Below are 60,102 nucleotides of genomic sequence, written 5' to 3' on the forward strand. Positions count from 1 at the left end.
TGACATATTACTGTGACGTTTTTTGTTTTAGTTTTTTTGTTTTTTTTTTTAGCAACATATAAGAATTCGAACAATTTTAAAAGTTACTATACTTTTACTTGTGCAATGAAATTATTATTCTATGGCATTTTTTAGATGACATATTATACTCTGATGTTTTCTTGAATTACATACTATTTTGACAATATACTGCACTATGACATTTTTTGAACCACATATGATACATGACAATTTTAGGCAACATCCTATCATTTTGCGCTTTTTGAACCACATAATAATCTATGTTTTGTTTTTTTTCTTGCCAACATGCTGTACTATGAACTACAGGCCATACTATGTTATTCTTGAGTAAAGCATACTATACTTTGACATTTTCTGAACTACATCCTATACTATGGCGTTATACACAGAGTGCTTTGGTTACATGTTGATTTATAATCTAGATTTTTTTCTGTTTTGTTTTTTGACAGGATTACCACAGACCTGACTGTGAACACTGTTGACACCCACCTCAGGGAGACGCTGTCTAAGATCTCAAGGCTGCTTGGTTGTGGTCTTTCTGGCACATACTCTTCCAAGATGAGCCGGGAAGTTTAACACTGATGGAATGACACCAGGTCTAAGCTGACAAACTTCCAATTCCTCCTCAACCCATAGTCTCTGGGAAACCTACATGGAGTAAGAAAAGTAGACAGAGAAGTAATTAAGTCTGTACACAACATATTAAAAAAGAAATCATGCTAATAAATTAAGTACAAAGAACCGAATCCGCCAATATACTGGAGACCAGAGCTATTTAATTTGATAAGTATAACCTTGTTTAGTAACATTTCAATTATTTGAGAGCAGTCCTAAAGAACTGCCTGTAATCCCAATCATAAAATGGGTTTGGAGGAAGAACATAGATGGTAATCTGGATATACATGAGTTAGGCTTTATAATTACTATTGGTAGTATTGGTGGTAGTAATAGCAATGTGACTACTACTAGTACTAGTGGTGGTAGTAAACTACTGCTGCTGATCCTGGCACTGCTACTACAACTTGTAATACTATTACAAATGCTGATACTACTTCTACGACTCTAACAGCTGTTTATACTACTACTGCTGCTTGTACTTTTAGTATTACTACTACTGCTTGTACAACTATACTACAGCTACTATTAATCGTCTGGTATTTGGTTGTCAAGCTGCTAGCTCGCCTTAGCGTTTTGCTAGTGGCTAACTAGTTAGCTCTCATAGACTGGAAGCTCTCAACAACATTTCATCGTGAAAAAAGAGCCAAAAACTATTCTTACCTATGAAAAGTCATTCCAAGTTTCCTTGTCTCAATCGTACGACGTAGTGTGTAATTGTATGCAGCACAATGAGCCGGCATACTTGTTGTTTACGTTTTCACGCCGTCTACATCCACGGAATGCACTGAAACTTTGGCCCCACTAGCTTAGCCTCGCTGTAGCACGCAGCTCAAAGGGGCGTGTCCTATCTATTCATTCATATCTATGAGAACAACGATGGCTGCACATAAGGACGCCTGACGTTGATGAGCTGCGTAAATACCATTATATACAGTCTATGGTAAATACGTATGTGAATCACATCATTGGCTGCAGCAGCCAGTCACCGGTCACTCACTGACTCACATTGAAAAATAGCACAGAATGAATTGTTATATGTTTATTTTATTTACAATTTCGGTTGGATTTTTATTTGTGTGTGTGTGTGTGTGTGTGTGTGTGTGTGTGCAGCGCAGATTTTCTGTGCGCGGAGACCATGTCAGCAGTGCGCAATTGCGCACGCGCGCAGTTTAGAGGGAACAGTGGTGTAGACCACATATCTCCACCACCAGTCCAAACCCTGCCTAAAAATTAGTCTAATACAAGACCAGAACTAGTCTGAAACTAACCTACAACTCACTACTGAGGCCTGCATCGTCGCATTGTGTTCATGCGTCTTTAAAATCATTTAAGATCGACTGCAGAGACACTGAAGAAGTTGTTGATGAAATTGAACTGTGAGGAACTTCCTGAGGGACACTGGTTTATGATGTTTGCACCACTATCTCCATCTAACAGCAAAATAATGCAAACAGTGACAGTGGACATCCACTCATGTTCACTCATTGATCAATGTTGTTTTCAGCTGTGCAGAACAGATGGTAGACTTTGCTTATGGCGAATGCTATGCAAATGCCAGCGTCATGCATAGAGCAGTGAGTAATGCTGCCTCATGTATTTTCATTCATATTTATAAACTCATAAAGCAGTCTAAACAGTAACTTTCATCGTCATTCTGATCCGTTCAGCATCAGAGCTCCTGAGAAGTTTCATCAGAAAAACATGAAGATAACATGCAGCAAAGATCAGTCACCTGGTTCAATTAGACTTAAACTCATCAGTGCTGCAGGTGTGAATCGATCAGGAACCAGGGCATAAGTATGAAATGGACAAAGAACATGTAATCCTCTTACTTACGGTCATCCCGCTGGTTTGCTGCCATCTCTGGACATTTCAACAAGGCAACATCCTTCTATAAAATGTTCAAGTAACACCACAACCTGCAGACATATCACACCGTCTGTGGGATGGTCCTGTTTTCGGATAATTTGATCCCTTCTCCAAAAATGTCCACCAACTTTATCGAGTCCTTCAGGATGAGTAGGACAACATTTGGCTTTTAGTGCACTGGCTGTAGTAGTGCAGTACAGTGTTTGATACGTTTTGCACCATGTCATGGATTAGATTGGACTTTCTGGTTATGCTTTGTGTACCTTTGGATTACAATCAGCGACGTTTTTGGTTGAAATATTGTTATCTTATGTGTTGTCTATCTGCTATCCACTTCTCTCCATGCTTTACCCTCACCCCGACTGGTAGAGGCTGATGTCTGCCCTACCTAGGCCTGGTTCTGCCAGAGGATTTTCCATACATTTTGTGCACCTTTGGATTGCAATCAGTGATGTTTTTAGTTGAAATATTGCTATTTTATGCATTGTCTATCAGCTATCCATTTCCATGCTTTGCCCTCACCCTGACTGGTTGAGGCAGACATCTGCCCTCCCTGAGTCTGGTTCTGCTGGAGAATTTTCCATACGTTTTGTACACCTTTGGATTACAATCAACGGCACCTTCGGTTGAAACATTGCTATTTATGTGTTGTCTGTCTGCCATTCATTTCCATGCTTTACCCTCACCCTAACTGTTCAAGGCAGACGTCTGCCCTTTCCAGGCCTGGTTCTTCTGTAGGATTTTACATACGTTTTGTGAACCTTTGGATTCCAATCAGCGCTGTTTTCATTTGAAATATTGTTATTTTATGCATTGTCCATCTGCTATTCATTTCCATGCTTTACCCTCACCCTAACTGTTCACGGCAGACGTCTGCCCTTTCCAGGCCTGGTTCTTCTGTAGGATTTTACATACGTTTTGTGAACCTTTGGATTCCAATCAGCGCTGTTTTCATTTGAAATATTGTTATTTTATGCATTGTCCATCTGCTATTCATTTCCATGCTTTACCCTCACCCTAACTGGTTGAGGCAGACATCTGCCCTCCCTAGGCCTGGTTCTGCTGGAGTTTTTTTGTGGGCAGTCGCTTGGATTTGTTGGCTTTCTTTGTATAATATAAGATTGTGACCTCAGTAAGTGAAGTGTCCTGAGATGGCCCATGTTGGGAACTTGCTTTATATAAATAAACTGAATAGAATTTAAGCTTTTTTTTTTTTTTTTTTTTTTTTTTTTTTAAACAAGAGAGGAGTTGGTGTGAGCTCTGTGGAACAAAAGAAAGAAGCATTTGTCGTCTTAAAGCTTCCACTAAGTTTAGGATCCTACAAATCCCCCAAAAAACAGACCGACAAGCTCTTGCAGAATCATGTGTCCAGCACCGCAGGCCTCTTGTTTGTTTTGACCTAGTTTGTGATTTAATTAAGAGAGCACAGAGGACTAAACCACGGCGGATCACACGGATGGACGGAGGCCTGATAGTTTGTGGTGTCTGCTGTTGTGTAACATTGCCATTTGTGACACGCTGGGTTGCCGTTCGGCCAAGATTAGTCCTCAACCGGAAAAGCCTGGGTTCAGGCGTTAGCATCTGCCGGGCCGAAGTGTCTCTGAGGAAGACGGTATTTGCTCTGAGTCGACGCTGCACTTTGACCCTTTGAGGAGGTGAAAGCGCCGCAAAAAGTGACTTGTGCTGACCGTAAAATCGCTTTTTTCTTGATCTGTAATTAAAGTCCGGACGCGACATCCATTCACAAAGCGCTCGGGCCGTTCTGCTGCTACTATGGCTACGATTATTCATAGCCCTTTCCATATCGCAGCCTCCTCCCTCCTCGTCGCTTCCCTGCAGAGACGGCCCTACCTCACTCTAACTAATCACCATGGCAACCTGGTAATCCCTGAACAGAAAAAAAAATGTCTGTCTCACACATCACGCATGTACACATGGTTGCACACGTTCACGCTTGCAGCCACACACGCTCACACTCTTTGCAAAGGGAGTGACGCAAACCGACACACAAACCGGTGTTTACTGGTAAGAAGCATCTCACCAACAAGCTCGGATGAAGCTATTTTTTGTGTGTGTGTGTGAGAGGATTTAAATACACACCATAGGGTTTTTTTTTTTTTGCAAGAGCATGTGTGTTTGTCAGTTTTTGTTTACTACCGATGTGTGTGTCTGTAATTGATTTCACACTCAGGTCAATGGCTCTGCAGCTACAAAAGAAAAAGCCAACAGATTTGCTCTGGTTTGCTTCCCATCTCTGTTACATCGCTTTTGACTTTGGCCGCCGGCACGTCTATTAATAACGCTGCTTTTCTACCTCCCTGTTTAAAATCCACTTCATTTATTTATTCGAATAAATGTTTTACAACAACAATATACAGCTCACATTGTAGTGAAATCGGCATCCAACAACATCCAACAATTGCTTCATTCACAATAAGCAGGTACATTTCTAAGGCTTAATGCATGTAAATGGGCCTCACATTCATGTTCACTTGGACATGGAGCAGTTTTTGCTGACTGGCTGCTGTAATGTTGCACGGCTCCTCCCAGTACGCTCTCTAATCACCTGATCAATAAGGCTCTTTCTCCTGACAGACACGGCGGCTGGCAAATGAGGCCGATTTTCAGGTGGGATCGATCGGCTGATTGACACGTCAGATGGATGAGTGAATATACTCCAATCAGGCGCATCGATCCGGATGCGGCGGTGCTAAACGATGATGTCAGCAGCCTTGTATGTCGAATATCAAATTGGTTAAAGTAAATGCAGCACTTCATGCGCATCGTTTCAGGTATAACGGATCAATCAATTTGGCTCGCAGGGGTCATGAATATCGTGTGTGGAGGAAGCAACAGAGCGAGCGTACAGGCCACAAGATAAAATCAACAAGCCTACAAGAGTCGCTTGTTGATTTTATCTTGGAAACTGTCAGCACTGGAACAACGTGGTTGATGCATTTGTAGTGATACTGACCAAAGCGATACAAACACATTAATCCTCTGAACTCCAAGAAGTTTCTGGGCATCTTTGCACATTTTTCCTCACTGTGGTCCTGCACCTCTACACTACAGGCCAAAAGTTGGAAGCAACTTCAGGTTTCTGTTCACAATGTCTTCTTTAACCCTCCTGCTAGGTTCGTTTCTCAGGAACAGCAATGATGTTCGTGGGTCAGTTTGACCCGAGGCACTTTTAATCATCCAAAAATGTCAGAAAGCTCATTAATAACTCCATTACTAATCATTTCTTTCATATTTAGTGCAATGCTGTTCTTTAGCTCTCTCGGATCATGGTTCAATGGGGATAATTTGATCGTTTTTCATAAAAAATATGTTAAAACTTTTTTTATGTACATGCATACATATAAAATACAGTAGTATTACATGATATTGATTTTTTAAAATTTTTATTTTTATTTTATATTATTTAGATTTTTTTCCTTTTTCATTTAGTTGATAAATTAACACAAAACACTTCTTCTGTTCAAGGTGGGTTTGCAAATATGTGAAATGACCCATTTTAATTTAATATGTTGAGCAGAAGAAGATTCATACCAAAAACATACATTTAACAACTTTTTTCTCTTTTTCACTTAAAAAATGGGTCAATTTGACCTGAAACACAACAGGAGGGCTAAAAACCAGTATGAATTTTATGGATTTTGGGATGTATTTACTGCAGGAATCACTGATATGCACCATTTAGCTTTAGGCATACATTGATGTTACCAGACAGTTGCTAAATGTTAACAAAAGAAAAGAAGGGCTTTGTTTTAGGGTTGAGAAGATTTAAAAGAGTCACAACTTCATTGTAAAAGTGAAAAACAAATCACAGTTTGAATTATTCACTTTAGCTCTTTGGCTTTTGAGAGTTTGCAAACAAAATGTCTCTGTAAGTACCAGAGAAATGTCTAGAAAGAAACAGCTGACTAAAGAAACAAGAGTACTGATACAAATACCTGATAATTCTAGTAAAAATGTATTCTGATGAGTGACTCTTTATACAGTAATCATGTTTATTTTGTTGCAAAGTGCACCAATGAAACAATGATTTATTTATTTTTGTACATATTTGATGCTTCCAAACTTCTGGCCTGCAGTGTATGCAAACAGAACAACTAGGATTAAAGTAGAGAGAACTCAGAAATGACTTTTGCACAGCATGATACAGTCAGAATTGCATAAATCATGAAAAAAGTAGATTTAAAAAAAAAAAGAAACTGGAATCAACTTATCCAACAGTTTTCCAAGAGTCCGCACATTTTAATAAGTCTGGAATAAACATGATGCATTCACATGCTGTAGTACTTGCTCCTCTGTTTACTGTTTCTGAGCCATGCTGCATTTATTTTATGCAACAAGTTTTATTTTCCTTTTAGTCCACATTGCTGTCTCCTCTCTGCTCCGAGGCAACACTGCCTGCATTTAAGCCAAAAAGTCAGAATTAATTTTTTTGCTTTTAACAACATCTCCGTGGTGCAAACTGTTTATTTTTTGGCAGATTTTTGAACGAAAGACATAAAATGAAGGGATTTTAATGAAATACCACAATTTTAAGTTTAGATTTATTTAGTTCAAAGACAATTGGAAAGTTGAAAGCTCGATGATTCTGGCTAATAAGTGTTTTATTATATTGGCAATTTTAAAAAACATAACATGCCTTTCAAACTTGGGTTTTAGGTGGTTAAATACTTTATAATATATGATTGCATAGAATTAAACATCAGTCAGTTGTGCACAAATATTCCAAAGTTTTTTCTTCCAAAGACATTTCTCCTTTCTAACCACAATGATGCATCAAAAATTAAATAAGCCTTTAATTCATTCAAGGCCCAATGTAATTATAAACACAAGCTGCAGTTCAGCCGACTAATCACTGAATTTTTGTCATGTGATTGTCGCCCACAGTTGAGTCAGTCATGACTTTTCAATTACACAGAGGAGCGTTTTTAAACTTAGTTAAGCATGGTGCAATAGTTTATATTTTTATTCTTAATATACATATTTTTCTTTTAAATAACAGCAAATATCTGTAAAATTGCTATATTTACTTTGATTAAATACAGTAAAACTGTGATATTTTACAGTCAAACGTTATAAAAGAGCAAAGTAATATTTGTAAAAATATTCATTTTTGATGTGGACATTATTTACAGTTTTGGCCTGTTTTTATTGTTGTAGTTTTTTAGGGTTAACATGTAATTTATTACTTTTTGTGTTATATTTTCTTTGACAGGAAAAATCTGTAAAATGACAGGTAAACAATTATTTACCATTTTTCGCCTGTGTTTATGGGTTAACATGTACATTTTTATTTTTTGTGATTTTTACTATTTATTACTTTTAAATTAACAAAACAAGGGAAATGTAAATTAACAGCAAAACAATTATTTACCATTTTTTAGTTCTTAGTGTGAATATTTTTTCTTTCAAATAATAGCAAACAACTGTAAAACAATTATCATATTTGTTAAATATACAATTTTTTTTTTATGTGAACAATATTTACAGTTTTGGCCAATTTTTTAGGGAAAAAATGCAAATTAATTCCTTTTTTCTGTGATTTTCTTTGTAATTATGTATAATACAACAAAATATGGAACATCTGTGAAATTACAGCAAATTGTTTAAAAAAAGCACTGCTAAAAAGTGGATTGAAATAAACAGTTAATATTTCGTGAACTTTTTTTTAAAAAAAAAGACACGTAGAATAAATTGATGTTGATTAAATATCACATTTTAAGGTTATATTGTTTTATTTTTCCCTACTGAACTACACATCATACATGATTAGCTTGAAGGCAGTCAGAAAGCCTGAAATACGTAATTTTTTTCAGTTTTGACAATTTCCATCTATGATAAAAGGTGTAATTTTGGCAATTTTTTTTTAGAATTCTAACATGCTTTTTAAACCCACTGGGAGGCGTTGGGGTTCAGAGGGTTAATGTAGTACATGAGACAGTACAAAGCAGCAGATCTCTGAGTGTGTGTGTATATATATATATATATATATATATATATATATATATATATATATATATATATATATATATATATATATACATATATATATGTATGTATGTATACATATATATATATATATATATATATATATACATATATGTATACATATATATATACACGTGTTAAAAGTTCATGTGTGCGCATTCGTGTCATACATGTCTCAGCTGCGTGTTTGTGTCCTTCATGTTCGCTGTGGCCGGGACACGGGATGCTGCAGCGTCATGTGTTCGGCTCCGGTGAAGGGAAGTCTGTGGAAGCAGTAGTGATGGACCAGCTCAGGGATGCTGGAGAAGACGCAGCTGCTCTGGTCCAGCGTGTAGACCAAGCCCTTACTGCTCTTAGTCTGGGCCACGATAATGTGCACGCAGCTCTGACTGGTCCTAATGAAGCAGAACAGAGAGAGAAAACATAAAATATATACGATGTCAAAACTGTCAGAAACTTAGGACTTCAACTGACGAGTACTTTCACTGCTGAATAATGTGTAGCTTGTTTGCCCAAATATGGTCAGTTTACTGTCATAGATACCAGAAATTATTCACATTTAAGAAACTGAAATCAGAGAATTTATGCCTCTTTTTCTTAAAAAAATTACTCAGACAAATCGAGTATCAAAATAGTTGCCTCGATCAATCAATTGATTCATCTTTGCAGCTGTGGTGCACACAGAGGTTGAAGACAGCGTCGTACATTAAAATCTTCCCGTAAAGAAAAACACTTCTGTTTGCACTTAAATGGAATCTGGGTGAAAATTTAGATTTATTTAAGTTTATTTTTGACCTTTAAGTTTTGTTTACAAACTAAGATTCTCAGTTTACTGTCAGAGAACAGGAAAGAAACTAGATATTATGCCAAATATTCACATTAAAGATCAGAGAATTTCGACTTTTTTGTCTTAAAAAATGGCTTAAATCAATCATCAGAGTAGTTGCTGATTAATAGTTGACAACTAACTGATTAGTCGGTTAATTGTTGCAGCTTTATTCAGAAAAAGATTTCACTGCTATTACAGGTCATTTGCAGAGAAGCCCCTTGTTGCTGTATTACAGTTTTAGAATTTACATAAATCAACTGCTGCAACTAAATAATGATTTACAAATCTGCATGCTATATTTGACACAAAATCAATATTCATTTTGAGTTAAAGGTTAAAAATGACAATTTCCCAACTAAATGAGATGTCTTGTTTTGTTAAATCAACTTACCAAAACCGGCTGCAACTAAAGATTATTTGACATTTTTGATCATTTTCCTGGCTTATCAATCGGTTGTTTGCTCCATAAAGTGTCAGAAAATGATGAAAAATGTCGTGTTTTGTCCAAATATATTCAGTTTAGCGTCATAGGAGAGGAAAAAACCCCAGAAAATATTCACATTTAAGAAGCTGCCATCAGAGAATTTGGACTTTTATTTTGTTAATAAAAATGACTCAAATTGATTGATCAATTATCAGAATAGCTGGTGGTTTATCTTGTAGGTGATGACTAATCAATAAAAGCTCTGCAGAGGAGACGAGGATCCTGCAGGAAGACGAGAGCAGATGTTGAATAATGAAAACATTATCGCTCAACAAATGAGGCTGTGAGTTCAGCGGACGTGTAAACGGGGTTAATGACGTGGACTCTCAAATGAACGAGCAGCTACAACTAATGTGCACTCGGCCGCGAGAACACAGGCAGGATTTCAGCCGTGATCCTGGAGAACCTGTTTCTGGCACAGAAGTGTCCACGGATGACACACTTTCTCCTGCAGTAACACCTCGGAGGCAGCCGCTACAGACGGCAGATAGTTCAGTCCTCGGTAAAACCTCGAAAACAGCCAAAAACCAGTGACAGAAGGAAGTGAGAACGTCTATGTTTAGGTTTTCACAGTATAACATGAGATAAATGTGAGATAAACAATGCACTGTTTTAAAATAAACAAACAAAAAAAAGCAAGGGTGCCAGAAAAAATAGGTCAAAAAACTGTGAAAATAATGGCAAATATCTGTAAAATAATTACATTTTTTTAAAACTAATTTCAATAGTAAATCTGTGTAATTATATGATCCTACATTGGAAAAGAGCAACTTAATATTTATTAAAAAAAATACATATTTTTGACAGGGACATTATTTACAGGGTTGACCTGTTTTTTTTTCAGTCAACGTGTAAAACATTAAAAAAAAACTGTGACATTACTAATTATTTTCTGTAACAAAATAGAAAAAAACACAGAAAAACAGACAGAAATTTACATTTTTAATATGCATAATTTTCTGTCAAATAACAGCAAATATTTGTAAAAAAAATCTGTATTTTTATTATTTAAATACAGTAAAATTTTGATGTTTTACAGTCAAATGTCAAAAACGAACAAATTATTTGTGGAAAAAATATATATATTTGTTGTGGACGTTATTTACAGTTTTGGTCTGTTCTTTTTTCAACAGTCAACATTTAAAATAATAGATTTTTTTCTGTGATGTTACTAATTATTATTAAATAGAAAATAACATGTAAAAATATATTTACCATTTTTAATAAGAATAATTTTCCTTTCAAATAGCTGAAAATATCTGTAAAATTTATAGATTTTTCTGATTTAAATACAGTAAAACAAAGTAAAAATATTTTTCAGTATAATGCTGCAAAAGACCAAATTAATATTTGTAATTAATCTATCTATCTATCTATCTATCTATCTATCTATCTATCTATCTATCTATCTATCTATCTATCTATCTATCTATCTATCTATCTATCTATCTATCTATCTATCTATCTATCTATCTATCTATCTATCTATCTATCTATCTATATAGTGAAACACAATTTTGATTTTTTATTTAAATACAGTAAAAGAGCGATATTTTATGTTCAGATATTGTGAAAGAACAAATTAACATTTGTAAAAAAAAATACAGATTTTTGATACAGACATTATTTACAGTTTTAACTGTTTTTTCCCCCCAACCATCAACATGTAAAATAAAAAATATTTTCTGTGATGTTACTAATTATTATTTGTAACAAAACAGGAAAAATCTGTAAAATAACAGGTAAAAATATACTTATCATTTTTAAAAATTAAAATCTAAAATGTATATCTTTATGTATATATGTATATGTATGTTATACATTTTCAGTGATTTTAAAACAAGGAAAATTTGTAAAATAACAATAAATTGTTCAAATAATTAGAGTCTAAAACTGCTTAAAACTTTTTTTTTTTTTTTTTTACAGTGGGTCTAAATACACACATAGACACGTATATACCACAATTAGATAAAAACACTGTCATGACTCTAGCTCAGGTGAAGACAAACTAGTGGTGCAGAAAAAAAGCAACGCTGGGTAAATCAGCTCTCTATATAATTGTGTCAAACGCTGCATTGTGTTTTGTGCACTCACTTGAGAGCGATGGAGTATTTGCTGGTTCCTGATTCGCTGTCTCGCACCAGGAAGCTGGCTTCCCTGCAGCGCTGCAGCTGAGCCTCGGCCTGCTGCCGACTCACGCTGCCGTGGTACCAGCTTGGAGAGGTGATGGAGGAGAGGGATGCAGAGACAGACAGAGGATCACTGACATGCAGCGGAGTGACATATGGAGCTCAGTCACATGTCAAGTTAATGATACGTCAGAGAGAGACGACTAACTACAGTCACTGAAAATTACACTGACGCTTCTATTCTGCAGCCAGCAACTTAAGAGGTAAATAAACCCAACAAACAGTCAGGTGGCCTGACAGTGGCTGCAGGCAGCAGCCAGATATAAACAGACTGCATGAGGCAAAGCGAAGCGCTCCGAGGCAAAGCACACTGACATTCAACTGCAGCATGAGAGCAGCTAGCATGTTCTTCATCTGAACACACAAAGGCCCAGGCTTCATAAGGTGCACTGCAAAAACTCTAAATCTTACCAAGTCCATTTGTCTTATTTTTAGCCAAAATGTCTCATCCCACTTGATTTAAGATAAATTCACTTAACAAGTGACATTTCAGCAGATGGAGGGACTTGTTCTAAGACAATGCATCTTAAATTTCTTGTTAAGTCAAACAATCTTGAAATTATCTTGTTTTGAGTTGAATTTTGCAAGAAAACTCAAAATAAGTTTAACCCTCGTGTCGTCCTGCGGGTCAAAATTAACCCATTTTAAAGTTTGAAAATGTGGGGAAAAAAATATTTTCACAGTGAAACTTCTAATGTCCACATTTTCAACATTTTTGGGAAATCTTTGAACATTTTTTGGTGGAAAAAAAGAAATGTTAAAAATGTTTCTAAAGAACATTCAGAAAAAAATCAACCAAAATCCAGTGAATTTCGCTGGATTTTGGTTGATTTTTTTCTGAATGTTCTTAACAAAATATTAGAAGTTTTACTGATACATATGTAATCACTTTAGATATTTTTAGGATTTTTTTGGAAGATTTTTATTCATTTTTTGAAAATATTTACAAGAATTTTCTTGCCAAATTTGTTGTTGTTGGTTTTTTTGTTTTGGTTTTTTTTTTTTTTTTTTTTTTTAAATAAAATTTTTAAGGGAAATTTTTCAGGAATTATTGGAATTTTCTTCCTGAAGGTTTTGCAAATTTTCAGAAATTTGGGGAAATTTTTTGCTGAATTTTTAAATTTTTTTCAGACAAGGAAACAATATTTTTTGGTGCCTGTAAATGAAGACAACAGGAGGATTAATACATCTCAAACTAGAAAGTTACATGAAAGCAAAAATCTAACTTTTAGCATGTCTAGCTTATTTTAAGACACCTAAGCTTGACAATCCTGGTAAAATGTAGCTTAAAATTAGTTTTCCCAGCTAATTTTAAGATCTCAATATTCTAAATATCATATCTTATTTCAAGAAATCTTACCAATACATTTTTCACTTGTTCTATTGGCAGATTTTTTTTTTTTTTTTTTAAACTTATTTCAAGGTAAGAGTTTCTTGAAATAAGTTTTTTTTTCTTGTTTTGGGAGGGGCATTTTTTCTGGTGTGAGCGACGACAGTTTACAATTTAAAATGAGCCTTTACTGTCTTTTCAGTCACCTCCAGGTCGCAGCCTTCATCCACAATTTATGCTCGGCGCCTCGTCAGGAGGCTCAGCTGCCGGTAACAAAAACCCAGTTTCACTTGTGTAATAAATTAAAAGTTAAAATTAGGTCAACTGCTCTGGACTGGAGGGTTTGACACTGTGAGGCAAAGATTGCTTTGTCAGACTGGATGGTTAGATGAATAAAATGCAACACAAATGACTTCATAGAACAAAATAAAACAAAAAAAACCCCCATAAACATTACGTTCTAAATAAATGACTTAATAAAAACAGTGAGTGCCACACTACAGATGATAAAAAAGAGAAAGTCAAAAATTTAGATAAGGAAACTAAGAAAATAATAGAAAGGTGAAGTGTCAAAAGACAGATAAAATGGGCTAAAGTGCATGTATAAAAAAGTAAATTAATCTGCTAAACAATTTAAAAAACAGAATAAATCAAATACATTTGATTAAATTGCAAAAATTACACCATTTATCAGAGCCAGAAACTGTAAAAACAGAAAAAAACATTGGATTTCCAGCTTTCTAACAGACCTTGAACTAATCATGTCAAAAATATATTTACCATTTTTAATAAACATAATTTTTCTGCGAAAATGTAGAAATATTTTACAGTAAAATGTTGCAAAATAAATCTAAAAAATAAATTTACTATTTTTAAAAAACATAATTTTTCTTTAAAATAACTGTAAATATCTGCAAAATTTATATATTTTTCTGACTTAAATTTAGACAGATAAAACTGACTAAAGTGTACGAATAAATAGACAAACAAATCTGCAAAGTATTTTTTTAAAGTATAAATCAAATAAAATTAATCAAATAACAGTGCATGTTATTTTTTTTTGAAAATGCTAAAATTACACAATTTATCAGAAATAAAACCTGTAAAAACAGAAAAATATATTAGATTTTCATCTTTCGGACTGTCCTTGAACTAACCATGCGTGACATGGTTCCATTGGAAAAATTAATCATATTTAAGCTTAAAATCAGACTTTTTCATCAAAATCATTTTTTCTACATGTCTCATTTAAAAATTAGCTGAACAGAAACCGATTACAATAATCAGCTTTGGTTAAAAAAAAAAACTAAAAATTCTGCACCTCTTCCTACAACCAAAAAGCCATTATTGACTCAGCTGTGACCAACAGTCATGTGAAAAAAATTCAGGGACTTTTAGGATGAACTGCAGGCAGTGTTTACACAGCGGGACCAGAAATGTGACTTTTTTTTGTCTGTTTTTATGATTTCTGGCATCATAACTGTGTCAAACTGCACAGAAGACATTTCTGAGTTCTGTGTCCTTCTATCATGGTTGTGCTGCTTTTATAAAGGTGCAGGATTTTATATTATAGTAAAAAAAAAAAAAAAAAAAAAAAAACAGAGGACAAACGCACAGAAAGGGTTAAAACTCAAACAAAAAACCCCAGAAAAAACATCCTCGCAAGGTGAAACTGATTTTCAGCCAAACCTGAGGAGGGCGCTGTTTGACAGTGGGGTAAAGAAAGAGTAAAAAAGCTTTTACTTAAAGCAGAGCATAGCGGCACAGTGAGCAGATAAGAAGTACACTTTACTCTGCAGAGTTTATTGAGACAAACCGAACGTCTCTTCTCATCTGTTTAATTCCTTCCGTTCATTAATCGTGGTCAGGGTGGCTGCAGTGGGTGATGGAGTCTTTCCCAGCATCAGGGAGGTGAAACCGGGTCAGAAGACTAATTTATAAACAGAAAGAAGCTGAGTTTGGGATTTAAACATGTTTACTGCGGCTTAATTATTTAAATTGATCAAACAAGTTGTTATTTATATGAAGTGTGACAGTAATTTGTTGGTATTTTCTAGTCTAATCAGCCTTATATGGTGATTTTTAGAGGATTTTCTGTTGGATTATTTGTTGTTTCCGTTGCTGTGGCACCTGTTTGCTTTTTAATAATGCATCTCCAGCGTCTCAGATTGAACTTTTTGTGATCAGATGACGGACGGCGGCTCGTTTTTCCTCTCATTTCTCGCTCTAAACTTTGTCCTGCAAAGTTTGGGAGTTTTATTTCAACACTTGTGTTCCTTTCAGGGGGGTTTTCAGGGTCAATACCAAAATCAGTGATTAATAATCAAGATCAATAACCTTGATAATCAAAAAATATTCAGCATCATATAGATAAAAAAAAGTACATTTTCATTGAGTTTCTGAGTCTACAGTTCCTTTGTATTAAAAAAATAACTTCAAGTAAATATAAGCCATTTTAATATAGGTGTCAACTGATATGGGAGTTTCAAGGCAGCTAATATTATTGATTATTATTAATCAATGAGACCAATAATCAATATTTTTACTATAAATGAAAGTCTTAGTATCTAAATTTAGCCAAACTTTGCTGAAATGCGTCTGTTTATTTATGTTTTACATGATTAATTCTAAGCAATTTTTAAATATTTATCCTTCAGTTCTGATTGGTTATTATCAGTGGCATGTAACCAATCAGAGAGAGACATTTCTGCAAGTAGTGCATATTTAAATTTATTTATTTTAAATAATTTGGTAAAAATAATGAGACCAGTGCCTTGTTTTCTGTCATTTACTCCAATTCAAACATCTTACATGAAGTTTTTTTTGTCATTTTTTTAAATTGGAAAACACTTATATTGCAATATTTTATGTTTCTGTGATATACTATATATTGCAATATAAAAAAAGTACTTTTTACAGCATGTTGGCTTTACAGGATGCTGCAAATGAACTCTCGATGCGTCAACTAGTCGAGCAGCAGAAATTAATTGATGGTGAGGCTGCGTGATGTTAAACAAAACTGACATTGTGATGTTTGTGTATCTGCGACGTGAAGAAAATAGAGGAAAACTAATCTGAACAACTCTGTCAGGAAAGAATGAATCATTCTAGCATGACAGGGGTGATTTTTGATGAAAAATTTTTTAAAATAGTTGTGAAAAAAATCTTTTAAAAGCCATTTTTAAAGTGGTGTAACTCCGGCAAAGACATTAGAAATAGATTCTTTGTATTGGTTGGCTTTCAGATGTGGCATTGCACACTTTTGTGGTGCTGATTTAAAGACACTAACTGAAATAAAAATTTGCTTTTGGTTCCTTTCTGTATCTGAAATATTTCTAGGGGACTTAGTTCTTTCCGCGACCAAATCTTTCTCTGTTTTTTTGGTCTTTTTTGCTCATTTTTCTGTGCGCACGTGGAGCCTGCCTGTCAACAAACTGTGTTTTTAACCCTCGTGTCGTCCTGCAGGTCAAAGCGAATGTCGCTGGATTTTGGTTGATTTTTTTGTGTGAATGTTCTTAAGAGAATATTAGAAGTTTTACTGATATAAATGTAATCACTTTAGATATGTTTGGGATTTTTTTTGGAAGATTTTTCTCATTTTTTGAAAATATTTACAAGAATTTTCTTGCCAAATCTGGGATTTTTTTTTTAAATAAAACTTTTAAGGGAAACTTTTCAGGAATTATTGGAATTTTCTTCCTGAAGGTTTTGCAAATTTTCAGAAATTTGGGGAAATTTTTTGCTGAATTTTTAAATTTTTTTCAGACAAGAAATTTTTTGGTGCCTGTAAATGAGGACAACAGGAGGGTTAAATGAAAAACCTCATTTTAACCAAGAAGCCTTAAATCAGACAGATTTCTTTTGCAGATTTGTGATTGAAAATGAAAACCGTGCAAGTTTCCTTCCTATATCAAGCGGCTAAAAAAGTGATGTTTCACTGAACGTCTTCTTCTTACCTTTGCTTCTCCAGCTGCAGACTCGGATCCACTTTGGCCGTCTCCCCGTCCATCGGGGCAGCGGGGGACGTGGGGGACGGAGGGGAGAGTTTGTTAGGGCTGGAGGAGGGTGAGAGGGGTGAGAGCTTCAGGGTGGGGAAGGAAGGAGGCGACGGGGTGAGGGGGGAGAGTTTAAGAATGGGAGAGGACGGAAAGGAGGATGAGGAGGAGGAGGACGAGGGAGAGGCAGGGATAAGGGATCTGGGGCTCCAGTTCTTCTGCCTCAGGCTCTGCTGCTGCTGGTTCTGGTTCTGGTTCTGGTTCTGCTGCTGCTGGTTCTGCTGCTGCCGGACGGACGTGGAACCGTTCTCCTTGCTGTGAGAACAATCCTCAAACTGAGCTGGTGGAAGCAGGACAGACAACAATATGAAACCCCTTCACAATAAAAGCCCTATCAAAGCAGAGGCTGTGGAAATTCATTCACGACGACTGTTTTGTTTCCTCTCTAAAGCAAACACAAAGCTGTTGTGGTGTGCGCTGTGCAAATCCAACTCGCCGCATCCTTCCTCCACGCCCTGAACCCTCCGCCCTTCCCATCATGCCTCTCTGTACCTGACAGCGCTCTCACGATGTCCTCCTTCCTCCACTCCCAGGGCAGCTCGTACTCGCCGGCCGGACGGACGTCGGACTCGGGTCGTGTGACGGGGATCCACACCCCGTCGGCGTCGCCCTGCAGGCCGCCTTCGTACGGCGTGTCGTAGATGTTGGGGGGCGTCGGCGTCCCCTCCTCGACCTTCCCTTGTTTCTGGCCTCGGTCCAGCAGGACACAAACTTTCAGGAGGTCTTTGGAGCCTCGCCGGCGAACCTCTGCAGCAGAACGGACACAAAAATATGAAATACACTATTACTGAAATGTCCAATCACCTCACAGAAACTGCATTGTTTCAAAGTTAAAAAGTAGGTATTTATTCTTCTATAAAATGAAAAACTAACAGTTTAGATTCACTGTTTTAAAAATACAGGCCCACAGAAGGAGTTCTATTCAATAACTGAGAACTACGTCTTAGCTTTAGTCCAGTTATACAAAGGATACTTCTTATGTTTCCAAGTATATGCTTTATTTTAAAAATATGATGTCATTTTTCATTGGTGCTGTTCAATTAGTTTCTGGAAAATGTCTAATTGATGATTCTATGCATTGATTGTAAATTTTATAGCAGTAGAAATTAGTGAGTCTTGTTTCTGCGAAATGTCTAATTGCTGATTTTAATTTTACCTATAATTAGACATTTCATTGAAACAAATTCAACAACAAAAACAACAAAATGACTTAGTTTTGCTACAAGGCATGTATTTGGAAATGTAATAAGAATCCTTTGTATATTTTGCATAAAAAAAGTATTGGAAGAAGTAAAGAATACTTCAGTGGAGATTAATAGGATGAATCAGGGCAGATGCTGAGATGTAGTTTTCTCTAAACTGTTAATTTTTCATTTGATATATGAGCAAATACCTGCTGTCAAGCTTAAAAATTATCTAATTACTCTAACATTTGACTTTTTATATGATATTGTCAGATATTGTCAATAGTCAGGACTACAACAGTGAATGCATAGTCCTGACAGTGAAGCACGGAGGTGGAAGTATGATGATATGGAGCTGCTGGAGAGCAAAAGGTGCTTCACTGTCAGGACTATGCATCCACTGTGGTAGTCCTGGTCAGGTTCACACCAAACATCTGGACTCCATCTGAGCCCAACTCATTTATCTTCATCTGACCAAAGAATGTTCTCCCAACATTCACCAGTCTTCTTTTCATGATATTTAGCAAAGTTTAACCTTGTAATTTTGTGTTGAAGAGTAAGCAATGATGTTTTTCTTGGCATACATGTATAGAAGTTGATGTTCTAAAGTGTCCTTCAAACTGTCTGAGCTTCACAGAAACTCTGATTTTCATTGATAACTCCTGTGCAAAGCCATGTTTACTAATTTTCATTTAAACTTTCAGAGGTTCCAGGGTGACCACTGATGTAACACGACTCAGGTTAGATAATAGAGACTTGAGGGCCTCCTGAAGAATGGAGTCACTGTGAGAAGAAGAAATGTAGAGTTTCTAATATGGTCAAGACCCTTTCTGTAGCTTTAAATTGAGAAAAATCCTCATGATGAACCAATGGGCCATGGAATTAAGTTACCAGTGACCTGACAAAGTGCGAGTTTTATTATTTAAGTTAAGAAGAGTAACAGCAGGTTTTCAGCAACATTGTGCAGTCGGACACCAAGACTTTTGATTTGGTGGAAGTTTACAATAAAAAGGATCCAAACCCAAGTTTTCATCCACATAAGGGTTAAACATTTGAAACCTGTCCATCAGCTGAAGCTATGCTTAATTAACTCTGTTTTTCACTTTAGTGCACAGATGAACAGCTGCTCCTGGGTCTGTAAAGCCTCCCTGTTCTGACTGTATTAATGAACTCTGCCACTCCACTGCTGCACTGTTTGCATATTTAATCTGTCCGAACATTGTGTGCTTTTTTTCTACATTTTGGGGAATTTTGTTCGCCGTGTTCTTCGGCCGTCCGACAGGTAGCCTCCGTGTCTGCACTATTGTGTGACCAAACAATGGAGTTAAAGGAAGAAAAGGTCAACACAGCCGCTGATTGGCTGGCTGACCGGGGCTACTTCCTGACTGCTGGGAAGTGATTGGGTGAGACTGAGGGGGAAGCAGGGGGGAGCTGTAGGTTTTTGGGGAGGGGGGGTCGTTCTTGTCACACATAAGGGACCATAAAATATTAGGAGCGTGTTGAGTGTGTGCGGGGGCCACTGCAGGGCCAACGTCCTATCAGGAGGACGGGGCAAAGGAAACAGAGGCAGGAGACAGGAAGCTGGAAGAGGAAGCTGCACCCATTGTCCCTGCACAACAGGGTTGCTATGGCGACCGCCAGCGGGGAGGGAAGTCAGCGGAGAGATCGTGGGTCCAGCTTGGATCTTTAAACCTATAATTTAGCGAGAACATCCTGAGAAACTCAGCTGAGACGTGCAGCAAGCGTTCCCTGACTTGAGCTGATTAGGAATGATGCACAAAGTGTGTTGAGAGGTTTATAAGTTCAGTTGTGTGGTCGGAAAACTATTTCTCTCAAATGATGGTAGTGGTAGAGCTGTAATACACTGTAAAAACTGTTAAAACAGCAACGACACCAAAAAAAACCCTCTAATGTTCTGGCAGCTGGGGCACAAAGTAATTTTACATTATAAAAATACATTTTCTAGCCTTAATTTACTGAAGATTATGTCTATTTTTAAGCTTTTTTTATGATAATCTTTTTATATCAAAAAACACATTTATGAAATAAAATGTTTGTATTTATTTGATGTCACAGGTTTTTAATGTTATTTTACATTAGAAGTGTAAATTCACAGTCTGTTTTTTAGAAACGACAATTCTAAAACTTGCATTTTGAGAGACTGTCACTTCTTATAGACATTACATACTGATTAAAAGAGATTTATTCAACATTTTTGTTGCGCAAACTTTTGTAATTACACAAGATATCTGTTATTTAACAAACACCAATGTAAAACTACACAACTAGCACTTATTTTTACAAAAGCTATCATGTGTTTGCTGTCATATTTTGCTAATTGTAGCAGCATATTCCACTATTAAATTAAATTTAACAGTTTAATCTCATAATTTCAATGTTATTGTTATTTAACAACAGGTTTTTCATGTTGTTTTAAATTAGAGATGTACATTGAAAGTCTATTTTTGTAATTTTTTAATAACATTTTTATGTATTTCAAAAAGTATGGTTTCAAATCTGTTAGATAAAGAGGAAAAACTCTGCAAAATTGCAGCTTTTTTTAACAGTGTAGTCAAAGTCACTCTTGGAACTCTATTTTGTCTGCATTCCAAATTCAGTGATTCTTTACTTACTTTTTAAAAGTATGTTGCTTTCCAGTAAGTACAGGAATTGACTTTTACTGCAAGAATCTGCAGTTTAAGTTTGCTTTTAACATATTTTCCCTTCAAGAGTCAACCTCTGAGGAAACAGTTTAATGCTCTGGAAAGCAGAGAGGTTTGATACTCGTGCGGTGGGATGTCATCTTCGTGACCCTGAGCTCACCTGTGATGATGACCTGGGCGTCATAAGGCTCCATGTAGCCGTCATTCATCCCGGCCCTCTCAGCCTCCCTCTGCTCCTTGGTTTTCTCTGCATCAAAAGGATCTGCATAGTCCTCCAGGATGATCAGCTGGGAAAAAGAGTAGAAAAAGACACAATACTGACGTTAACTGTACCTGGAGACAACAGAGCAGACAGGCAGGGAGGGATCTGTGTGTGGTGTCCATGACTGAGTGACAAGCAATGGAAGGACCAGCGGAAATACTTGTGCAAAGAGGTCAGTGCATTGTGTTTGCCTGTTTGATGTGACACAATGTAGTGAAACTGCATTGTGTTCTTTAGAGACCGATGGAAACTCAATATGGGGCTTAGCACTGAGGTGGGGAGAGAAAACACGAAGGAAAGAACTGATCTCAAGCACACAAAGAAGCTGTTTTTGGCTAAAATATGTTAGCTTTTAATCAGAATGCTGCTATTTTTCCCTTCTCAGTGTCTAAAATAAACAGGAGAAGCTTGGTGCGTTTTAGTTACTCACTGTTGTTTTTATGTCTGGCTTCCCCTTCTCGTTCTCCGGCAGCTTCTGCTCAGTTATCCCGTTCAGTTTGGGGGTCTTCTCCTGTTTGTCCACTTTGATCATCCTGCTGATGTACGCCTGCGCCAGACTGGAGGTCCTGACCTGCCGGTTCTCGTCTGGCGCCTCGATCTTGGAGTTCTTGCGACCTTTTCCAGGTGCCAGACTGTCCCACATCGTCCCACCTGAGCCGGTGTTGTTGCGACCCAATTCTGTAGCTGAATTTTTCCTATTTCTCAGAGCCAATAAGCCCCCAACTCCTCCATCTTTACGCTGATTTCCTTTCAGGCTGTCTCGAGAGAACGAAGGTTTGGGTCGAGTTTGCGGACCAGATTCGGAGGCCGAGCGGACTCTTTCATTTCCGTTCTTCAGATTAATGGGAAAATCTCTGAACCACTTCGCCATGACTGCTGATATTCTCACAGACTCTAAAAGTGAACCAATCTGTGGACTTTTACACTTTCTTGCATTCGACGCCCTCTGGAACTAACTTTGATCCGTGCGTAAAAGCTCCAACTTTACGCACGACGATTTGGCTCACCCCTCGGTTGAAATAACTCTGGCACGCACGAATATTTGATTAATCAGATGATTAATCAAATCAAACAGAGCCCAATCTATGACACTGTGCTGACTCCTGTCGTCTGAAGCTCCCTGACAATCGGATAACTTCTGCTGCGTCTTGGAGATCATTGGCCGGCGGCTGTCTGTTGCGCTCACCCTGCACCTGCGCTCACAACTTGCTATCCCTGCAGTTTGAAGAGTAGCTTCTGCAGAGCGTACACTCGGAAGAACTGGAAGTTTTTCTTTGAACCCAGTAAAGATCCCATTCCCGGAGCGTGCGGTGGTGCGTCCAGTCTGTCGACCAGGCGAAGTGAGGAGAAGGAGAGGAAAGTTGGTGCGCGCAGACTGTGGGACGTCTCTGGGTTTGTGGGGAGGGGCTGTGTGGAGAGGCGGAGTAGGAGCTTTGCTCTAATAAGATCGGACTCAGCTACATCTGGAATAACATATGTGGTCAGTTCCCCTCTACAGATGCAGATAAGATCACAAAGGAGCGTTATGTTGTGTCTGATTTCTTTATGCATCTAATATTGCAAACAGTCTGCAACAATCTTTCCACTCCAAACAATCTAGTAAGTGCTTTTTAAACGAATTGTTGTAGGTGTTTGAGAGATAATGTCAAAAAATGTATACCAGAAATGCCTGGACTTTTTTTTTCTTTGAAGAAAAGGGTACGAGAGAATTTAATGTTTTTTTGAGGTTTTTTTGTTAGTAACACTACAAACATATTAAGTATAATTTCCCCCTTGGAAACAAAGCAACAGCCACCAAAGTCCAAATCCAAAGCTGCTTGACATATACATGCACTTATAAATGAGTTTTAAAAATATATTATTAATATTTACGTATCTTTCAAAAATCTGGAGAAAATGTGGAAAAAAATTGAAAATGTAAATGAAAAATTACAGATTTTTTCCTTTTTTCAGTGTAGTTGTGTTTAATATATATATATATATATATATATATATATATATTAAACACAACTATATATATATTCTTTTAAGAAAAGGGCACAAGATAATTTAATGTTTTTGTGAGTAACTCTACAGACACATAGATGATAATTTCCCCATTAGTGCAAAAAAAGGAACAGCAACCAAACTCTAAATCCAAAGCTGTTTTTTTTTTTTTTTTTAAAGCTTTTTCCTGCTTTATTGTTATCCTGACATATACAATACTGTTCAAAAAGTTGGGGTCACTTAGAAATGTCCTTATTTTCGAAAGAAAAGCATTTTTTTTTCAATGAAGATAACATTAAATGAGTGATAAATCCAGTGTAGACATTGTTAATGAGGTAAATGACTATTCTAGCTGGAAACAGCTGATTTTTAATGGAATATCTCCATAGAGGTACAGAGGAACATTTCCAGCAACCATCACTCCTGTGTTCTAATGCTACATTGTGTTAGCTGATGGTGTTGAAAGGCTAATTGATGATTAGAAAACCCTTGTGCAGTTATGTTAGCACATGGTGTTACGGGGGGGGGGGTGGCTGGAGAACCCAAGCGCAGACACAGAAACAGGCAGACAAGTAAATAAAGGAAAGAGTTTTATTAAACAAGATAACTAAACCAATACATGAAAATAGAACGGAACTGGGGGGAACAGAACTTAACCAACTACTAAAACTCTAACTCTATAAATACAAAAAACGGAAGTTTACAAAACTGAACTGAATTACAAAACTAAGCTGGGTAGGGATACTCACGACATGGGGAAACTGAGAACCGAGGGGGAAGACAGGCTGGGGAAAATCCATGAACAGGTTGGAGCAAAATAGAGTCCAAGAAGGGGAAATCCAGGAGGGGGGAGAGCAACAGAGTCCATGGGGCTAAAGCAGTCCGGAGGTGACAGGCTTGGTGGGGGGAAACAGAATCAAAGTAAGGATGTGAATCTTTGAGGGTCTGTGGGTCGATGATCCGGCAGGGAGTGAATGAATGAGCAGGGTTTAAATAGTGGAGGTGAGGTGGAGAACAGGTGAATGGTGTGACCTGATTGCTGCAGCTGAAACTCATTGTAGCAATCAGCAAACCAGAGTGCAGGCAGGTGAAGCAGGTGAAGCAGGAGGGAGAGAGACAGGGAGAGAGAGAGAGAGACATGAGGGAGAGGTGACAGACAGAGGGAGCCAGAGAGAGACAGGTCAAAACAAGCAGATGAGGAACAATGGGAGAAAAGAGAAAAGGAGGAAGAAGGGCAGAGGCTGGAGCAGGATCATAACACATGGATAAAAGTGGGAGTTTTCATGGAAAATATGAAATTGCCCGGGTGACCCCAAACTTTTGAATAGTAGTGTACCTGAACTTCTATTTTTCATTATAGATTGTATAACATGTCTGTAAGAAATGTAGAGAAAAATTTGAAAAAAATTAAACTTTCTCTAAATTTGCATATTAATTTTTACAGTGTAGCTATGGTTACCTTTTAAACTGTCAGGTATTTTTGTCAGCAGGACAAATTTGCTGATTCTTCCTTTACTTTTTATAGTTATATACACTGAAATGTCTGGATTTTTTCATTTTTCTTTTGAGAAAAGGGTACAAGATCATTTAATGTTCTTTGTTAGCGCATTACATATACATTTGTTTAATTTTACTATTGTGTGAAACAAAGAAGAGCAATCAAACTTGACCTCCAGGGCTGTTTTTTTCTGCTTTATTGTTATCTATGCCTATATATGTACTTAAAAAAACAAGAGTACCTTCAACAAGTAAACAATTAATCACTGAATTTGGAATACAAATACCTGGCAGTTCAGAAGAGGAAGTTTGACCATCAGAACCTCACACTTGTCCAGACGTTTTAAAGATTTGACAAGTCTGATTTGTATCATCATTTGCCTAAAAATAGCTGAATTTACCGTCTTTCTCCTGACAGCTAAATTTATCAAAGAACACTTACTTGCTACGTGTCTGAGATTCTCGGCATCACACATCTCACATTCTTGCAAAATTATCAGTTTAAAGAACCAAACTGACTCTGACTTCCCTCCCCTGCATAAAGAAAGAGATTGCTATATTTTAGCCATCACTTAACAAAAGACAAACAGAACCAAGATAACAACAACAAAATGGTATTTATTGTACTTTTGTTCTTCTTGTTTTGTCTCTTGCTTTGCTTCATTTCTATCTAGCTGCTGTAACTTGAATTTTCCCAGTGAGAGATCAATAAAGTTTATTTTATCTTAACAAAAATATAGAATGGATTATAATTTGAGCATTGGCTGGGACACATTAAACAAAGATCTAGATGTCCTACCCAAGAAAATTTTGAGTTTCCGACACTTAAATTTCTGCATTCAGGTGAATTTTTAAGCACCAACTTCTTCCTTTTCTGCATCAATTTATGTTGGAAATGTGTGTAAATAAAGCAAAACACAAAATCCAGGCGCAGTGATTGATAGAAGGCTTTTAGACATTCTGTGTTATTGTCAGATATATTCTCTTGTAGATGAATGAGTTTTTCTCATTTTGTATTACACCTGTTAGTTCACACACACATCATCATCAAGGTTTAATCATCTGTTGTCTCTAGCATATTTTGTTTTTGAGAAATAATCTCTTTAAATATACAGGTGGCACCTTTTCATGTAAATTAATTTCATATAATTAATATGCAAAGTCCTCCATTTTAATCACTCAGATGTCTTTCAGCAAAAATCCTGCACATATTCAAAGCTTTCTGGACATTCAGGACACATCACACAATAGAAAAATACAATGAAACTGGTTAAATATAATCTTGAAGTAACACTACTTCTGCTAGAGTAAGATATCTCATGTCAACTTTCAACAGATTTCTGTAGTCAGTTCCATGTTATTGGAGGTCGTGCACTTTAAGCTGAGGGTTAGTAGAGCTTTAAAGGGCCCTTAATGACGAAGCTGAAGATGATGATGATGTGTTCTACCAGCTGGTAGATATCACAGACTGTGGTTGCTCCATCTACTGGTAAATTGGAGAAACAAACCCACTGAGGCACCAGTCTGCACTCACATCAGTCCATCACTGGCCCTGAAAATGTGTTGTTTATCCAGTAATAAGCTGCAAATGATTCATCCTCATGCCAAATTTTGGTCAATGGTGCTTTTATAATTAAAGAAAAAAATTCTTTCTGGCTGGAAATGTCATAAACAAGTGACAAAAGACAGTAAGACATTGTGTTAGAGGTGTTAATAATCATTTTTCACGAGTTCTATGCTTTTTTCTTGTTATATTTCTCAGAAAATGCTTTCTTAGTATTTACTATTAGAGCTTTTATTTTCCTCCACATCAGCCCAACAGTAGTTCTAGTGTCTAACAGTGTTTCTGCAGGTCTCCACTGGGATTTAGTTCCTCCAAGTTTCCATCTCCAGCTCTTTGAAGGCTTCCTCTCCTTCACTCTGCTCTTCAGTTTCTCCACACATTCCGGATGGATTCAGATTTGGACTCCAGCCAGGCCTGCTGATCTACCATTCTTCCAGTGCAGGGCTCACGTCTGGCTTCCGAGCAGCCCTTTGACATGTTTCACAGTGTGGAACTGCTTGAACTTTTTCATGTTGCTTCATACTGTGGCTGCTGGACCTTGAAAACACTTGGATATGACTTTGTAGCCTTTAAATGTACTGTGAGCAGAAACAATGTGCAGTTCTCTCTCTCAGTAATGGATCCTAACTGCAGCTTCCTCAGCTCTTTGATTTTAGCATGACTTGTAATTGACTAGAGAACTACCTCATCAGCTGTAGAAGATGACAGAAATTACTAGTATCATTGTGGATGATTTAAAAGGTGCATTTTCTGTAAAAAATGGTGACAATTTCAAGGGTATGAATAATTTTGGACATGGTATTTTTAATAAAATAATGTCAAAAGCATAGAAATAAAAAAATGTATCATGAACATCATAAACTTGAAAATAAACATTAAAATCTGGCATGATTATCAAAAATTTGTAAGGTTTTACTGTTTATTTTACTTGGAGCAGAAACTCAAGTCTCCAAATGGTCTAAATACAGTCATTGATTGACGTAGAGAACCCACCAAAAGCAAATGCAGCTGCTATCTGTAGTCACGCCCATATTGCGGCTATAGTCCAATCAGAGCGCTCCCTGTGGCGGGGCTGGGCGGGACGGTTCCATCCATCCGACAAAGGTAACAGGTTGCAGTTTCAGTCCGCAGAATGAACTTGTTGCTGAGGTTGTTTATGTTGGACGTTTCTTCTTTTCCACCCACTTTTCTGCGTGTGGACTTTGACGAATGTGTGTGAAATATCTGTCTTATCATCCGGAGACCAAGACTGAAGGAGAAGCGGAGGAACAAGCTAGGGAAAAGAGGTAACTTTCCTCCAGTTCTACGGTTTATTTTTTTTTTTTTGGAGCTTCTCTCAGAGCCAGACGGCTAAAACCAGACAGACACGACTTCTCTGACAGTTAGTTAGCAGCTTTGTGGCGGCTTTTGTGGAGCTCTCCGGCACTTATTTCCTAATTTAAGCCCGTTAAATAGTACTTCATATCAGTATTGTGTCACTGTGGTTGTTTTTTTTTCCGTTGGTGAGTGTAGCTTTTTAGCTAGCTCTGTCTCGTGAGAAAGACAGAAACTGTTGATGCTACTAGCTAAAGTTACCTCAGGATGCCTCAGATTTGCTTGAAACGTGATGGTAAATAAATATAATCATGTGAATAGTGTAAAGCTGCAAGCAAAGTATAAAATTTGTGAGCTTAATTATTTTTGTAGTCAAATTTAAAGGCAGTTTCAGTGTCATGTTTATGCAGTCAGTGTGTCTCACCTGTTATCGTCAGGGGATTTGTCAATGGAAAAACATGCACCGAGGAACAGTTTACACCTTTGTTAGTGCTTCAAATTAAATATAAGTATGTTCTAAATCATTAGAGGCAATAAATCTGAGTAAAAACAGCCTGACATGCACTCAATGTGTGGTTTCACTTCTGTACAGGTGCTCAGGTGAAACTGACTACACACGCATGAAGGTGCAGCAGATTATAGTTTTGAAGGAGTTGTGTCATGAATTGCTCTAATCACTGCACTTAACCTGCAAAAGTCACTGACACGGGGTCATTTTAAAGTAGTTTTAATAGTTTGTGGTGATGCTCACGTCTGTACAAACGCAGAAAGGTGTATGTATTGCATTTAGTTTGACAGAAACTGTTGGTTGTGGACTGAAAGAACTGGAAAGCAGCATTAATCAATTGGTTGTTTGATCTTTAAAATGGTAGAAAATGGTCAAAGAAATTGTAAATCAGTGTCTCCCAAAGCTCAAGGTGACAATTTAAATGTCTTATTTTGTTTATGACCCAAAGATATTCAGTTTACTGTAATAAAGGAGGAAAGAATCCAGAAAATATTCAGATTTAACCCAAGCAGTTTCTGTGTATTTTTGCTCACGGTGGGCTCATTTCCGCAGTAAATGAGTAAGTCCTACACTTGCATGGAAACAGCACAACCATAAGTAGAAATATTCTGTAAAGGAAGAGACATTTATAATGCTATAAATCCTTAGAAAAAAAACTAAACTAAATTTAAATTTCTTTGATTATTTGTTTTAGAAAAATATTCAAAAGTTGGAATCAACATGTACAAGATTTTTCCAAGTTCCAGTAGATGTTGCCAACACTAGAAAAAAAAGGTGGCTTTACGTGCTGCGGATTTTACTGTTTATATTTTAATTTGTTTGCATTCTTGTCTCTGCTCCATTATCTGCTCTGTGTAAACACTGCCTGCAGTTCAGCCGAAAATCACTGTTGTTGTCACGTGACTGTTGGTTTCAGCTGAATCGCTAATGATTCAAAGGTTGCGTCAAGAAACGCAGAATTTTTCTGTGTTTTTCCTGTTTCTGGTTAAAGCAAATGGTTTATTTATGGCAATTTTTTAAGGGATACACGTAGATTAAAACACTTTTGATGAAAAAAATGCAATTTTAAGATAAGATCAAATAAGATAAGATCAACTTTATTCATCCCAGAAGAAATTGTTTTGCCAGAGTACAATGCAATAAACAATACACAAAGGTTAGTGGAGTATATACAATTACACAGGGGTTAGTAGTCCAATAGAAATAACAAAGAGTACAAAATGCAAAGTATGCATGTGTCAAGTGTCTAGAAAAAGATAAAAATAAATATAGAACATAAAATAAGACAACACAAGTCCAAAATGTATACTGTAATCTTAAATTTTATAGCTTAAACTTCATTGCCTGTCTGAAATTTAAATATCTATCAGTAATTTCTGTCTGTACATTGTCTTGGTCTGGGAATTGGTGTAATTTTAGACAACCAGCTGGCAGGTTTTGAGTCTCAGAAGATAATTATTTTTGGTTAAAAATCACTCAAACTGATTCATTGATTTTCAAAAAATAGCTTTTCATTGATTTAATATATGACAACTAATCAATTAATTGGCAGTTTTAATAAAAGAGTGGCCTAATGTCAGACACACAAGCAGATAATGCATTCAGATGTGAAGATATAATCCCATACATCAGCCTCTCTCCCATGAACACACACTCAGCCTGTATGGGTGAGAATAGAAACAAGTGTGAGGAATGTGTGGAGAGGGAGGGCTGTGTTTATGCGCTCCTAATATGGTGTCATTTGTGTACTATTTGGTAACACTGGAGTCTGCCTTTGTTATGCCAATGAACTCTTTGGGATTTGAAAAGAGGCATAAATGGCTGTTTGTTTGAGTGTGAAAGAGGAGCAGTGGCGACTTCGTAGTGGAGAGGTTGACTGCCGGAGAGGGAGGACGAGGGTCTGGTTTTAAGTCAAGAATGTAATGGAGAGGGTCCTTTAAGACCAGGGGAGGAAGAAGCTGCTTTTATGGCTGTTTGTTACACCCTCACGTTTCTATTTTCTAGGTTATGCCTGTAAAACCTAATGATTCACGTGGAATTAAAGGTGTGAGCGACTTTTTTACAGCATGTCGGCTTGACAGGATGCTGTAAACTTGCTCTTAATATGGTCAAGCAGCGGAAATTGGGTGACAGTAAGGCTGCACAATGCATTTATTTGTTTTTTTAAACAGGAATTTTCACCAGATGATGAAGAATTATTAATTCTACACAGATTGGGGTGATTTTGCAGGGAATACATCTGCATTAGTAATTAAAATAAATAGTTTTGAAAAAGCCATTTGGAGCTTTCTCATGTGGTGTAGCACTGGCAAAGGCATCTAAAGTTGTTTTTTCTTGCTTTGGATGCCTTTGCACTTGTCACACAGAGCTTTGTGCTGCTGATTTAAATGGTCCAACAACCAACACTGTGTTCCTGTTTGCAGTCAAATCTTCCTTTTTACTGCTTTGCATTTTTTTGTGCACATGTGGAGCTTGCATGTCAACAAACTGTCTTTTGAATACAGTTTAAAAGAAAACTCAGTGACTCAAAGAACCCTTAACTCAGAGGAAATGAGGTTTTGTTTGATCAAGCAGCAAAAAAACAGCAAATTATTTATTGCACAGTCCTAATTAAAATCAGTTTTAATAATCAGTTATTGGTTCAAGTACACACTATTAAATAAAAAATGACAAATAAAGTTTATGACCTGTGAGGATTAACTGCTGCTGTCTCTCTTCTATTATTACAAATTTAAAAGAGCCTGAAATAAAATTTTTTTTGAAACAACAGTTTGGCCAAAAAACACCTTCTGCAGTTCATTTCCTCACTGTTTTCCAGTAAAGGTGCATTAATTAATCAATCAATTAACTGATTTATTGTCAACTATTGAATTAATACCTAGCTACTTCGATAATTGATTAATCCTTTTTTAGACAAAAAAGACAAAATTCTCAAATTCCTGCTTCTTAAATGTCAATATTTTCTGTTTTCTTTCCTCCTTTGTGACAATAAACTGAATATCTTTGAGCAAAACAAGACATTTAAAGATGTCATCTTGGGCTGGACGACATTTTTCTCCATTTTCTGACATTTTATCCACCAAACAACTGATGGATCAATCTAGAAAATAATTGACAATCAGAATAATCATTAGTTCCAACTTTGTTTTCCAGTGCTTTCAGCCTCATTTGCACATCTTTCTGAGTGTAATAACTTGAAATTTTGATTTTTTAGATATTTTTTGTGTTTTTTAACAACCAATAATATATATATATATATATATATATATATATATATATATATATATATATATATATATATATATATATATATATATATATATGTATGTCAATGAGGCCAGCTTGAGAATTTCCAAAATTTTTACAATTTCTAGACCAAACAAATAAATGTAGAAACTAATACCCAGGTTTATGAGAAGTGAAACAAGCTTCAGTTGCAGACGTCTCTCAGAAACTCCCTGTGTTCAAATGTTTTGTCTGTACCACTCACAGGAAACACAATATGCATTTAATATTACATACTGTAAGTGCACAGAGTTCAGCCTGGAGGACGGATAAAGTCTTAAAATGAGTTTTGGCTCAAGTAACCTCCAGCTTCGGCTGCTGTCTGGAGCAGTTTGAGGCCAGAGATGATGTGAGCTCATGAACCAGACGGACTCCGTGAGTCAGCAGAGGCACTTTCATGATTCCACACTTCTCCCCTCGCTCTAATCTCCTAATTCTATTTCCTATTCCATCTCAGATCTTGACGGGGGGAAGCAGCTCCAATTCAATTTACTGTGTGAGAATTCAATTTGAGGCCCGAGGCAGAGGAACCGTCAGCATAACTGCAGGGTAGCAGGACTGGCAGGAGAATCCAAAAGCTCCAGATAGGGCAGATAGAGATGGCAAAGTGGGCAAAAGTCAGTGTGTTTCAGAGACTTATCTTTAGAGATTTATTATTTATTTAACGTGTTAGATTCAAGAAAGCAAAGAGCCCAATCTTTTAAATAATCAGTTCGTTGTTTGGTCTATAAAATGTCAGAAAATGGTTAGAAAATAAGGTGATTAGTGTTGTCCAAAGCCCAAGGTGATATGTTTGTCTTTTTTTTGTCCACACACCAAAGATATTTAGTTTACTGTACTGGAAGAGAAAATATTCACATTTAACCCTCTAAACTCAAAGTTGACTACTGTGTTGTTTTGTCCAAAGATAATCAGTTCAAAAGATTTTTAAAAAAAAATCATAATTACAATTTCTTAAAGCCCAAAATGTTATCACAAAAAGACTTGTTTGCTTAATTAACCCAAAGATCATCGTCATTCACTTCTTCTATATACAGAAACATAAATTTTTTAAAAAGTGGACCGAAACTAATGATTATTTCCATTGTCAGTTAATCTTTCAATTGTTTTCTGCATTAATCGATGAGTTTTTTTTGTTTTCTAAAATGTCCAAAAATGGTCAAAAATGTCGATCAGTGTTTTCCAAAGATGACAAATGTCTTGTTTTGTCCACAATACAGAGTTACGCAGTTTAAAAAGTTTTAAAAATTCATAATTATAATTTCTTAAAGCCCAAAATATTATTGCAAAATGTCTTGTTTGCTTTATTAATCCAAACATCATCATTCACTTTTTCTACATACAGAAATACACAATTTTCTTCGATACATGGCTGCAAATAACAAATATTTCCATTGTGAGTTCATCTGTCAGTTATTTTATGGATTAATTGTTTGGTTTCTAAAATGTCCAAAAATGGTCAAAAATGTCGATCAGTGTTTCCTAAAGATGAAAAATGTGTTGTTTTGTTCATCCAAAGATATTCAGTTTACTGTCAAAGAAGAGGAAAGAGACCATAAAATATTCACGTTTAAGACACTACAATCTGTGAATTTAAGACTTTTTTTGTCGTTAAAAGATACTCAAACTTAAAAATCGATTATCAAAACAGTTGAGAATTTATTCAGAAGTTGACAACCAATCAATTAATTGATTAACTGTTAAAACTCTTGTAGAAAACAGCCAAAAAAAATTGACTGCAGAAGGTGTTTTTTGGTCAAACCGTTGTTTCCAAGAATCTTCTAAAGTTTGCTATGAAAAATAGGAAAGATATTTTTCATAATTCTATTTCTCAAGCCCAAGGTATTATCGCCTAATTGGGTTTTGGCTTTTGGCCAGATGCCTTTATGAACCCAAAGATCAACAGTTTGGCAGTTAATCAGTTATATAGAGAAACCAATTGATCGATTATCAAAATAGTTGAGAATTCATTCTGAAGTTGACAACGTATCAATGAATCCATTAATTGTTGCACCTTTACTGGAAAAACAGCAAAGAATTGGACTGTAGAAGGTGAATTTTGGTCAAACTTTCAGACTGTTTTTACATTTACAACAAAAAAATTTAATAATTGTAATTTCTTACAGCCAGAGATGTTATCACCAAATGGCTTGCTTTGCTTTATTATCCCAAAGATTACCAGTTTACCATCACACGAGAGAAAGAATAGCAGCAAATACTAATAATAGAGAAGCTAAATCAACGGTCACTTGTTGATTGAAAGAATACACAAAATATAACCTGCCTTGTGATTTGCATGTCAATTTCACATCACAGGAACTAGTGAATAACAGGAACAAGCAGAAAACAGATAAATGCTGTCCTAGTTTCAGTATGGAAAGTATTATAGAGACATGTGGGAATTAAACCCCTAAAAGGGGTGTTTGGGGTCAGAACTGTAGGCCCTGAAACTGCCTTGTTGTAATCTGACGGACAGTGTGAGAGCAGAGGGGGTTAATTTTAACATTCTCAGAATTACTGCCCTCATTTTCCGCCCCACATCAACTACACAATGGGATGGTTCCCACTCACCCCCGTCCATATCAGATCTGGCACTGCATTCTTCCTCTGAGACAAATATAAAAAATAAAACAAAACACTACAGTGATGAAAACATGCAGGTGAACAGGGAAAGAAACGCTGCCTTACAGTTGGCTTTCTGTACGTCAGCTCTGCCCACTCATCGCCACGGCCCCACGGATCACCTCGGTTCAGATGAGCACGTCACATCGAATCAATGGATCGTGTTTTATGTGTTTCTCATATGACACAATCATCAGTGCATGACATGTTTGCTTGACCTTGGTGTAAAGACAGCGGGCTGCAGGCTTCATGCTCGGCTTCACAGATTCGTTGTGACACAGTGCTGCTTCCTCTGTGGGTCCCGAAGGGTGGAAAAAACTCAACTAGCTGCACACGTCTGATAAGTAGGTCTGTCTGTGGACAAAGCCGGGGCATCACGAGTGTGCAGATAGGTCGTTCAGTGCATTATCTTAGCCAGGGCTGCAGCTACTGGTAATTAGCACAGTCGATTCATGTGTCGATTACGTTCTTCGATATTTATTTGGGTCGATTTTGGTATAAACAGTCAAAAAAATGGTGAACAGCTCATCAGTCCTTTGTAGCTCTACTTACTATTTACATTCTCTATGCATAGAAAAGCACACGTTTCTACTGATTGTTTCCATTGTCGGTTAATCTGTTGATTATTTTCTGCATTAGTCGGTCAGTTGTTTGGTATACAATGTCAGAAAATGGTGATAAATGTCCATCAGTGTCTCAAAGATGGGAAATGTCTTGTTTTTCTCAAATATATCCAATTTACTGTCACAGAGGAGCAAAGAATCTAGAAATTTTTCACATTTAACAAGCTGCAATCACAAAATTGAGATATTCCATAAAGATTTACTCAAATTGATCAGCTGATTATCAAAATAACTGAAGCTTAATAATAATAAAGAACTTCTCAATTAATCGTTGCAGCTCTAGTTGTGTTTCACTGTACACAAATTTCTTGGATGCAGGGCTGCAACTAAGGATTATTTCCATTGTCGATTAATCTGTTCATTATTTTCTGCAGTAATCGATTAGTTGTTTGGTCAATAAAATGTCAGAAAATGGTGAAAAATGTCAGTGTGTTTCAAAGATGATACATTCCTTGTTTTGTCCCCATCCCAAAGACATTTGATGTACTGTCCTAAAGGGGCAAAGAAACCAGGAAATATTCACATTTAGCAAGTTGCAATCTCAAAATTTTGACATGTTTCTTAAGAAATTACTCAAACTAGTGATGATGAATTAACTACTAATAGATTTCTCTTTGCAGTTTTACATAGTACAAGCATTTCAACCATAACACCACTAGGTTTTTGGAGTTGGTTTTAGCAAAGTGTAGCAAACAAGTTAAGTATAAGTATAAATTAGAAACCCTTCATACTATCCATCATGTAGAAAATATGTCAGAAGTAGAGCTACAACTGATATTTCCATTGTCAGTTAAGCTGTTGATTATTTGCTGGATTAATCAATCAGTTGTTTGGTCTATAAAAAGTCAGAAAGGGTTAAAAAAAAAAAAAAAAAAAAAAAAAAAAGAAGAATAAATATCATTAATGTTTCCCAAAGCCTAAGATGGCAAATTTAGGTTTACTGTCACAGAGCAGGAAAGAAGCTAGAAAATATTCACATTTAAGAAACTGTAATCAGAGAATTTTGACTTTTTTTGCCTTGAAAAAAATACTCAAACCATCTGTCAAAATACCTAATAGTTAAAATCTGATCACTTAATCATTGAAGCTCTAATAATATGGGACAAACATCCCTTAATATTTCTTTAAAATCTTCAAAATATACACAAAGATGAAAAAAAAAACTACCAAGTTGCTGAAAAATCACTACTTTTGTCACATTAACTACAAAAATAACTGTCCTGCTTCTTTCCTTCCATGTTTCTCAAAAGTAGCTCATGTTGCTTTTGATTTCCCATCCTTTTTTTTTTTTTTTTTTTTTGCCTCAAACCTAAGATCAAGAATAAACTGTAAAACTTTTGACATTTTTGCACCAAACAAATGTTTAAAGACATTGTAAAACTTAATTTTTCATGTCTACTCACTGCATTATCAACTAATCTTTTCAGTTGTAGCTTATACTGAGAATAGCCCTGTGTCAAATAGGACTGCAACTAACTCGATTAATTTGTTTATTCTTATTATTTCCCCGATTAACTGGTAAGTTCTTTGCTCAATGTTTCTGAAAACAAACCAGAAACCAGATAGTACTCACTTTTGAGATGATATGAGATCATGTGAATTTTCTAAAACAAATTACTGAAACTGATTAACTGATTCTCAAAATACCTGATGATTATTTATTGACTGAGAACTAATCAATAGATTATTATAGCACTAACCTTCCCCTGTCCTTGCCCTGAAGCTGTTTCATGTATAAATATTCATTTTCACAGCGAGGACTGTCCTTCATGGCTCACTTTGCTGACTGTATTTTATCCACTTCTGCCTCTGAATAGCTTGGCTGGCTTTGTGCTGCGTCACACAGCTTCCAAAATCAGTGTGGACAGAAAAACGTGTGTGTAGCGTTTTAATAAAGCACGTGTCAGTGCAAAGCAGAGTTATACATTTGTAGTCAGTGAGTTGGAGGGAGGTTTGTTACCGCGCAGGAACAGCTCAGCTCTGGATTTTATCACACCAAGGGCTGATAAGAAAAGAAAAGTGGAGTGTTTTTTCTCTCTCGCGTGTCACCCTCCCTTTTTCCACTTTCTATCTCTCGCCTCGGAAAGCTGTGAGTGGAAGTGTGAGGTGCAGAGCGGCGAGGTCAGGAGGGAGTGTTGGAATAGTTCTGGAGTGAGTTTAATGAACCGTACCATTGTAATGACACGGGGATGAGATCTAACAGTGTGACCTTACACAGTTATTAATCAGTACCTGGAACGTCCTGTTCGGCTCTTTATACCGTTGCCAGAGACAAATAAGCTCAGCCGAGACTTAACCTTTACACAGGTGCGATCAGTGGATGCATAATATCAGATTTTGCCATCGTTTATCAGATTTAGCAAAATCGAGTCAAAAAATAACCCAGAAACTGCACAGTGGAGGAACAAAAACAGTGGTTACTAGTTGCTGCCTGTCTGAGTTGAAGCTGTCAAAAGTTTTGTTGAGGGAATTAGCTTTGGTATCTGGCTGGAAAGTTCCAAAAGTTTGGAAAGGCTTAGTTCCTCACAAGGGGAAAGTGATATGTGGGTGTGTGCACTCAGGTTAATGACTAATGGAGTGCACCGAGAACAAAGTCCACACAGGCAGTCAAGAGGCAGAAACTAAGTGTTGCTGCCTATAAATCTGTGTCCCTCTATTTGTTCAAAGCCGGCCTGAATCTCTGAACTTTTACTGTGAGGGCACTCTCTGTTGGATTTTCTCATTAGAGAGGTTTTTTGGGGCCTGAAACGAGTTATATTTTTGTACGTAAGAAATCAATCTTGATGCAGACTCCTTAGATTTGTTTTAGACTGAAATATAATGTTAAAAACTATGAAAAATCATCCCATCAGTGCTGTTCTGGTGGAAAAAACTGCATGACCCACATTACTCAGACCAGTATTTTAAGTAGTCTCATATCAGCTGATGTATGGTGGAGTCTATTTTGTGTTTTTAGTAAATGTGACCCAGCAGAAATCTCTTTTTTTTGCTTTATTTCTGTTTTGCTTTATTCAGTTTCTTGGCATTTTGGTCTCCTCTCACATTTTTCCTCACTGTGCTCTCATTTTTCACTGCAATATAAAGTCTTCAACCTCCATGAAAACCATGTCTAGAAGTAGAGAGATTGTAGATTTTACAAAAATTGGAACACATAACATTTTTACCAAATGTCCATGTCTGTTACTGAAAAAGTTGGCACCACACACCATAGATATTTAACTGTTTAGATCACAACAGAACAGCCTCTACATGCTTTTTCTCTCTACTCTGCACATCAGTTCTAGAAAGATGTTTCACCATGCTGAATGTATCTTCCAACAACTTGCTATTCTGTTTACTGTTTTTTAACCATGCTGCATTTATTTTATTGATCCAGAAGGTTTTTATTTCCCTCTCTGCTCTGAGAAAACACTGCCTGCAGTTCAGCTGAAAACTTCTGAATTTTTGTCATGTGACTATTGGTCGCAGCTGAGTGCATCATTGCTCCTCAAGTGAACCGAGGAGGATTATTTTCACAGGATATGATGATTTTTTTAAAAATTAGACATGCAGAATAATGAATTTTTATAATGAAATATCACAATTGAAAGCTTAGGTTTGCGTATTTTTCAAAACTGAGCCGATTGGCCGACATGATGTGTTTAGAGATGGTCAAAAAATTCAAAATCTGACAGTTATATTTGTTTTCACCATTTCTGACTTTGCTAAGTTGTGTAATTTTGGTGATTTTTTTTTTTACATTTTTTTTTCAGGATAACGTGACTGTCAAGCCTGCCAGCGTATTTAAGTTCAAATGGTTTATATAATAATGAAAATGTGTGCAAGACACTGAACTCTGGTTTAGAAGTTTACATTTTAATTGTGATAATGTTCGGTTGGAACAAAAAAAGCCTCTGCTTTAACCATTTATTTTTTCTTCTCATCTTAGCGTCCTTGCTGCTCCGTTACCACCATGAGTGCACCATCTTCAGGCCGAAAGACCCCGGTGGATTACGGCGTCCAGATCCGCTTCATCAATGATCTAAAAGACACCGGTGGAGGGCAGCCCGGGCCCCAGCCCAAGGCCAAGACCCAGAATAAATATGGTGTCGCAGTGAGGGTGCAGGGCATCGCCGGCCAGCCATATGTGGTCCTGAAGGACGGACAAAAGGGGGACTCGTATGGGGTCCAGCTCAGGACCGATTACCAATCTGGCTACAGCAGCCTTCCCCGAAGGAGAGACAAGGCCGAACCAGGAACTGAGGGGGCAGATGTAAGAGGAGGAGGGCAGGGAGGAGCTCTACGTCGGGCTCAGTCTCACGGGTCGCTGCTAGACAGAGATGGCGAGTCGGGCAATGGGGATTTTCAGCTATCTAGACCACCAGGGGATGGGAAGTCTGGTAGTTATGGGAACCTGGATGCAGGAATTGGAGTGAGAGGAGACAGAGAGCAGAACTGGTCTGCCAGTAACAGAAATGGTAGCATGGAGAGGAATATGTGGGGTGGTTCATATCAAACCGGGTTGGACAGATCAGTGAGAGACAACCAGTCACACCCTGAACCTCCACAACAAGCAAATCATTCTAATCAGAGACCTGTCAGCAGACAGAAAAACAGATTCGATGGTGTTAATGCCGGCGGCCAGCAGAGAGGACGAGAGTCTCCTCTCCTCACCCCCAACGCCTACACCTCACCTCCATCCTCAAATCACAGCAGCTTGGGACGCAACCAGCCCACTAGACCCCGGGTTAATCAGTGGACGAAAGAGGAAACTCCACCGGGGAGTCTGACCGAGACACAAGTAAGTACCCGGTCTTCTCTGGTTGGGCTTTACAGCTGATTTTCAGTGAGCTCCAAACACCACAAAGCATGCAACATTGCAAGAGTAGTCTTCTGATCTATGTCTTAAGGTGACCCCTGACCTTTTGCTGGACCAGGGTCACAGTGCAGAGATGAGCAGTGAGGACGAGGAGGAGCAGATCATGAAGACGATTTACAACATCCTGAAGCAAGGGTACGAGTCTCCATCTTATCCTCATGCTACTACCTCAACACATTAAGGTTTCATGAATTTATCTTAGTCAATTTACAATTACACATTACAGTTTTGTAAATAAGTCACATTTGGACCTTTTCACCTTCCCTTAGGAGCAATGACAGCGATGTTATTATCCGGCACAAAGTCAAGATCATCTGTCAGAGGATTGAGAACCTAAAGGTTTGCTCTTTATTTAAATTGGTGAATTCTGTGAGGAATTTTTCTTGTGCTGTTTAACAAAGAGACATTCAAAATTGCATAACCTTTTGATAATTGCATCATCTGTAAGTTAAGCATTGGACTATTTCCTCTTATGAACAATCAAAAGCAAATAGTTTAGAAAGACTTAATTGAAAATTTAGGCCACGAAGTAGAAAATCAATGCAGCAAAAGTGAATGCAGCTGGGATCGCTGAAACTAAACTGTCCACCTGTGATTTCTAATCAGTCTAACTGCATGAACATTGTTCTGAACCTGCTGTTAACAGCAGATTCATTTCTCAGTTTTTGACGTGTGGACTGTGTCTATCTGCATCGTGGCTCCACATGGAAAAGAACTGACAAAGGAACTAAAAAATCTGACAGTGAAACTTTAAAAAAGAAGGAAAAGGATAAAGATCAGTGAGTAACTATCAGTGAAACACAGTGTCAGCAGTAATCAGGAGGTATAAAAGGAGTCATGGTACCAGTAATCATGGCTGCAGTGGTCGTCCTCCTAAAATAACTCCTTAAACAGTCAACTACTTTCACAATCTAGCTGTGACAAACAGACAACAGCTGCTTCAGACTTGACACAGGGGTTATCAATGGAAATCGGAGTTTCTGTGAAGCTCAGATAGTGTGAAGGACCCTTCAGAACATCAGCCTCTATGCATGGAGGACAAGAAAAAATAATCCTTGCTTCCTGCTCGTACAAAACTGCAGGAACAAACTTTGTTAAACAACATGTAAAGAAGCCTGATGAATGTTGGGAGAACATTCTTTGGTCAGATACAGATAAATGAGTTGGGCTCAGATGGAGTCCAGCATGTTTGGTGTGAACCTGACCAGGACTACCACAGTGGATGCATAGTCCTGACAGTGAAGCATGGAGGTGGGAGTGTGATGATGTGGGGCTGTGTGGATGTCTGTGGATAAACCAAAATGCTGGCAGACAAGAAGCTGGAAGAAGAGGAATATTCCAGCATGAGAACCATCCAAGGAAAGCTATGAACCCAGACAAGTTTGAGGCCTGACTTGAATCCAACGAACATCTGTGGGGGTATTTAAAGAGAAAGTTAGAGCAGCACAACCCCTCCAGCAAGGAGCAGCTGAAAAATGCAATCTCTGAAGAATGTGAGAATATTTCTGCAGAAATGTGGTGTCATCCATGCTGAGAAGGGTTTAGTCTATGATCAAAATAAAGGTGGACATATGAAGTATGGAAAAATAAAAGATTAGGATCGCTGTAATGAAAAATGGACTGACTTGGGTTGCATTGACGTCCTACTATGGGACCTGTATTTTTAACATAGTAAATCTTAACTTCAAGTTTTGTATTTTACATCAAAAATAGCCACCTGTTCAACTTAAAAGTGATGCAAAAAACTGTAAGGTAATACAGTTTGACATTTCAGTGATAATGCACAGAGTTGCACTCAGTTCCGTTGTGTATTGTCCGTCTCCCCTTACAACCTTTTCGTTAACAGCCCAAAGAAAGCCCCAGAGAGGAGTGGATTAGAGAAAAACGGGAGCTTGAGACAAAAGTGGCCAAACTACAAACTGCCCTGCAGGAAGAAAGGAAGGTAAGTAGAGCCGAGAGAAAGTTGTGGGTGTCTTATGACCTTCAGTGTTAACATTTTAGTTGTTTTCTTTCTTTCCTTTTTATGCTTTTAATCTAAAGTTAGTAAAGGTGTCACTTTGAAGAATGTTTGCGACAGTTTCAGGTTGGTACTTTAGTTTTTGTGTCCTGGATCTCCCACTGAGTCTGGCTGATTGGAGCTGGCCGCCACCAGAGGATGTTAACATTCAGAGAGTCACCTGCCAAATTCACTCAGCTCTAATTACGTGGATCACATCCAATGTCGCACATAAACTCTCCTCGAAATGAGAGCAACAAATGCCAATTGAAGGAAACCACTTCCAGCAAACATCCTCAGAGTTTTTGTGCCTTTTTAACTAATCTAACCAGGAGGGCTGGGGGGTTCCTGGGAGTGTGCTTCCGATTAAGCCTCAGATTAATCCTTAAATCCCTGTGGCCTGGTCAGAGGTGCACTCACACACACACACATACAATAATCTAACTTCAATAATGACTCATTATATGTCGGCTTAAGGAAGCTGGGCAGGTCTTAAGCTCTAATAGCTCTTAATAACTTAATCCTTTATTCATATTGATCGGTGGGCAAATGCCGGCCTGCTTCAGCATTTCCTAAAAAGCCCTTTGTTTATGCCACCAGAGCCACCTGAAGTCTCATGTTTCACCGCCTCTCATTTATTCATCATGTCTGCTTGTGTGCAGGACTCCGTTAGCAATTCTGATCCCGCTCTGAAAGCTGAGCTGGAGTCCTGTCTGGATGAAAACGTGCAACTGCAGGAGATGCTGGGCCGCAAGAAAAAGGAATTAAATGAAACACAATCAGAGTGAGGACACGAAAGCACACACACTCTCAGACACGCAGACAAAAGGCAGCAGGAGGGCGACGTGGTACCATTATCTGTGGGACGGTTTCACCAAACAAACTGGCTACTGTGGCTTATTCACAAGACAAACAAGTATGTCAGTTATTTCAGCTCAAAGAATCATTCACTGGTGTGTTGTCTTTGGCCTGCAGGCTGACTCAGCTGCGAATGGATCGAGAGAACGCAGAGACTCGGGTCAGAACGATGGAGGACCAGCTGGCTGAGCTTCAAGATGAACTGAGAAGAGAGAACGGCAACAAGACGGTAGCATAAACACACGGTCACACAAAACACACCTACACACATAATAAATCTTGACTTTTCTAAAGAGTAGTTTTATATGCATCTTCTTATTTGAAGCTGGCTAAGTTGAAGAAGCCATTACTGTTAAAAGGAAAATTTATTTTAAACCCTTTTGCTCACTGTAGACTCATTTTTCACTGCAACTTAAAGTCCTGCACCTTTATGGAAACAGAACAACCACGACTAGAAGCAGAGAGAAGTGAGAAATGTCTTCTAGGCACTATGACAGAATACTGTGAATCATAAAACACGAAAGTTAAATTTCTTTGATTATATATTTTAGAAAGATTTTAAAAACCCGGAATCCTGGAAGTTTGTTACCAATTGTGGAAAACAATGATGACTCTAAACACTGTAGATATATTACTACTTACAGTTTCTTTAGTTTTTATTTCTGTTTCTGCTCTATATAAGCACCGCCTGCAGTTCAGTTGAAAAGTCAGTGAATTTTTGTCACGAGTGTTGGTCGGAGTTGAATCAGTCCATGCTTCCCAGTTGCACCGAGAGTGCAGAATTTTATTTTATTCTTTCATAGAATGTTGTTTCTGTAAAGACTTTATTCAAGTGAAATATATATCTGTATGTTTCACTTATGATGCTTTTAATAAAATGCTGCAATCTTTAGCTGAGGTTTAGTAATTTTTCCTGTTGAAATGGAAAGTAATACATAAGTAGGTAAGTAAAAAATCCACAATTTCCTTCTGTTTTTACAGTTTCTTGCCTCAATAATTGGTGTCGCTTTGGCAATTCAAAAAACAAGAACATATTTTCAAACCAGTCTGCGATTCTGGGCCTCATATTATTAATTAGTTTTAAAATCTGTGAACATAAAATCCAGATGTGTGCACATTATACAAGCTCCAAAATTAGTATTTTTGAGCAGAAAATCATCCTTGCAAAGGAGCATTTTGCTCTACGTGCACAAATCTTGCGAACATAGACTTGTTGCAAGCAAGGCCCATAGTTTTCGCAAAGCAGAAATGCTCTCTGCAAGGGATGTTTTCCATTCATGGATGTTGTTCTCTGAGCTCTTATCACATGCGTGCTCCTTATATGCTGTCGTGAGACTAAATAAATGGCATATATCAGCTGTATTTTCCTCGTGTCTGCAGGACCTGGTGTCCTGTCAAACGCAGCTGATGGAGGTTTGCCAGCTGAAACAGAAGCTGGAGGAGACGCTGAGGCAGAGAGAGAGGGAGCTCACGGCTCTGAAAGGCGCTCTGAAGGACGAGGTGGCGACTCACGACAAAGAGATCGAAGCCCTTCGAGAGCAGTACAGCGTTGACATGGAGAAGCTCCGCAGCAGCATGGACCAGGTGTCTCAGGTGGGAAACACCTGAACGCCACTCACATTTAACAGGAAATTTTGGAAGAAGTTGAAGACGAACCAGAAAAGTTTCTTTCTCTGCAGTGACAGTATATGTATTTTCTAGGGCTGTGGCCTGTTTCACAAATGCATGTTGCAACTACTTAATATTGATGTAAATGGTGCCAACATCCAGTAACTCTATCTGCAAAGTGTAGATCTTTTTACCAACTTAACATGAGAAAAGATCTTTTTTGTTGTGTGTTGTGTTGACTTTGTGTGTTGCATGTTTCATAAAACGGGATTCAATTCGACCTATTCAATCAATTGATTTCAGCTCAATTCGATTGGATTCGTGATGAATCAGTTAAATACCAACATTGCCTGAAGAACTTCTCAAGTCCATCTGAGACTACAGGAGTTTTAATATCCCCCCAGATTTTGAAATCAGGTTGCACAAAGAGAGAAACTTCACATATATTCATCTCTATTCCTGGACATACTGCAGGCACAGTCCAGTTTCATTGCAGAGAATGCTCATCCGTGGTGTTCTGTCTAGCAGCATTTTGTGCCTTTTTCTTGAATATTAGAAAGAAAAAAACATTTAAATTTGACCTCTTCCATTTAAATAATGCAAGTCACAAAACTGTGGAATTCAAAGGATGTAATACAACATTGACTCAATAACTGCGTCTCTTCTTTCAGTCTCATGCAGGAATCGAGGCCGAGCGGCTGCGTGTAAATGCATCAGTTCGCACTTTGCAGCAGCAGCTGGAGGACTGCAGAGACGAAAGCAGCCACTGGATGGAGCAGTTTCACGCCACCAGAGATGAGCTGCGAACAACTAAACAAGAGTGAGTCTTGTGTCATTCACACCAAATAACTTTTGGCACAATTACTACCCACCCGACTTTCACCTGGATGTGGATTTTGTCGTCGTCTTTTCATGGTTTCTCTTTGCACCTACTTTACTACTAATGTGTTTTTTCTCTCTCATCACGCCTGGTAAATGTTTCTCCCCCTCTCTGTCAGAGGGCCACCCGGCAACCCTGAAACACAGTGAGAGTCACTAATTAAATGGCGTTTGTGTTTAGATAAGCAGAGCTGTAGATGTGGCTAACTGTGCTAACAGCTGTCTCACTGTAGTGTCAAGGCCATTCACACTCCGCTCGCCTGATATACGACTTTTAATTTATGGCGGTGTAAAGTTCTGTTTGCACCTGAATGTGGCTGAGGACAGACTGCTCTAAATACCAGTCACAGTCTGAGGCTTCAGGAAATTATATTTTTACATTCTTCATGGTGGGTTTAGTTTCTGTGAACGCTACGTTTAACCCTCTGAACCCTAAGTAGTTACTGACCAATTCTTACTCACTGCAGGCTCATTTTTCACTGCAATATAAAATCCTTCACCTCCATGGAAACAGCATAACCATGACTAGAAGGAGAGAGAACTCAGAAATGAGTTCTGTGCAGTTAACGTAAATCATAATAAGTGTATTTTCTGTGAATATTTGTGTCACAAAAAGTGTAAAAAACTGAAATCAACATGTCCAACATTTTTCTAAGAGCCCACAGTTGTTACAAATACTTAAAAAATAGCAGTTGTACACATTACTGACATTGTACGACGTGTATTTTATCAGCTTCCTTACTTTTCTCCTAACTGTTCTGTGTAAACACATGCTGCAGTCCCTGAATTTCTGTAATGTTACTGTTGGCTGCAGCTGAATCACTAATGACTTCCCGGTTATGTCAAGGAGTGCAGAATTTTTTGTTTTTTAGAGAATCATGTCAGATTAAATGGAGATTTTTTTTTAAAGACATTTGTAGAATATAGTGATTTTACTAGAATATAATGCCTCTTAACCAGATGATGAGTCTTTTAAAGACCATCGCAAAGTTCAAAACCCGCCGATTCTTCCTGTTTTTATAGTTGCTGGCCAAAAGATTGTGTCGTTTTGGTGATTTCTTTTTTAGATCTGCCAGTGGATTTTGGGGTTCAGAGGGTTAATGAGAGACGATTAAGCTGCATCGGAGTGATGTGGATGGTCTTGTGTTTGTGTTTAGCAAAAAACATATTGTGTTAGTTTTTCCTGTGGATATATCTCACTGTGATGTGCTAGCAGAGAACGCTGATTTATGTTGTGTTGTTTGAAGATTAAATAATCACTTATTTGCTCATTGACTATACCAAAGTAAATTATCCACACTTGTCATAAATCGCATATCCAATCCAGCTGCTGTTGATGCGATAATGAAGCAGCGTTTAGAATAATTAAAAACGGTATGAGTTGTTGAGATCGGATGTATGCGCACATTTCTCAGACTCCTGCAAGCTCGTCTGGAGAAAGAGGAATTTGAGGAGGAGCTGAAGGAGCTCCAGGATAAAGTGAGCACCATGAAACAGCAGATGCCAGACCCCAGCCACGCACAGAGCCTCAACCAGGTGCAGCAAACATCCACGGAATTCCACATAATCACTGGTGCACCGGGGAATGACCCATTTTTACTAAAATGAAACTAAACTGTTCACATCTCTGCTTAGGAGGTGCAGCGGTGCAACGCTGATCTGCAGAAGACCAGGTCTGATTTGGAGAAGCAGAGGACGGAGTATGACAAGAAGGTCATGGAGGTCATCTCCATAAAAAAATCTCATCAGGACCAGGAGGCTGAACTCAAGTATGAAATCGATCGACTGAAGGACCAGTTACAGAGAGCGAAGGATGACTTCAGCAAGGCACATGAGAAAAATAAACGGGTTGGTTTAGTCTCAGTAAAAACATCTCTAAAGAGATAATTTATTTTTTTTGTTAAGTAATCAGTTAAGCACTGAGTTATTTATTCATCCCATTGCCAGAGTGGATTTTTATTTGATCAAAAGGTTTCTTCTGGCTGGAAATGATATAAAAAGGTGACAAAATACAGTAAAACATTGTGTTATAGAAGTTAATAATGAAATGTAACTATTTCCATGTCCAAAGTTATTTATTTTCTTTCCCAGTAAGCAGTACTAAAGCCTTTATTCTCTTCCACATCAGTCAAACAGTTGTTCTAGTTGCTAACAGTCTTTCTGCAGGTCTCCACTTTACTTCACTTGGTTATGTAATTTCCAGCCAGAAAAAATACTGTTAATCAAATAAGAAATGACTGTAAATCAAAAGTTGATGAGCAAAGTTAATGCATCAAAATGTAAAAACTAAAAAAATTACGTAAATTACAAAAAATTGAGACATACAGAAAGACTGCTAGCAACCAGAACAACTGTTGGACCGATGTATAGGAAAATAAAGACTTTGACACTGATTTATTGAGAGAGAATTCAAATAATCTTATCATTATCCTCTTTAACACAATGTCTCACCCTCATTTGTCACTATTTTTTTTATAATTTCCAGTCAGAAGAAAAGAATTGGTCAAATATAATTCACCGTAAATCAAAATTTGGCCTAGCACCTGGCTAACACAATAAAGTGTGATGGATATATAGTAGTTCTGAGATTGATTGCATGATTATATTTGTGTTTAAATGACAAGTAGATCATAAATGTTTAATTTTAATACTACTATAACTCTTGGTTGCAACCTTCCCTTGTATTTTTCCTGTAGCTCCCAGATCCAGCCACCATTACAGAACTGGAGCAGAAGCTCGGCGATGCACAGAGTGAAGCTAAGCAGCTCAAAGAGAAACTCTCATCAGCTGAAGATGAACTGGAGGCCAGTAAAACCCGTCTGAGTAGAGCTCAGATCGACATTAACTCCCTCCGTGACGCCCAGGAGGAGCAGGAGGAGGCCAACGCTCGTCTCAGAGAGAAACTCTCAAGATTAGAGGTAAAGTTCCCTCCTGACAAACAGCACAGTGTGGTAGATACCCTGAGTGCAGTCAAGCATAACTGGATCTCCCCCGTGGTTCACTCAGGCTCAGCTGCAGACCAACGCAACAGAGAGCTCAGAGGCGGAGCTCGCCCTCCACGCTGAGGCCAGAGGTCTGAGGTCTGAGCTGGACGAGGCCAAGAGAAAAGCTTCCAGAGTGAACCAGGAGCACCGTGAGCTCAGCCAGCGTCTGGAGGATTCAGAGAAGGACAAGGAGGTGCTGAAACAGACCATCAGCCAGCTGGAGGAGAGCAAACGGCAGCAGGAGAGAGCTCTGGAGAAACTCAACAAGGAGGTAAGAATGGGAGATTCCTGTACAACCTGGTTTAACCTCACTGGAGAATGCAAAATATTAAATCTCTTCTTATTTTGTCCTGTCAGTACGAGTCTCTGACGGCCTCCTCCAGAGAGGAGACGCAGGTTCTCAGGGCTCAGCTGGAGGACCAGAGGGAGAGAGCTCGAAAGGAAATGCAGGAGGCGCAACGTCATGGAAACGACGCTCAATCTGAGCTGGAGAGAAGCAACATCAGTATGAGGAGACTGGAGGAAGAAGTGGGTGTCTGAGTTTTGAATGTTTGACATCATGTTTGCTTGTTTCTATTGTGAAAATCAAGCAGCACCTGTTTTATACAGCCAGTTGACCAAATATGCCGGTCTTATGTCAGTTATTCTGACTTATTATCAGCTTATTTGGTGTCTTTTAGACAAGTTTAACATAGTGTAAGCTCAGTTACTCTGAGGCTGCAACCTTCACTTTAAACACAAACCATATAGTAGACTGATAGTGGTGTGCAGCCAGGCAGTAACATACTACAGAATGGGGCTGGCTAAGTGAAACTACCATGTTATTTAACTTCATTAACTAGTATCTGTCCAAGATGAAGTTAAATAAATAGCCTAAATAAATTGCATGATGATGATTAATAAGTTGTAGACGTACATACATGTATAATTATATGGCTTAGACTCATGCTGCTATACTACGTTTTCCAAATTGTATGGTAATAGCTACATTAGTAGGACAGTACAACAGCAAAACCTCATATTGACCTAACATATCAACACTCTGTAAACTGCATCAGGATTTCAAGGAGTTTTTCTATTTATGAATATTCAGAAACTACAGATGCATTTTCATTCCCATCATTATTATTCCTATTAATAAGGAAATGAATAATAAGGATGAAAAAAGACATGAATAGTAGATGCTGCTGCCTGCTATGTGTTTAGAAATACGTTAAATAGGAAAATATTTTTTGATGCATACATAGAAAGAGGAAGCTGGGAACTTTGATGAAGTTAATTAGTGACAAATCAACTTCATGCATCAATATTATCCTCATTTTATGCATGATAGCTGATGAAAGAGAAAACTGAATGGCAAAATCAGCACACTGTCAATAATTTACTGAATATTTTACCAAAATTCCAGGATTTAATCAAATACTTCATACTTGCATTTAATCCAGCTGCAGATTCTTGCAGCTTTTCTCTCTGCTTGCGTTTCTGGCAGCTCTTTGACCTTGTTTGGTCCTTAGGTGTTTGAGGTCTTCATGCTTCTGTTTGGAGTCGCTGCTGTTTGCCAATAGATCGATTTTATCCCCGTTCGACCTCTCGGGCTGCTGAAGAATATCGCACACGTGCAGTTTTCTCATCTGTTTGATTCCATGTCAGATTGATCTGATTGCGTGAACTGACCTTTCTAGAGTCGTTTCAGCCCCGACTGATTTGTTTGGTTCATTCAAGCCAAGTGTTGCATTTTATTCCACTAATTTTCCTAGCATGTTTTATGGAGCAGGGCCCAGGTCTAATTTTCATGCCGCCTGCTTGGCTGATTGTATGCATGTATCTGTGTGTTTCTAATATCATGTTAAATCCAACCAGATGTCCAGACAGAAGAAGGAGCTCCTGCTAGCTTGTGAGGAAAGAGACAACCACCAGCTGGATAAAGAGCTTCTCACCAACAGACTGCGACACCTCGAGGGAGAAATGGAAACCAGCAAGAACAGCCTCAATGAGAAAAACAGGGAGATTCGTATCCTGGAGGTGAGACGCTCATCTGTTCACCTGCTGGTTTGAGAGAATAAACTAAACCTACAGGCCTCTGAGCTTTAAGATTTCTGCTCTGCATACACGCACTTCTTCACGTCTTACTCCGATCTTCAACCTTCTAAACTCTAAGCAACTTCTGAGCGTTTTCTTTTGCTACTGCCATATTTTTCCTCACTGTTTTACTGAAATAAAAAGTCAGCCATAGCTAGAAAGAGAGAGAATTTTTTGAAATGGCACAGCTATAATGCCATTAATCATAAAAAAGAACGACATTTTAATTTGCTTGATTAATTGTTTTACAAAAATATGAATAATGAATAATTATTATGAATTATGAATAATTCTGGAATTAAGATGTAAGACAGTTTTGAGGGGTTACAAATACTGGGAAAAAATGGGAACTCCACGTGTTACAAATATTTTACAACTTACATATTTACAACCTCTACAAACTGCATTTTTCACTGTACTCTGCACCTCAACTATAGGCAGACGCTCAGTGTGTCTTCCAACAACTTGCTGTTCTGTTTATGAGCCATGCTGCATTTATTTTATTGATCCAGTGTGTTTGATTTTGGAAAACACTGCCTGCAGTTCACCTGAAAACTCTCCAAATTATTGTTATGTGACTGTTATTCACAACTGAGTCACTGTTGGATTCTTCTTTGCACCAAGGAGTGCAGAATTTTTAGTTTTTTACAGAATCTTGTGCAGATTTTTTAAAATGAGGCTTGGAGAATAATGTAATTTTGATAGAATATCATGATTTACAGCTCTGGTTTGGTCATTTTTTCTGACAGAACCATGCGTGATATGTTTAAAGACCATTGAAAATATGACAAATCTTTTTGTTTTTACAGTTTTTAATATAATTTGCATGATTTTGGTCATTTTTAAGCAAAGATTTTGGAGCCTTTCACACTTCGTATGATTTTGGGCTTCAAATGGTTAAAGATGCCTTCTTTGGCCTATTTATTAGACTGCATGTGATGGAACGTGACCTCCTCTCTGAGCTGCTGATTAAATTGATGTGTTCTTGCATCTGTCAGGACAAGCTGAAGCGTTTTGAGTTGGAGCTGGAGGAGGAGAAGAGCAGCGTGGAGATGCTGACAGACCGAGTAGCGAGAAGCAGAGACCAGATCGATCAGCTTCGCTCTGAGCTCATGCAGGAAAGATCCTCCAAGCAGGACCTGGAGCTGGACAAGAACGCCATGGAGAGACATGTACGTCCAGTAGTGATTTGTCCTTTTCACTCTTTGCACTTTCACATCCTGACTTTAGTTTAAGATGAGGCCTTCAGTGAAAGTCCAGCTGACCTTCCACTAGAGTGGAGTTGAAGTCTAATTGAAGTGCTGTTTGTTCCTGCAGCTGAAGGAGTTGAGGAGTCGAGTGGCGGACATGGAGGGTCAGTCTCGCTCCTCAGCTGGAGTCTCTCAGCTGGAAAACAAAGTCCAGGAGCTGGAAGAACGACTGCGCAGTGAAGAAAGGTACAGATGAAAACAGAAAACCTGCTGCACTACAGTAGATCCTCCTTCTGGGTAGCATTTTTCAGCTAGGCAGTTTATTTGACAAATCAAAGTCTTGAATATATTCCCATAAATCCCATAAAATTCAGTTGATGAAGATTATTTGATTATATTTGAGCTGTACGTTCTTCTGGTATTTAAAACTCTGTAAAATTAAGTATGATGTGATTTTGCTTGTCATGTTTGACCTCTAGACTTCATGTTCATCAGACGAAAGAGTCTCTAATGCTGTTGAGCCCCAAATTAGTCAGATCTTCTAGTTTTATAGTGATTTTGTACTTGAGCAAGATGTTTCTTCTGGCTGGAAATGACGTGAACAAAAAGACAGACATTAAAACATTGTGTTAGAGATGTTAATGCTGAATTTAACCTATTTCCCTATATTTCTTTACATTTTAACAAAAAAAAAATGTCCAAAATTATTCCTACTCCTGCAAATTTTTGAGAAATGCAACCTTTATACCTTTCCAATTGGTCATGGTAATGTCTAGAAAATTCTGCAGTGCTGTTGTTGTAAAGCACTGTTTAGCTTTGTTTTGTGCTATACAAATATAATAATAATAAATATTATTATTAATTAGAGGCCAATCGATTCTGTATTTTTGGATAGGGAAAAAATTCAATATTGGTTTTTTATCTGGTTGCACATTGTTGCTGCTCACAAGATGTTTAAAGGTTATAAAGTCGTATCCAAGTGTTTTCAAGGTCCAGTGGACACAGTTTGAAGCATCATTAACAAGTGCAACAAAGTCCAACAAAGACAAAAATGAGCCCTGCAGTGGAAGAATGGTAGAGGCCAAGAAGAATCCAAGATCCAAAAATCATAGAAATGGTTCAAAGTCATCATTAACATCTTTAACACAGTTTCTTCTCATCTTCTGTCACTTGTTAATGTAATTTCCAGCCAGAAGAAACCTGTTGGTCCAATAATAATTCACAATTAATCAAAATTTACTGGGGAAATGAATAATTTGTACATAGCAGCTCATTAACATGCTTTCTTTTTCTAAATTAAAGAGAGAAAAACACAGTTTTGGGATCACAGCGTCGACTGGAGAGGAAACTAAAGGACCTAAACATGACGCTGGATGAGGAGAGACACACACACAGCGAGCAGAGAGACCAGGTATAAACATTCACCACGTAAACGATGTAAACACTGGGAGCAAATCAGCATTATGGCACATTTAAACCCTCGTGTTGTGTTGTTGCAGCTCGCTCTGAGAGTCAAGGCTCTGAAGAGGCAGGTGGACGAAGGCGAGACGGAGCTGGAGAGGATAGATGGACTGAGGAGGAAAGCTCAGAGAGACATGGAGGAACAGATGGAGCTCAAAGAAGCCCTGCAGGCTCGAGTCACAGCTCTGGAGACCGAGCTCAAGTAAGCGCATCCTCCCCTTTTGTCTGCTCACTTTGTCCCAGTTCCAGTTTGTTACTCGCTGCAAGCTTTTGATTACGCAAGAAAGTCTCCCGGCAGCCAGATTATCACAGTGACTAAGAGACAGACACCGTCTCCTCCTCCTTTATGTCACTGGGTGAATAAAAAGTGCATGTAAACGACGCCATTATGGGATTCCTCAGCCGTGACACAATGTCAGAGACACCTGGTAGAGATTCACTGGGCATCCCCGAGGTGCAGTTCTTCTCACTGTGATGTGTGTAAAACATACCGGCAAGCAGCCACGTGTGAAAGAGGTATTTCATTAACCTGCAACGGTACATTGCTCATGTACCACAGGGGAAATTAAATTACAAACATGCTCCAACTGGCACGGAAGGAGTGCATGCTGTTCCCTCATTTCACCAGCAGAGGGGGCACCGTGACCACAGCCACCATCAGCATCATTCACTTGTTACTGTCACGTTTTTACTCACTGTGGCGTCCTTTTTCACTGCAATATAAAGTCCTGAGCCTCTATGGAAACAGAACAACCAGTGTGACATTCTAACTGTGCAGTATGACACAGTTAGAATGCCATGAGTCGTAAAAAAGAAAGAAATCAAAGTTGAATTTCTTGTCCCTTTCTCCTCTGTGTAAGCACTGCCTGTAGTTCAGCCAAAAATGTCCCTGAAGAATTGTCCCTGAACGCGACCGTCGGTCACTACAGTCACTCGTGGCTTTTCTGAAGAATCCAGTAAATGAGGCAGGTGCATGAGGGGGTCAAAAGACTTAGAAAAGCTTTTATTCTCAACTTTTTGGGGCTCAACCTTAATTAGACCAAAGAGAAAGATGTTAAGTTTGTGTTGTATCTACTCTCAGATGTACGTCACTTTGGATTAAAGCATCTGCTAAATGAAACTGTGGAACTGGAGAAGTTGCTTTTAGAATTTTTAGTTTTTACCAAATCTTCTTACTGCAAATGAATTTTTTTTTTTAATGAGTAACAGGTTCTTTCTGTTTTTCATGCTTTCTGGCTGATAAATAGTGTCATTTTTGGCATGATTTTCAAACCTGCAAGGAGCTTTCGATGTTCAGAGGTTAAAAATACTCAGCAGCCCTAGAGTCTGTGAGTATATTTACTGATGTAAAGGTGGTTTATCTCGTCTCTCAGGAGGAAAGCTCAGGCAGCGATGCGTCCTGCTTTGGATTCGTCGGCCCTGAGCTCGGACGACGACGACAGCCTGTACGACCCGTCCACCATCACCTCCATCCTCACTGAGAGCAACCTGCAGACCAGCTCATGTTGAAGCTGCACCTCAGGGTGGGAAACACAGCCGGGGTCACACTGGAGGGAGGTTAGCTGCTCTGTAGGCGGGGAGTAACGTACTGGTATGCACTACGGACAATGAGGGAGGAGCGGGGAAGTAAATCCCACAATGAGGTTAATGGGGGAATGATTTTCCACACCAGAGTGAATGACAGGAAACGAACACATCCTCAGCATTTCAGGGAATTTCCTTCAGTCTACGATATTCACAGATGCTCTCCACGGTACAGTTAGAACAGCTAAAGCATTTAATTGGTCTCAAAACACTGGTGGCGTCTCTTTTTATGCTATTGTGAAGCTGTGTTGGCTTCCACGGCTGGTTAGAGGTTCCTGCTTTAAGAAAAGAGAAACTAAGACGCTACAGTCGGACTACAGTTCAGAGGCAAATACTGTACTTTTTATTCCACTACAAAATGATGACGTATTATTGTTGCAAAATCCTGCAGTTATGCCTTATTATTAGATTAAAATTAAACTTTATTGCTCCCCATGTAGAGGGAAATCTACAAAATCCTCACTTTTACCAGCTGCAGCATTAAATTAAATCATCAATAATTATAAAACCTAATTCTAAAATGGATCGCTTTGCATAAAGAGTACTTTTAGTGCTTTCACTGTAGTAAAAAATGTGAATGCAGGACTCTTACTTGTAACAGAGTATTTCTACACTGTGATATTAGTATATTTACTTAAGATAAGATCAGATTATTGCAGCTGTTTTTTTTTTGGGGGGGGGGTTGCACAAGTTTTGACACTAATTGAACGGCAAACTAATCCATTTCAATACAAAGCACTACACAGGGTACTACACATGTAAAATCTCAGTCAGTAGCTGGATTACAAAGAGAAAAAAGATATTAATAGAAATACCTCTTACACTTTATTGGTACAAATTCACAGTCGGACCATTTCGGGGTCAAGCACTTCTGTAAATGCAGAAATTCAGTAATGTTCTCATCATATCCTGGTGTAGGTTTACATTTTAGTTTTCTATGTCAACACCAGACTGAACTCGTGACTTCTTTAGTACACGCTGCACAGAAATTCAAGAGAAGCACTTGAACCAGTTAAACTACAAACAACATCACATTTCATTATCAGTGTTGAGTTCAGTCACTGATATGACTGAATGTGATGGTTAAAGCTCTGCAGATTGTTCTTACTGAATGAAATCTGGATTTTGTTCACTGAAAAAAAATCTATATTTTTGTTTATATTTTTAGAGTTTTTCCTAGAGCACTAGAGTCGACTCCACCGTCCAGTTTTTAAAGTCACATAGACACTGAATTATACAGAAAAAATAGCATCTGAAGTGGATTCTCCTCTGAATTCTGCTTCCAAACTAATATTAAATCATGCAAGTGTGTTAGAAGCTTCACATTGCTGTAGAGGATTATTTCAGACTTAGCTGGAAACTGTTTACTCGCTGTATTTTAAGCAGTTTCCTGGTGAAGGTACGGCAGGTTTTGTGGTTTATAAGTGATGACAGAAAGCTGTCTGCTCAAAAAAATGACTGACTTTATGAAACAAAACGTTGCTTTTGGATATTTAAATCAAATTAATGGCCAAAATATCTTCTGTCAGTTAGAAACTTCAGTGTATTTCTAGAAGCTGCACAATTTCTATGCATTCCTTTATGTTATGTCAGTAAAATATACAATTACAATGCCTTAAAAATATTCACAAATCATTTGTAATTGACTTACTATTCTATGATTTTTTTTTTGTAAAGTGTATTTAACATTTGTAGATTTTTCAGAGCTGATTTTGTAAACACTTTGAGCAATCAGTTAAGTTGTATTACATTTTCCTGTAATGTAATGTTTTTTCTTTTCAGTGAAACTGAAAAATGGTACTGAATATGATTTGTTGTAAGTTTCAGTTTAATGTGAAATTTAAAGATGTCAGTATATTCTATAATTGTTGACTGGAAATCAAATCACACTGACTGTACTTAAGAAAGATTTAGATTTTTTTTCTATTACACAATAGTTTAGCAACAATAAATCTATTAAGTTAAACTGACGACATCTTTGTCTTGTCATAATCTCAAATTTGTACATTTTTTTTACTGTATATTTTTGATATTTGACAGTTCAGGATAGTACAGAGACCCCTAAAGATCAGGGTGAAAATTTCTTGAGAGCTACTTTTGCATTATCTGACAGTAACTTGTGTGTTACTATTTTTGCGTTCCCCTGCATCAACTGGACTTGACCAGCATGACAACTGTTCGTATGAGTCAGAAGGAATGGAAAGCATCTTGCAAGTGAACAGAAGCGTTGCTAGATAATGCAAAGTATTGCAACAGAATGACAAAGTTATGGCAACGGATTACACAAAGTAGTGGGAAGTGTCACAGAAGTTATTGCAAAGGAATGTCTAAGTATTGCGAGCTAATGAAAAAGTATTACACTGCAATGCAAAAATATTGAGAAGGCATGCGAAAGGTACTGGGAGGTATTAAAAGTTACAGCAAGGGAACAAAAAATTGATGCAGAATGCAAGATATTGCAAGGTAATTTATTGTTTAAAAAAAAAAGTGGCTTAACTATTGCTGAACTATGAAAGTTGTGAGGTAACGTACATTTTTTTCAGTGGAACCCAAAAGCTTTGCAAGGTCAAGCAATAGCATCATGAGGTAATGCAACAGAAAGCAAAAGTTATTGCGACAAAATGCAGAAGATACCGTGAGGTGTCACAAAACGGATTATTAAGGATTATAAAAGTATTATAGTGGAACGAAAAAATATTGCAAGGTTGCGCTAAACTATTGTGAGTAAACACAATGATTGCAAGAGAACACAAAAGCTTTTGCGAAGGAATGGAAAAGTTCCTGAGGTATGCAAAGTTATAGTGAGGGAACGCAAAAAACATTTAAAAATTTGCGGCGCTAAACTATTGAAATGAATGCGAGGTAATGCAAAAGTTATTTCCAGGGGCTGCTGAGCTATTGTGAGGGAAACTAAAGGTTACTGCGAAAGAACGCAAAAGTAATGCAACAGAAAGCAAAGTTACTGCGACAGAATGCTAAAGGGACTGAGATATCACTGAAGTTATTGCGAGATGAAGCTTAACTATTGTGAGGGAACAGTGAAGTATTGCTGGAGAACACTGAAGCAAAGTAAAGCAAAAGTACTGCGAGGTAATAGAAAAATATTGCAACGCAAAGCAAAAATTACTGCAACAGATTGTGAAAGGTTCTGTGAGGTATCCCAAAAGTTCTTGCAAAGGAACATAAAATTATTACAAGGTTTTCAAAAGTTATTGCGAGAGAGCATAAAAATTTATGCAAGGTATCGTAACATTTTTCTAGGGAACACAAAAGCTTTACGAGGCTCAATCATGTTATGAGGAAATGCAAAGCTACTGCAACGTAACACAAAACTTATTTTCCAGCAATGCAAATGAACAAAGGGCTCTGTAGAACACCCACCCTCTAACTGTGTTTGAGTGTGTGTTTTTTTTGTTTGTTTGTTTTGGCATTTCCTTTTGGCAACTGGATACAAACATATTTGGTTTTCCTCCAACTCCAGTGTAAGTTTACAGTCTAGATTCTTGACCTGCTTTGGTTAATTTTTAAGGAAGATAAGCTTCACTGGAACAGACTCCTGCTGGAGGAAGGCAACGACTCTGTCACCACCCAAGTCAAAGTACATCAACGCTCCAAGTAAGTCTACTTCAGCAGTATGTCCTCAAGAATTCACTGTTTAATTCACTTTGTGGCCATAAAAGAATAACACATAGAACATGATGAACAGTGTTGTGGAAGTTCAGCGATGTTGAGACAATGAGGAGGCAGACAGAGAGATGACTTAGGTTGTAAGTTTACTGATATCAGGAGAAGTGACACCAACGGAGCAGCAGTTCATGCAGGCAGCATCAGTTCATGCAGGCAGCATCAGTTCTGAGGATTCTCTCTGATCTTTGGGTATATATTGTAGTTGGGAGAAGGTCAGATTTAGATTACAGACCAGTATGGAGACAACTTGTCTGCTTAGTCATGTCAGAATAGACAACATCTAACCTCGACCAGAGCAGAGAGTCCTGACATATCTTCTTCCTACAGCGTCTGCCTGTCTGAAGATGATTTAGGATGACGTCAGCTAACCGCTGCAAGGACAACAATTCTTTTTCCTTCACTGACAAAAGCTACAAGTTAAGTTTCAGTAACTATGTTCAGAGTTTTCTACAAGCAGATTAAATAAATGCTACAACTGCTACTGTTCCCATGTTTGAAGATGCTCACGTGACTATTTCAAAAGAACGAATATAATAGCGATGGTTTTGTGTGTTTTGCCTGCAGGGCTGAGCTTCTGTGGAATCGGAGGTATTGTTTGTCACCTGAGTCTGAGTTACATGGAAGTGAATTTCCAGTTGAGCTGTTAAGGAGCAGCTACTGGAGCCGGTTCCACCTTTATAGTAGGTATTATCACTTCATCCTGGACACGGATTTGTCTTGTTCACAGTGCGAACATTTGATTTGAACAAAGTATCTGTTGAAGTGTAGCAAGAAAAACACTTTAATTCCACATTTATGTGTTTTTACGTGCTGTTGCTGTACATGTTGACTCATTGAGACCATTTACTGGGACTATTATGGTACAAATGGTATCAAATACACCTTCTCTATGTTAAAATGTGCATACACAGTTTGTCCTGTATTTGCAAGTAAACCAATTTCTAATTCGTGTCTAATTTGACACCCTTTCAAATGTTCTTAAATCCACTCATCCTGTGTGTAGAAACTATAAACTCTGTAGAGAATGACATAGTTTGCTCACTGTACTAACAAGTAAGCACCATAAATTACTCAAAGCTGTATAAATATACAGTTCAACTTGTTCCAGAGGCCACAAATATGTGTCACTGTTGTTTTGGCTTCTTATCTGTTGTTGCAAAATAGTTTTATTTAGATCATAGCTGTGATAAGCATCGAATAAAGTCAGCTGACACGCTGTTAGGAGAGGACTGTGATCTCATTTATGGACAAACCTGGATAAAAGTTTCAGGCCTTCTTTGGTTAAACTTCTCCTTTCTGTCGGTAGAGTCACCCAGGACACAGATTCTCTACATTCCTATCTTTTCCCGGTCGTGCACATAAAATCTGGATCTGGAGCAGCATGCCAGGCCAAAATATGTGAGCAAGTCTTCAGAATTCACTGACTTCAAAGAGCTGAGATGATAAAAAACAACCCACATCTGCAACACACCTGACAGGACTCAGGTCAAATGAATAGACTAAAATAAATAATATAAATAAATTAGAATATGAAATTCTAAAATATATAATATTTAAATTATTAAGTTATAATATAAATAAATTATATATATATATATATATATATCTTTACAGAATTGATCTTTTTTTAATTTTATATTTCTTAACATTTATTTTTAGCAAAAATGTATTACAAAAATACATTGTAAATTTAGACCTCTAATGTAAAATGCTAAATAGAATGTATAATAGCTATACAAATTTTTGATGTAAAAAAAAAAATTAAGTGCATTTGCACATTTTTTGCTTCCTTTCAAGTTAGTACACAAAATTATAAAATTTTACATTATTGTAAATATTTTTATAAAATTTCTCACAAATCTTACTTATCTTTTTATGTTAATATGTGCCAATTAACATGAAAAGAATTACTGCCTCTATATTTTTTTGTAGATTTGTTTGTTAAATCAGAGATATTTGGTCATTACTGGAGTTTTTCAACCAAAAATGTAGAATAAATCTGTTTAGTA

At 37.7% G+C, this 60,102-nt stretch overlaps 2 protein-coding genes across 5 annotated transcripts; one reads left to right on the plus strand and one right to left on the minus strand.

Moving 5' to 3' along the window:
* Window positions 1-148: 148 nt before the first annotated feature.
* Window positions 149-22,857, minus strand: she (Src homology 2 domain containing E). 2 transcript variants are annotated; one of them, XM_055013852.1, is made up of 7 exons: window positions 21,941-22,857; window positions 21,409-21,535; window positions 17,894-18,148; window positions 17,303-17,681; window positions 11,922-12,041; window positions 8,685-8,909; window positions 149-669 (listed from the first exon to the last, which is right to left on the minus strand). In XM_055013852.1, the coding sequence occupies exons 1-6, from the start codon at window positions 22,379-22,381 to the stop codon at window positions 8,711-8,713; spliced, it is 1,521 nt and encodes a 506-aa protein (XP_054869827.1). In that variant the 5' UTR covers window positions 22,382-22,857; the 3' UTR covers window positions 149-669; window positions 8,685-8,710. The 2 variants fall into 2 exon arrangements, with proteins under 2 accessions (XP_054869827.1, XP_054869826.1); XM_055013851.1 differs by lacking the exon at window positions 149-669 and having other exon boundaries at window positions 8,630-8,909.
* Window positions 22,858-27,676: 4,819 nt separating this feature from the next.
* LOC111583766 (cingulin) lies at window positions 27,677-56,376 on the plus strand. 3 transcript variants are annotated; one of them, XM_035958523.2, is made up of 21 exons: window positions 27,677-27,843; window positions 38,838-39,689; window positions 39,799-39,902; window positions 40,037-40,106; window positions 41,614-41,709; window positions 42,426-42,547; window positions 42,739-42,850; window positions 44,002-44,214; window positions 44,901-45,049; window positions 45,228-45,254; window positions 46,524-46,644; window positions 46,744-46,956; window positions 47,805-48,026; window positions 48,115-48,363; window positions 48,450-48,620; window positions 49,953-50,114; window positions 51,170-51,343; window positions 51,489-51,607; window positions 52,664-52,772; window positions 52,861-53,024; window positions 54,196-56,376. In XM_035958523.2, exons 2-21 carry the CDS (start codon window positions 38,862-38,864, stop codon window positions 54,329-54,331), a joined length of 3,561 nt encoding a protein of 1,186 aa, XP_035814416.2. In that variant the 5' UTR covers window positions 27,677-27,843; window positions 38,838-38,861; the 3' UTR covers window positions 54,332-56,376. The 3 variants fall into 3 exon arrangements, with proteins under 3 accessions (XP_035814416.2, XP_035814417.2, XP_023148762.2); XM_035958524.2 differs by having other exon boundaries at window positions 39,826-39,902; XM_023292994.3 differs by lacking the exon at window positions 45,228-45,254.
* The last annotated feature ends 3,726 nt before the right edge of the window (window positions 56,377-60,102 follow it).

Source organism: Amphiprion ocellaris, chromosome 9, assembly GCF_022539595.1.
Source record: "Amphiprion ocellaris isolate individual 3 ecotype Okinawa chromosome 9, ASM2253959v1, whole genome shotgun sequence".
NCBI classification, from domain to species: domain Eukaryota; kingdom Metazoa; phylum Chordata; class Actinopteri; family Pomacentridae; genus Amphiprion; species Amphiprion ocellaris.

What these genes read in the sequence shown, in the direction of transcription:
- she (XM_055013852.1), bottom strand. Translation starts at nt 22,381, where the DNA reads ATGGCGAAGTGGTTCAGAGATTTTCCCATTAATCTGAAGAACGGAAAT. An exon ending in CGCCCAGGTCATCATCACAG is followed by an intron (nt 18,149 to 21,408) that starts GTGAGCTCAGGG and finishes GTTCTGCTGCAG; the next exon opens with AGGTTCGCCGGCGAGGCTCC. An exon ending in CATCGTGAGAGCGCTGTCAG is followed by an intron (nt 17,682 to 17,893) that starts GTACAGAGAGGC and finishes TGCTTCCACCAG; the next exon opens with CTCAGTTTGAGGATTGTTCT.
- LOC111583766 (XM_035958523.2), top strand. Translation starts at nt 38,862, where the DNA reads ATGAGTGCACCATCTTCAGGCCGAAAGACCCCGGTGGATTACGGCGTC. An exon ending in AGAGGATTGAGAACCTAAAG is followed by an intron (nt 40,107 to 41,613) that starts GTTTGCTCTTTA and finishes TTTCGTTAACAG; the next exon opens with CCCAAAGAAAGCCCCAGAGA. An exon ending in AGAACGCCATGGAGAGACAT is followed by an intron (nt 51,344 to 51,488) that starts GTACGTCCAGTA and finishes TTGTTCCTGCAG; the next exon opens with CTGAAGGAGTTGAGGAGTCG.